We start from the raw sequence: 69864 nt of genomic DNA on the forward strand, positions 1-69864 counted from the left end.
AATATATGATGATCGTTGGCGACCGGTCCGGACCGATTCCCACCCCTAGACTCACCTGATCCAAGTACCCAACCACTTCTGCCAATCCGATAGATAAAACCGTCGTGATCAAGCTTTGGTGGTGAACTCACACACAATAAATTAAACATGGACCACAGCTTTTGTGGAGTTTGTTTTGTAATTTTAACAAGGTTTGAACTTTTTCCGGCAATTAATTTATGAATTTGAGTATCATCCAATTCTTAACTGCCATGAACTGGTTTATGGATTATATTCTTTTAACATTAGCAAGTCAGCATTAACCCTAAGTTACGATGCATGGTTTCGTCTTCAGCCTAAGAGAACACGCATGGAGCCGCACAATAAAATTTACTCCATAGTATTGTTTTTTAAGAATGTTGATCTCCATAAAAAAAAAATCAATTTGTTTTGCACATTCAAAGTTTTCAACTAACCACGACTTGCATGCGCATAGGAATCAACCAACGGTCAAGCAATCCCCCACAAACCCTGCATTATATAGAACATAATAAAGGAGAACAAGAGAAGGATGTTCGTAAGTCATCTTCGCCTCTGCCGCGAAAACCCTGGAGATCCAACAGGTTGGGTTACTGCTGCTTTGTAGCTTCTGCTTGGAGAATCCATGGATCCTCTAAAGGAGGAGTAAGCAGACTTTACTTGTTCTGGAACTGAATCTAACGGAATTGACTCCACGAAGCATGCTGTGTTTATCCTAGTTCTTTCAAGCTCCGATTGAAGCAGCTCAGAGCTATACTGCTGTGCCAGTGCCTGCAAAAAAATACATTTAAACTTCATAGAGGGCCACTTTTGGGTCTCTAAGAGAAATATCCTTGCTTTACCAATAACCAAGTTCCCGAATACCATTCTTCTATATGTGGCCTACTTTTAGGGAATCCGAAATTAGAAAAGACGAGCAGCTCCATACGAAGGAACTAAATTTCGAAACTTTTTGGCCGCAATATTTAGATTTCTATGCCTACCAGAATTTAATTCCTTGACTGTATCATTAGCTGTTTCAATCATCGAGTACATATTGGGTGCAATGATAGAATAAAAAAGAATATGGTACTCATTTTGGTAAACAACAAGAGAATAATACTAAAGTATTAGAAAAAGAAAAAACAAAAAATTGATTGACACGAGGGCTGCTTACCAGTAGGTCATCAGGTGACACAGTCATCCCTTGTCTGTCATCTGCAAGTGCCTCCTCGCTTCCGCGAGTTGACCGACGATTATGACCTGGCTCAGATGACTCGCTCACACTCTCAGAGGCCTTCTCCAATAATACCCCTTGCAATGATTTCAGAGACTCACTAGCTTCTGATGTAAAATATGGATTCAATATAGTCTCGAAATACTCGAGCTGCAAAATAGGCATTACAATGTTAATTACATATATTGGATTGCATCTAGGCAACTTTTATATGTACTATATATTCTAGCGGAGACTGAAGATGATACAACATCTCTTTAGTCCATGTGCATGTATACTTCAAAATTCAAATAATGTTATACGGCTTATCGCGGCGTGTGAACTTCACTGTTTATGCTTTTCATATACAACAGAAGATTTTGATTACCACGAAAGCACTTAGGCGTTGCTAACTATCAATCTATTACTGATGAATTAATGACCATGAAGTCTTGATCTTTGGTGATTGAGCATATTATAGTTCCCCTATGTTCTACCTAGTCAAGAGTCAAGACTTTGCAAATAGGAAAATAATCAAATTTCAGATGGTTTTGTAGAACCTCCATAATTTACAAAATTACCAGTTACTGCACTGAAAGATTTAAAGCAATGAAAAGCGAATGACAGCATGATGTATTAGTAGAGATTACTCACCTCAAGCATGAGCTGACAGAATCCATTTGCATCCAATGACTTCAGCTCTTTTGCTTTGTTCTCATGGAAAATACTAAGAAAAGTATCAATCAAGCCTTCCACAAGAACACCTAATGTCTTGTCGAGTAGGGGCTTAGCACCAGCGAACACCTGAAATGGTGAAATTTTATCTAATTGAAGTCAAAATATAATATGCGATCTAACTATTTAAGCAAATCTATAAACCAACAAGAAATTCTTCGACATATGAAACGGATACAAGTAAGTTTAACAAAGACTCGTGTGTAATTGAAAAAGGGAGATCTCGTAAGCAGTATAGAAATAGTCTGCTAGTACTTCAGAAGCATTAAAAGTGTAGGCTCTAAGACAGAGACTGCTAATACATTCATCGGGAACCTTAAAATTTAAGGTTACCAGATTCGCGGTACGCTCCGGTACGAAAACGGGTACGCGGTATGCCTATTAGAGTGTATCCGGTACGTGGGGGGGGTATACCTATTCGGTACATAATTCGATTAATATAAATCTTCTCCCAAAAGTCTTCACTAAAAATTGTATTTGTAACTAATTCTCCCATTTTTCGATTGTGTTCATCCCAAAAAAATTCGATTGCGTTCCTACCATTCTTCATGAGAATCTGTTCGCTAGATCGGGGGATCTGGTTCGCGAACGTACCCTAAAAGGGTACGCGCGAACCAGATCGCGGTTCGCAGGGGGTTCCAGCGAATCTGGTAACCTTGCCTTAAATACATAAATTAGACATTCTTCAGTACTTATCTGCTACTCAAAGTCTCAAACATCACATACGAACAAAATAGGTAACTAGTGATGGTTTTGGAACAAAAGAGTACCTCTGCATGCACAGCAACAAGAGCATGCAGCAACTCCACAGCTGCATCTCGCACGCCCTGTCAGCAATATGAGATTGTATGAAATTTCTTAGAGAGATAGGATTTGTATGGCCTAGGTTACTGATATAGAAAAAGAGGAAACCCAAACAACTTTAGTAATTCCAGTTTGCTCACTTTGACAGCAGGGGCAGATCCCCATTGAATTCCAGCATCCAGCAGATAGTTTATAGCAGCCGTCCTTATCAAGTTTGCCTGACAAAAAGGACAATGGAGCAGTCAAGCCAAAATGGAGATGTGACTGCAGATTTCCATTATATACTCGTGTTTTGAAGTAAGCAACATATGCTTTACAAGCCTTCTGCGCACTACCTTGCCCTTTTTTCATTAGATTCGCCTATCAAGTATCAACCTACATTGCTTGAAACATCTGGGCTTTGAATATAAGGTATCTAGTTTTTCTACTTCACTTGTGATTTCTTACTCAACATGAGGGTTAGCTCTTACATTCTATAAGCAAATTTTTCTTCTTAGTGTCGATGAATGCTGATAATTTCTTTTTGATACACATAGGTCCCGTCCCGTGTCCATGATTTAGAATCTCCTTACAACCATATGAACAAATACAGACCCGGAAAAGATGCACAAATATGCATTCGAAGAATTAAAACTTTTAATTCTCTCTGTGATGCTAGGGCCCAGTTTGTTACTAACTTTGAAAAGATATTATTTATTGTTTTTGTCCATTATCTAAAGCCAAATTCTGGCCTCAAAAATACAATATTTGAGCAGAATCTGTAATAGTCCCACATTGCTCACAAGAGTGTCCAGAGACTGGGCTATATGTGTAAGCTCAAGCTTAGTAAGTACCGAGGCCTTTTGGGTAGGCTTGTGGTGCCTTCGCCAAGGACAAAACCCCGTACCTGTGTGAGGTGGTTAAGGCGGGGACAATATCGGTAACTGCTAAGGCTTGGGGCGTTACAAAGTGGTATCAGAGCCGAGGACGGCTCTTCGCTGAGGGTGGGGGATTGTAATAGTCCCACATTGCTCACAAGAGTGTCCAGAGACTGGGCTATATGTGTAAGTTCAAGCTTAGTAGGTACCGAGGCCTTTTGGGTAGGCTTGTGGTGCCTTCGCCAAGGACAAAACCCCGTACCTGTGTGAGGTGGTTAAGGCGGGGACAATATCGGTAACTGCTAAGGCTTGGGGCGTTACAGAATCCCAAACCTAAATTTTGTATTTTTGCCATTCAGACTGCTGTCAACGGTCTCTTGTTAGGAATGCAGAACTATTGCCTTCACTTCTATACTACAGTTGTTTTCTACTATAGCTTTTACTAAGCGAAAAAAAAAAACAATGAGAGCGAAAAGAACATAGCAAATAAATACATGAGGTATTAACAATAATTTTTAAATACCTTTGCAAAAGTATATTGCCCAAGGACTTTTTCTTCAATTGCCAGGAAAGACGTACTTAAATCTTGTACATCACTATCCCCCTCATCTTTTTCACTGCAATATTGGATAACAAATAAATGCATCTGGGAGATTAGGAGTTAATACACAAGAGATATTCTTAACTTCATCATATCTTTTCTACCAGCAATTTTAAACCTTAACAAAATTCTTTCTAGTTGGGAAAGGTTTGTCTTGTTACAACTCCTGTATAGTAGTAAATGTCTCACTTTTTGTAAAGCTCCTTCATTAAATCTAGATAGTACACAATATTGCATATTTGAACCAAGCAATATAAGCAAATTGGAAGTCATTAAGAAAGTAATAATTTAAGATACATATGTGGTCAATTTAAAACACAACGATATCAAACAAGTGGATGTCCTTATAACCGGAGTAAGTAGATAAGCACGGATTTTATACCTAGACTGTAGCCAGATATATTTGTACTTGTTGTACAACTCAGAACAAAGTTCGTCTTTGCAGTACCCAATATTACTGAGAACTATCAACAGCTTTTGATGAGGATCACTGACAGTGCAGCCAGGGGGAAGACCACAGGTTTTCTGTTCAGGCTCCTCTACAGATCCACTTCCTAATGGGTCCATATTTAATTTATTGTGTGTGAGTTCACTACCAATTCTCTCCAAATGACCTGATCAATGTGCATAAAAAATCCATAAGTTAGTGTATAAACCACATTTTCTAGGTCCAGATCCAGTGCTCATAATAATAAAGGTATTTGATTCCTCTTATACCAGCAAAATCCAGGAAACAATTCAAAAATGAAATCCTAACAGATTCCTGGATTTCTTGAAGTTGCCCAAACATATCATTTGACTTTGTAGCCTCACTCCTTAGACTCTGAATCATCCTGAACAAAAGAAACCCACCAGTTCAAATAAATAACTATCATAATAAACATATCACAAGAGGGCAGAGAGAATTAGACAGTTTTAAAAGAACAAGGATGCAATGAAATAGAAAGCCTAAATAATGTTTTTAATAGTAGCTAGCTAGTAAAAGGATGGATTATGTGGAGATACGACGACACTAAACAATAACCACTTACAGGTTGATCTGATCCATCGCTGAGACCATCATAGTGCGAAATGCTAGAGGCAAGAAGGATATCGTGTATGGTGATTTATTTCTCTCAAGAATAGATACTGGGAGCCAGGATTCGTCTTGCGATATTTCCTCTGTTATTATTCTCATCCATGAGCAAAGTCTGAATATGTAGATCTTTGTGATTTCCGAATAAAGTGAGCGCAAAGTCATGACTGGAATATTCAACAGAACTCTGGATTAAGTGAGTGTAGAAGGAAAAAAAAACATATGCAACAGAACAAAACTGGGAAGTACCAGCATTAGGCGGAGCTGACTCTTTCCCTTCAATAGCTTGACATGCTCTAGCTATATCCTTTATAGCATCACTCATAAATGGACACAAAATATTTGATTCCTCAAGGTCCCGAAATGTGTTATGAACCTAAATCAGGATCAGTTGCATCAATTTAACTTCATGACAGCGAGATAACATGAGGAACTATGCTTCTATAAATAGATGCAACAATATATTAGAATACAACAATTTCACAATACAAAAAGAAGAAACAAGCTCAAGGAAGTGATTAAAATTTAAAAAGGTGATAAGTCCACTGACAAGCTATGCGAAATAGACACTATTATGAGTATTAATATTCAACACTTGTATGAAGTTTTAGATTCGTGAGCGGCAGACTAAAATGGTATACGCTCATGCGTATGTTTCTGGTCTCCGGTATTAGGTCATTTACTTGTAGTTGCAACTTGCAACCTTTTACTCTTGGATAAAAGATGTCAATCTATAATAGTATCTTATGGTTCTAACAGGATGGTGCAACTATATACCATGTAAAGCAAAATCTTGCGTTATACACACTAAAGTGACTGTGAGTATCCAAAGTGAGCATTCTAAGCAGCACAACTCGGCCGAGTCAGCCGAATGACTCGGGACTCGGCTCGGACTCGGACATACACCGAGCCGAGTCTCACCGAGTTCCTGAGTCTAGGGTTAGCCCGAGTGACTCGGGCATGACTCGGGTCTGACTCGGTTATGATTGTTTTTCCCTTTATTTGTCAAATATGTAAGTTGGCATTTAACAAAACGTAATATATGTGAATGATGTACACAACAATGGTATATGCACCAAAACAAGGTTCCATTTCATCCCCAACATCTATTAGGAGATTCCAATTATTTTAGCTCTCCACCTTTTTCTCTTGCACAAAAACGACCCTCCAAGTTCAACTTTTTATCAAACAACCAACCATTTTGGCGTGAAACCCTAGAAAACCATGATGACTTTATTCCTTGGCCTAAGAGAAAACGGTAGTCTCATTTCTCTACAGCTATAGGGGTCACTGGAATACCCTAGGAGGGCCTGCTTCATGGTCTTCACATTCTTTATCCACGTCCTGCTTTCTTCGTTGGACGACAATAGGCTATCCTGTGGATTTTCTTCTCTTTCTTATCGTCGCAAAGAAAGTTGCCCAACTTGGCCTCAATAGGTTTTACTAATAGGAAACAGTGTCAAACAAAAATAGCCAAGACGCATCCGGTCTCCCTGATAGGAGTCAGTCAGAGGTAGTAGGTACATAATGTAGCCAGGGTTGCCTTTATTAAGATCAGTTTCCGCCTTCTTGATAGAGTTCTGGCATTGCATGCTGACAACTTCTTGTTGACCTTGATAACGAATCCCAAATAGCCTTTGGTCTCTACTTTTATCCCAGCAGTAAACCAAGATATTTTCTCAGCTATATATATATACTTGATAACTCTATTTCTTGCTTTAGAAATAGATTTTCTTTTTAAAGAAAATTCCGATAGCGATAAAAACAAATTGAAAGATTTCGTTGAAATTGTTCGTTTGGAAATTTGCAGGAAAGCTAATCATAGGTTCTTTTCTCCACCGGGACAATAGGGTTGTTATGCTCATTAATGAACTTGTAGATGAGATGAAATATAACTATGGTATATCTTTTTGATCATAGGATGCCTCTTGCACATCTGGAGGTATCCACATAAATACTATATTTACACTTCAACTGGCACATAGTGTTGTCTAACCCATTTGTATAACAAAATTAATCAAAAGATATTATTACAACTACGACAATACGTACAGGTACAACCGTGTCGGCATTTTGGATTTCTTTTTCTTAACCTTACCGAACACATGTAACATGTCAATGCCACATAGCTAAATAAGGGTGGCGATTATAGTATCATTGCCATGTCAATCTTATTCAACTGGGTCAGCTAAACTAAAATACAAAGTCCCTCTTGCAAATGTGTTGAGTATTGAAAAACCCACAACATGAGAGTTGTTTTCAGGGTAACAATATCTAGAAACAAAGATTAAATTGGAATATAAATTTTACATCCTAAATTAGTAATTTAGGTGAGAAAATTTACCTTAACCTCATATGCAGATATCGTGTTTCGTATCATTCCAGCAACTTCATCAAGAGAATGACTGGAATACTTCACATCACCGGCTTTATCTTCAGTCTTACCCATAGATGATTTAATGTTAGTATCACCAGCAACCTGGGAGGACTGTCATACAAAGATAATAAAGAGTTCATACTGGTGTTCAAAAAACATCCTACATAAATTAAATAATGAACTCCTACTTTGGAGACAAGTTATATTTTATATGTAACTTGGCATGCAGCTCTGGTATTACTAGAATGAGATGTACTGCAGATTGTAGTCAATCAGTACAGATGACCACTGACACATCACATAACTGCCAGATTGTTATTCACTAACACCTACTTAAAGCACTAGTTCTCTACTTCTAATTAGCGCCACGAGTAATGGCACGCCTAAGCATTAATTTGCGGGTTCAGCGTTTAAACAAAACATGTGCCAAATCAACGTGAAACAATGGCATATTCATGTGACTTCTTAATATCATTTGATTCATTAAAGTTGGGAACCGGAGAAATAAGCAGGCAAAGGCAAATGACATTTTGCCAACTAGTATACCTTATGATTTATGACATTGCTGAGAAAACATAGGTGGAATTTCTTCACCTATCATGTAACTACAGTTCAATATGAAGTGACTCCAAACTTCCACTAAACCACAGACAGTCTGAAAAGGCTCAAATACACCTATGCAGATATATTTTTAGGCAACTCTGACATCAAATTACTATGATACATTTCAGCAAAACAATTCAAGATGAGCCAAAGTATACCTTGGCGAATTTCCCACTGAACACCGAGAGTGCCACCTTCCAGAAAGCTGGAATATGATGGATAAGTACAGATGTTAACCTACGAATATACCTTCCCCTAAGAGCATCCACTTCTTTACCAGGTAAATCTATTGTCTGTGAATCCACTGGCAAATGATTGTCTCCAAGGGTATCGCCGACATCTGACTGAGTAGGATGGAACAAGTACTATGTGCAGTTTAGATACAACAATCTGGCAATCATAACTATAAACTTTTCTGCAACATAATATAATAAATGTTGATGGCTGCACATACAGAGTTGTTTGAAACTTGTTGAATTTGTCTCCACCTAGCATCAGACAGGGCTTTCTCATGAATCTTGTTGCGCAAAGCTTCCACCCTTGCTTCATGATTTAACGTGCATCCTTCCAGCAAACCGCGTATCCGGTTGTTCTGCCCAAAGATAATAAATTTAACCAAATCGTGCATAGTTTCAACAAGAGCAGCATTACACTAGCTCAAAAACATAAGAACATCGCTAACCTGTATATTGAGATAATGCCACACAGGATCGGACTCAGGTTCCAGCTCCAACAAAAGCCTCACAATGTTTTCAAGCTATACATAGGACATGACGTGATTTAATAACAAAATAATCACCGCAAACAATCCAATTCAATGAGAAAGAAACCCTAAAAAAGAAAAGCAAAACTCACAATTACCAAAACAAAATGAAGGAACTTGAGGAGATCATAACATTCGATTTTGTGAAAAAACTAACTAGAGAATTCTTTTTAACATCAATAAAGGTTAGTCTTAGAAACTTCAGCCTGAACCAATCAACCAAGTAACTGCTCTTTCTTGGTGGTGCTTTTGTTGGTCTTCATTGTGAATATGCAACAATTCTCAATTGATTACTTCTAGTTCATTTTCTATAGACTAACCTTCGTGAGATCCCATAAGTGAACTCATTACTTTATTTTTGGGTTTCTTGCCTTGCCACTATCAGTCTTAATATCCCCATTTTCTCCTTCTTTTTCTTCAAGTGCTATTCTCTTTTCTGGAGATTCCTATGTGGCAATATAGGCTCCAAAATTACTTCTCTGTGCCTTACTTTGTTTTGTCATACATCCCGTGCTCATTGTGTGCCCAACACATCTCTAAAGCTATGTAACATTACAGACAGCACAACACTGTGGGTATCAGTCCCCCGCACCTAGTGGCTAGTACTAGGTGCCTGATACAATGAGTTGAAAAGACCAGTGATCGGAAGATACAGCTGTGAAACATAAAATATCTTGTCTTGGTTATTGGAAACTTTATTTTGTAGTAACGATTATTTACTTATATGATATCTCAACCACTTGTTACATTATAAACCAAAGATAATGAGTGGTATTTTACGAATCCTAAGTCCTAATACAATTATTGTGCAAGTGCACAGAATGTGTACAAAAAAACTCACTATAGTACAATGTACTTTACCAACTGAAGTGATTGGTGTATCCTATGGGAGTATACGAGTGCCTGACACAAGTATCACTCACGTCTCACAGAGAAAAAAAAAACTAAAGAAGTTATACATGTTGGCCTTAGGTCAAGATCAACTTCGCCACACAACACTAGTTCGTTGGTGATGGTTGTACCATCCATGCTCATAAGTGCAACAACAGTGGTTGAGGTGGTGGAAGTAAGTTGAAAAGGGCAAGTGCCTGACAGTTCATTACTATTCTCCAACTTGGATAAGCTACAAAACTTAAAATTTTTTTTTTTTTGAAACTAAAAAACTTAAAATTTTCATTGTTCAAATCATATGTAGTTCTGCCAAACAATTCTTAGTTGTTTCCTACATAAAAGTTTAACTTGCATAGGAGCTTTTAAGAGGAAACTGGGATAAACTACACGAGTAAGATAAAATATGGAAACAAAAGGTAAATTCCTAAATGGCCCCCATAATGTGACCAACTCCCCACTTGGCCCTCAACATTGTGTAGTTTTCCCACTTGGTCCACTTCTTTCCGTAACATCTGATTAAGATTTAGTGATGGCTAGATCTATTTAGCTCATTTCTCGCGTGGTAGTTTTTGGATTTTGAGTGGTACATCAGAAATGGCTTAGTTTCCCTGTTAAGCATTTCAAGATATCGTTTCAAGTGAAACGATGAAAGAGAGCGAGAGATTGTAAATTCCAAAAAATGTGTCAACTCATGGAAAGATAAACTAAGAAAACTAAAGATCAATCTAAGTGTAGAACTGACACTAACGAAAAAGGGGGACAAGTGGGAACGGTAGACAATATTGGGGGCCAACTACGCAAGGTGGTCCCACAATGCGGGCCAATGTTTGAAAAAACGGGTGAGGCGTACGCCTCGAGTGCACCTTTGAGGCGTACGTATTTTGGGCCATGAAAAAATCGGGCGTATTTTACGCTAAGGGGAATTGTTATGCTATGGTAGTAAACTTTTCACTGTAATTTTTGAGTTGTTTGACAACACTTCAGACTTTATACTATGGTAGTAAAGTAGAAAACCTTCTTATGCTATGTTTTTACATAATAGGTGTCATTGTCTTTAGCAAAATTTTTTCATATTTTACGCATCGAGGCGCCTCGAGGCACCACCTTGCCTTGTGAGAGCAAACCGCCTTGAGGCGTAAAAACGAATTTTAAAACGTTGATGCGGGCCATTTGGGAACTAACCAAAATAAACTGTTGAAAAGTAGATATGCAAGAATAAACGTATGAAATGAATTAATCAACACCAAAAAATTACCCAGTTTAAATAAACTGAACCCTTTGAGTTCTGAAAAGAATATAAACTATTAGATTACGCCAACATACCTCTGTTAAGTCTATTTCTGGATCTTCCATGGACTTATAAAGCATGCCTTTAAACCCTTGAATCACTTTTTCCACTTCTTCAAGCACGCGTTTTAGTATTCCAACCTGAAAACAAAAAATATACCATACCAAAGTTCACCTGATAAAGTTAAAAAGGTAATCAAATGAGACATTTTCACAGATAACAGCTTGAATTTAAATAGGGGTCCGCCACAAAAGATGCAAAACAATCCTGAAAACAGAGAGTTCAGTTACTCCGGCAGATATTAAGAACAGAATTTTCGGTGCCAAGTCAATCTAGCGCCAAATGGTTTGGTGATATCCTGAACTTCTATAGTATAAAATTGCACAAAACACGTAGTTCGTCAAAAAACATAGCAAAATTGATCAATGAGAGAAACGATTCACATTTTTAGCAATAGAGGCCTCCTTTATGGAAATTGGTAAACTTAAATGGGAAAAATATAAGTTGGGTAACATTGTGGGGTCTGATGTTATCAAGTGGCATTGCTCCTTAAAGAGAAGACCAGCTTACATGAGAAGGCAGAACAATTGACTTGGCTTTCATGTATTCCCTGACTGCCAAGTCATATTCACCCTTACTGATACTCCCACGAATCGAACTTGGCAAGTTGAATAGTGTTCTGAACCTCTGGAGCATTCCTTGAACAGACCTGATCTTCTCAGCTTGAACCTGCACCATTTAAGCAAAAGCAATCAAGCATGGGCAGCTTAATACAGAGGAATTCATGCGTAGTAAATTTGCCTCACCTGCCTCTCAAATAGAGGTTCGAAAGCACGATTTGCCAATGAACTAACACCTTGTATACTTTTAAATAAGTGAGCTGTTCCCGCACCTTCTGGATCTTCTTCTATTCGCTTCAACTTCGACTCAATATCTGTTTAGCAAAAGAAATCTCAAAATGAAAACAACCAAACGAGAAAAAACAAGCCAAAGTTGACAATGCAATTTATGAAAAACTGGATGGAGCTTAAAATATTTCTCCACTTTTCGGCTTGATATCTTGGAATTATTAAGAACAAGATTTGCAGTTTTTTCTGTTGCTTTAGCCTTTGGAGGTTTCTTTCTGTAGTCTCTTGTTAGTAAGCTCAACTTAAGCGGCGGTCTCATTTCCCTTTTACATACATTGTGGTTTGATTAACATATTTATGCACTAGATCAGCAACAGGCATAAAGTCAATGCATTATATATCCTTGAGAAATGACAACAGCACATACATTAGCGATTCAATGTATCTTAACGTCTTGTCTATAATGGTAACAGTGATTGATAAAAAATCAACACAATAAATTATGTGAACTAAATAACCTAATAACAAAGACATATACGTATATTTATATACATATGTGTGTATGTGTGCGTGTGCGTGTCTGCGTGTGCATGTCTGTGTGTGCGTGTATGCGTATTTTATTCTTGCCTCCCAGTTTTGCCCTTTAGCCTCTCAGATTGTCTATTACCTAATTATGGTATGATGCTATCCATGTTGAGCAGGTTTTTTTGATCCTTGTGCTAATTTCAAAAACAGAAAGAAAATTGACATACAATCTTAGTGTTGGAAGTCATTCCAAATGCTTTAATTAGGATCATAGTGTTTTTATTACTCTCTAATATATCGAAAGACTCGGTGGATCACTAGGTCTTGCTTAATTTGGGCTCGGGTTATCCCTGAGGTGCGGGTACCTTATATCTTTAAAGTGATCCTAAGTTTCAAATCTTAGGGCAGTAAATTCAGCTTACTGCCTTCATTTTAACAACTAACAAGCATTACATAAAGAAAAGTAAACAAAAGAAAGTTAAATGACAAGTAATAAACTTCAGTCTAGGAAAACAGTGTAGCATACCATCAATTGTGGTTTTGCAAGAAACAAAACAGTCAAAGTTTTCTTTAACTAGTTGCTTCTTCTGTTGAGTCCTTCCTTTGAGGTCTGTCTTTAGAGCAAGCGCACCAGCCTCCAAATCTGCCGCACTTGTATTTTGGTGTATACGTGATAGAAATAGCTTTGCGTCAAATTTTTCGGATACATACATTAACTTCTCTGCGAACAAACAATTTCAAACTGATGTTATAGCCTCAAACAGTGAAAATGGACGGATATAATGTGCTACTACATTAAATATATACAGCATCACAGTCTGCGTGAATAAGCTAACTACTAACCATATTACTAGGAACCAACTTTTAGTAAACAATAAGACAGTGGCTTAGAGGTTCATGGGCATTATTGCTTTAATAAAAAAAATGTCGGCTATTGTTTTCATCAAAATAGACATTATCAGAGAACGGTTATAACAATCAAACTAGAAAAACAGTTATTATGATTGTTACTCTTTAGAGGAAAACGGTTATTGCTGATCTGAATATGGTTGTAACGGGAAAAGAAGGTCTTTGCAATGATTGGTGGCAATGTGGCGAAAAAGGTTGTGATTACAGTTTTGACTTTACAAACGTTCTCTTTGAAACTTTGAATCAATATATTGAAAAAGCGTTGTAAGTTACAAAGGAAGGAAATAAATTAGGAGGCCAGGTTACATGTTACGACATCCAACCCTCCCAATTATAGACAAAATCGTTGAACGATCATTTAGCAATTGATAAGTTTCTGTGATGAAAGCTCCAGTATGAATTACATAAAATCCTGTAAAGCACCAAAACTGAAATCCAAATTCTCATGGTGAAGGATATCAAGTAAGACAAGCTGCAATACCACGTAGATCGTTATCTTTGTCAAGCTTGGATGGAGAGCTTTCCGAATTTTCCGTGATCAACCTTAAGGATTTATTGTCTATAATCCTATTAGCAAAAAAAGAAATAGTTAGAGAGTAAGATGGATGAGAGGAAAAATATCTAGAAAATAATTTTTACAGAATAAATTTAGTAAAGTATGCATCTCGATTAATAAAGTATAAAACTTAATAATTGCAACACAGATTCAACAAGGAGCCGGCACTTGCATTAGGTCATGAATAAAGCTTAAGGCCATGTTTGATGCATGGGAAATGAATGAGACTGACAGGAACAGAAATCCCGTAATGTCATTCGTAGTAATCGCAATACGCTACTTCATTGTAAGGATTCTTTAGGAATGTGATTGATGGATATTAATTTTGTCTGTGGATTATTAGATTAATAAATTCAGCAAAGAGAACCGCAAACCCATCTACCCCCCTGGGTTTGGGATTCCTCTCTTGAGACCTTTGTTCCACTGGGAATGCAATTCCTAATACATTCCCACATGCCAGACACCATTTCGGTGTGTGATTCTTGGTAACAGCATTACATTCCCGTGCGTCGAACATGACCTTGATTTATCATATCATAGTTTATCCTACAATTTTATTTCGCTTCCATAGTTTTAATTCTTATTAGTTTTTCGATATTTTCTCAAAATCGATTACTCCTTTCCCTAGTTTAATGGTTTGTTTCAGATTCAGATTTAATTCTGACCAAATCCTCGTGGGATCGACCTTGTAGTACCTAGTACGAGTCATATTCACATATAGTTTGTGCACTTGCAAGTTTTAATTTGATCAGTTTTATTTAGGTTGACAAGATTTCACATCATTCAAAGCCAGCAAACTTTTGCAAATGCAAGTTTTTTTATTGAGGCAAATGTAAGTTTCAAATTAAATATTTTTAACCGGAGAAGAGAAAATCTTACCCGAGGCCAAGTGGATCTACACACTCCATTCCACGAGGAAAGGACTGCAAATTGGCGAACCCCATTCGTACAACTGGAGCTTTTGGTTCCACATGAGCAACTGGAACTGCTCTTGTCTCACGCATTTCACGAACTCTGCGTGCTAGCTGACATGGAAAGCATGTGAAAGTTATTCGAAATAGGTATATCTATCTTATACCCAATAAAAGTTGAGCAATGTTCAAATAAAATGAGACAAAAATAAGGTTAGTATTCAGCAATAAGTACTTCAACACAATGCTGGGCTTGTGGAGGCTTCGCAAAAAACGAAACCTTTTGTTCCCTAGGTTTAGGCCTGGACAACAAAAGCAGATCGAGTACTCAAACATATAACATAGGGAAGAAAATGGCAGAATCAATTCCATCAGGAGGAAGCCGGGTATCTTTTCCATGAGGAAATGGTGGATTAAATATTTTTTTTGCTTTCTCATTTTTTCTATAGGTTATGTAGTCAGTTCTCTTCTTGTAAACCACTTTTTATCATAATAAAAGCCTAATAACGTTCACATACAATTCGACAAGCAAGAACTACCAATAGTAGACTACTACAATAAAAAAAAAAAACGTTAAAAATGTACCTCAGCCTCATCAACTCGCTTCCAACAATTAGCCTCTTGTCCATCCCAATTACGTTCAGTAACATCATCTCTACCTCCTCTTGCACGATTTTTAGAAACAACACCAGGATCTTTAGAAGAATCCTCGTCGCCGGAAGAGATACTGAGTAATTCAACCTCAGAATCATCATCATCAACATCCATACTTTGACGAGAAGTTTGCGATTGATGATGAGAAGGATTATTGATATTCTTACGAGCTTGGGATGGTTTCTGGACAAGGTTTACAACTGGTTTTGAAGAAGACTTAGAAGAAGAACGAGGCTTCTGATAATTAAGATCTCTTTGAGATTGTTCTTTCAAAGCCATTTGTAAGAGCTCATCTTCGTCTAGGTCTTCACTGTCGCTTGACATTTTTCCAACTATTGAACCTAAAGTTGGATCACAACATAAATCAATTCAGAAAACTGAATTTTAAATTGCATTTTACACTAGATGGATCAAATTGAATTATCCATAAGAAACAAACCGTTTCAATAAGAAAGATAAGAGAAACAACTAACCTAACCGTTTGGTTGATGCAATTTCGAACCAGAAAAGAGAGTAAAGAAGATCAAAACAAAAGTGAAGGAGAGAAGAGGGGATTAGAAATTGGGGGAATGAAAGAAGGAAATGGGGTCAAATGAGGATTCTTGTTGTTATTCCGTTTTGGCCCCAATTTGTTACCAACTTGTTATTTTGGCCCCCAATTGCATCCGACAGTTTGTCTTACGTCCATAAATGTGCAGCAGTTCGTTGGCTCCCAAGACTATTTCTAGAAAAAGTTCAAACCTTTTTGGCTCCCGGGAGCCAAAACAGATTGCCATACACTTATGGTTAATTCTAATATTGCCTCGTTTGTGATCGAAAGAAGAAGTTGGCTCTTATATTCCTCCAACATTTTAATTTGACTCCCACTACCATATTTTCGTCAGTCAAATTATTTTTTAAAATTTTAACTATTTATCTTTGAAATTCCCGTCAGACAAACTTAACAACCAACTTTTATTTTTCTTTTTTCCCTTTCAAGCACTACCCTCTTCTTGTTCTTTATTTTTTCTAGAGTCGAAAATCTTCTTCTTCTATTTTCTCGTTTTGCTAACACCACCACCACCAGCCGACCACCACAACTTATCTTTTTACTCTGCTGTTTTCTTTTGTCTATCTTTCACTCCGTCTCTTCTCTATCTTTTTTCTTTCTAATTAAACTAGTTTCCATCGCTTGATTGTAATTTTATTTTTTAAAGTTTCGGTTTGAACTTGGAGTGTTAATGTGTCCTTGTTTTCATAAAAAAAACGGTTAGTCATAATTTAGCCCCGATCTTTTTACCTTTTGTATCGAAAGTAGTACCTTCGTGTCATATCACTAGATGGGGTTTCTCTAAATTCAGAAACTTCGATGGAGTTTTAGGTTTCAACAAAGAATGTCAATTTCGGTTTCATAGATAAAGAGAGAGGACACAAGGACATTACTTTAGAATATGAAAGGTAGAGAGAAGAAATTAACAAGGGTTCAAGTTGATTAATAGAAATATGGTCCTGCGAGCCAATTGGATTGCTCGACAAATACATCACAAAGTGAAGGCTAAATTTAAATTAACTCTAAAAACAGATAAGAGTGACTCATACATTTGGCTGATCATAAAGAAGAGTGAATATTCATAGCCAAAGAGAAAACCCTAAAAATCTCATGGAAGTATATGTGAATGTGAATATCCATTTCTACGTGTAAACATAAATATTGCTTGGAGGTAATGAATGAAAGAATGTTAAAACAAATGTTATAAAATAGTATACCTCTTTATAAGTTATCACCAAATCCATGGTCTGAGAAGACTAGAAATGGTGATAGTCTATAAATTTCTCAAATTTTAGTATTATAAAAGTCAGTAAACCTGCATACAGTTCATAGAGAGATCTGATCTAGACTATATCTGTTTCTTATTCCTACTACGACTCTGGTAGTTTTCGAAACATGAGGTTCAAATGATCAACCATTAGAACGAAAACCTAATGACATAAAAAAAATCATGCAGCAGAAATGGGTTCAGACTCTGCAGCTAACTTCTTATCAACTGCACCGTCTTCTACGCCAGCAGCAGCCGGTGCTCCATCCTTCTTATTCTCGGCAGACACGGGTGGTGATAGTATCAAGTGAGATGGAGTTTCATGCTTCAGCTTCAAGAGTAGTTGCCTCATTCTAGAAAGATCAGTGGGTTTCCCAGGTTTCGGGCCTTGAACGACCACAACCGTTGGGTTCTTCTTCTCAGACGCTTTCTTTCCTCTCTTCTCTATACTTGGGACTTCATGTGGAATGAGCTCCGATATTGATTTCCAGTACTGTTTGTCCGCGTTTTTGTAAAAATTCTCTTGATCAACCAAGTATAGCTGCCATATACAAAGCCACAGTGTAAAATTTGTTAGGGTTAACGGAAAGCCAATGAGTACTATGGAAAGAAATTGTTTGTGGATTCAAGATTTACCTTCTCTCTTTCTTTGTTGGTGACTTTGTTAGTTTGACAATTAAGCTCCCTTTTCTCATTAAAAGCTCTTTTATATTCTTCAGCTTCATTGAGAATCTGAGCCACCATTTCCTTCTCTCTTTTCTCCTTCTCTTCAAGCTGAATTGCGTTTTGTCTGAAAACCCAACAGATAACTAAGTTACTCTATCATCATTTAGTTGTGAAGGTGTATCAGTTTCAACTATTTCATAAATAAATGAATTAAGTAACCCATTGTCGACAGAACTTCATTTCACTTCAGAAGCACGATTCCTATTCAGTGAAAAACATTGTCGATAGAACTTAATTTCACAATTCATATCGACTCCTATTTGATCCTCAGTATATATGAAGCATCACAATTGGACATATAAAAGTAGAGGCACTGAAGCATGATGAAACCAAAAACCAGCATAAAGGGATAAATAGACAAATGAACCTAATGGCCAGAATCCAAATAAGACCAGAATTGCAAAACAAAAAAAAGATACTCGAGTACAATGACAAGATTCATATCAGCTTGTAACACTTTTTCGCTATGGAAAAACCGAGACCATCTCTCTTTACTTCCTACACAAGGGTAACCGAGTAAGTGACTCGCCAACCTAACAAAATTTAACCATATAAAAAAGTGTATGAATTTATGATGAACTGTAGAGACATTTGTTCAAGGGAAATAATGGAGTACGCATAATTAATGTGATATCTGTGAAACTCCAATGGAGTAGGATATGTCGAGAACCACACACACCTGAACAAAGATAACAACACCGAACTAGGACAACCATCCACTATCTCTTTTTGACGGACCACATGAAGTTTCAAAAATATTATATGAAACTAAAAACAAACCATGTGAACTAATCAAAACATAATTTGAGTATCGGACACGCTGAATCTAAACATAACCTGTCCCAAAAAATTCATATTTGTATACTTTAAAGAAACCAAAAGTCACTGCAACATGAAACACGTAACAATCAAGTAGGTCAACTCAACTACATTTTGCCTTAAATTCTTATGACTTGATACATACCTAACTGCATAACCTACTCGTAAAATAATGTTTACATTTTTCTAAAATTTTGAGTTAGACCCATTTTTTGGACTTAGAATATCAATTATATCTTCCTTATTTGATGAAGTAAAGAGATGTGCCAACATTTTTTTGCGGTCGAATACTACACCTATTTAAGAAGCTATAAAGACACGAGTCATTATTCACAAACTATTGATCTCAATTGGGTCAAAATTGAACTGGGAAGTCCTAATTTTGGCATTGTCCCAATCGAACGTGGTGGAGAGTTGACGCGGCTCTAATGTTGACCTTACTATAATCCACAAACCTACAACTCTTGAATAAATATTTGCAGCGTGCCAATCCCCACTCTCCCAAGGACACAGACGGGTCGTGCTCTATGGGCGATGCCATGGGGACGAAAGTCATCTTAAACACTTGGTAGGTGACTTTCAAAATGTTTCCCCTTCTCCTTAAAATTTTACCTTTTTCAAATTTATTTCGATAGACACTCGTTAGGGATGAAAGTTTGAAACATTTGTAGAGTTGATCTTAGATATCTCTTCAAAAAGAATAGTGGTTAAGCATTTTATTAGATAAATGATTACTATGTCTTCAAATTGTAAGGGACTTTTACAATTTGGAATATTGGAACAGTAGTAAACTAACTTAAATTACCTTTCACTATTTTCAGTTTCTGTTTCTTCATTTTCAACTAAACCCTAAATCATAATAAGAACTCAAAATAAAACCTAGAAATTCATTTCAGAATCCAACTAAAAGCTATAACTCAAAAAACAAACAATTCAACCCTAATTTCGCCAAAAGAAACTCAATCCAACAATAAGAAACACAACCACAAAAAAACCCTAAAAACTAAAGGCACATTTGAGTTCTCGATAAAAGAAAAACCAAGAAGTCAGAAAACTCACCTACGCCATTCACGAAGAACAATTCCTTCCTCAGCTTCCATTTCAGTCGGAGGAGGAAGAACAGGTCCATCATCAGCAGCAAAAACACCATCAACGTCACCACCATCACCGTACACCTTCTTCTCGTGACCGTTCGATTCCGATATCGGCGTGAACAGAGTCGAATCATCATCAACAACAACAGATGAACCAACAACGCCAAAGAGTTGTTCAGTTAGAGGAAAACCATCTACGTCGTGATCAAAATGATCGACGGAAACATCTTCATCTGTTGGAAAACCATCACGATTCTTGGATTCATCATCGATTGTGTGATTTTCTTCTTCTTCTTCTACTTTGGTTTCTTCATCAGCGTCGAAATTTGAGTAACCTACGTAACTGTTGTTATCTTCTCCGTCGTGACTAAACTCATCAAAAGACGCCATTAATTCTTCTCCTTCTTCTTCTTCTTCTCTCTCTATAAAACTCTTGTTGTTGCTTTTGTGGAGGAAGAAGAGAGAGAAAGCCACGGGAAACGTGTATAGTGATTAAAGTGCAAAAAGAAGCTATTCAATCTATGGTGGGGGATTTACTTGGCTCCTCTAGATTTGAAATTTGAAATTCATACCGTCCGTTAGATTTGAGTATAAATGAGTAGGGTGTGGATAAAGAGTTGACTAAAAAATTGAAATGAAATTTGGTCTATTATTTATTTATTTTTATTATATTTTTAGTCCAAATATTTTAGATGTACAAATGATCACGCCCAAAGCTCTTATTGATGGTAGTCTAGATTGTAGTTTTGGTATGGTTGAGTGTGATGGAAGTGATGGGTGGGATTTGAACGCGCGGGGCAATGGGAGATTAAGTTAGTGAGAGGTCAATACAAATGAAATTTGGAGTGAAGTTCTTTTTTTCTTTTTTGAGAAGATCTACGATAGTCGTTACAAAACATTGATACATCATGAAGATGTGATGAGCACGTTAACCGTCTAACTTAGTTGATATTTCCACATTGTTATAATATTTTTCCTTATAATGGGAGAGAATGAAAGCCCTAAACAAAACATGGAAACACACAAGATGGAGAAAAAAAAATAATCAAAGGAGAAGAAGAAGAAAGTGTTGATTTAAATACGATGATCAGAGAAGAAGTTCTTATTTTGTCGATAAAATTTTTGATTTTGAGGACCTCGTCTAATAGAGGCTCTCAATAGAAGAGAGATGAAGAGACATAAAAAAGTTATAGAAATAATCAAATAAGAAGAATTGAAATAGAGAGAGAGGCCAGAAAGAAAAATATAAAAAAAAAAAGAAAAAGTTGGAAAATGATATGTATGAAACTTTTAGTTAGTTCTTAAGCTTGTTGTCATCGGACTTAAAACCAATTCCATAGATCACCAGAGAACCTAGATGTAGCATTCTTAGTTATACTAACTAAAGTACAAATTTTCCACATGCATGTAGAACTTTTCTGAAGGGATCTAGAGGGACTTATTGGACACTCAGAGGGACTAAAATGGTGAATTAGTCAGCATCATGGAGGCTAACAAGAATTAACCCTTAGAGGAAGGAATCTTTCAGAGCTTATTACCCCAAGATTCAATGTGTAAATTGTACTTTTTTTTTTTTGTTGAACTATGTAAATTATACTTGTATGCTTAAAAAAAAACTGTACTCGTATTGATGAACAAAAATGCAAGACAAAAATGCTATTTGGCCCAAATTTTGTAGCCGACTATAGGCTCAAAGGTGACATGGCCGGCTCCAATTAGTCAACCTATGTGAAAAAAAAATAGGCTGACTAATTGAAAACGGTCATATCACGGTTCGGTCTGTGGTTGGCTCCAAAATTCGAACCAAATAGCATTTCTCATTTCAAGAATATTCTTTCAAACTAGTACCCCACTTGCATGCACAGGGACCACACCCTGGTTTTCTCTAGATACTCATTCTCTCATACTAGTTCATAAGTTTGCATCCTCCTTTTGATATTGTAATTACTTTCATTTCTGTTTTTCTGCTCTCAAAACTAGTAATAGCAAAGAAGTTTAGCTTTTCCTGAGAGATGGGTATTCAAGAAAATGGGAATGAAGATAATGAAGGCTCACTCCGAAGCCACCCAAATACTAAGAGATATGTATTTGCTTGTGCTGTCTTTGCTTCATTTAACTCTGTTCTTCTTGGTTATGGTACTCTCTCCCTCACTCTGTTTTTAGTTTTTCTTTATAAGCAATCGAAAAACGTTTAACTATAATATGGTCTTGTGATTTGTTTTTCTTTCCCATTTGCAGCTGTTGGAGTTATGAGTGGTGCAATTATATTCATTCAAGAAGATCTAAAGCTAACCGATATACAACAAGAAATTCTTATCGGACTTTTAAGTATCGTCTCGCTCCTTGGTAGTTTAGGTGGTGGAAAAACCTCGGATGCTATCGGTAGAAAATGGACTATGGGTTTAGCTGCAGTTGTCTTTCAAACGGGTGTTTTAGTAATGACCTTCTCTCCTTCATTCGAAGTTTTAATCATTGGAAGAATTCTAGTTGGAGTTGGGTTCGGATTTGGAGTACTTATCATTCCTGTTTATATTGCCGAGATATCTCCTACAAGCCTTAGAGGTTCTCTTACATCCTTCCCTGAAATCTTCATAAACATAGGGATCCTTCTTGGGTATATCTCAAACTATGCCTTTTCGGGTTTTTCTTTACATAAAGGCTGGAGAATAATGCTTGGTGTGGGAATTCCACCTTCATTTCTTGTTGGGTTAGCTTTGATTTTCATCCCAGAGTCTCCTAGGTGGTTGGTGCTTCAAAACCGAGTCGACGAAGCTAGATTAGTACTCTTGAAAACAAATGAGAAGGAATCAGAAGCGGAAGAGAGACTAACTGAAATTCTTGAAGCAGCTGGTAAGACCAACCCGAGATCTCGAGTTTGGCGTGAACTCTTGAGACCTTCTCCTTCGCTTCGAAGAATGCTGGTAACTGGAATCGGAATCCAGTGTTTCCAACAAATTACAGGTCTTGATGCAATATTATATTACAGTCCAACAATCTTCCAAGATGCTGGACTCAAGGATAAAACCAAGCTTCTCGCTGCAACTGTTTCTGTCGGATTTACTAGGACTATTTTCGTCTTGGTATCAATTATTCTTATTGATAGAGTTGGGAGGAAGCCGTTGCTATATGCGAGCACAATCGGAACTGTAAGAGGCGGTTTAGCTTGTGGCGGTTTGAGAAAGATGGCAATTGGCAGTTTCATGGAATTGTGAAAGAGGCGGTTTTGAATGCTAGGCGGTTCCAATTTGGGTTTCCAAATTGGATGGTTTCTAAATTTTGGTTTCCAAAAATTTAGAACCCCACCGGCTTATATAATATATAAATAGGGGGTTGAGTATCATCAAACAACACCAACACAAGCAACAACAACTCTTCTTTAGAGAGAGCTAAAGAGAGAGAGCAAGAGTGAGAGAAATTTTTCATAGTTTTTGAGCGGTGTTAAATTTCTCGGTCGTCGAAGATTTAGTATAGAAGGTTATTACTATACGGTACCATCTTGGGACGAACTTGCGGGTTGTGTTAGTCGTCTTCATCTATCCTTCAATAAAGATTTCTTGTTCGCCCGAGGACGTAGGCTTTAAAGCCGAACCTCGTTAAATTCTGTTCGCATATTTGATTTTGACTTAGCTTTTCGATTAATCTTCATAATCGGATCAATTTCTAGGATAGGTTCGATAGCTTCCGCGACTTTCAGTTATAACAATTGGTACCAGAGCCTTGTTGAGATTGAACGAAGAGAAGATGGGATCGAGAAGTGGTACGGTCAAATCAGGGAAATATGAGATAGAGAAGTTCAATGGGAAAAACGATTTTTCTTATTGGCGGATGCAGATGAAGAATCTGTTAATCTCGCAGAAATTACACAAGACGTTGACGGGAAAGAAACCAGGAGATATGTCAGATGAGGATTGGGAGGAGTTAGATCTCGAAGCACGGGCTACCATTATGTTGTGTCTTGAGAGGGACGTGGCGTTCCTAGTAGACGGAGAAACAACGGCGGCGGGTGTGTGGTTAAAACTAGAAAGCAGTTTCATGACGAAAACTTTAACGAATCGGGTCTACTTAAAATCCAAATTATTCACATGTAGAATGGAAGAGGGTTCTTCTATTCAGGAATATGTGAATAGGTTTGACAGGATTATCTCAGATTTGAAGGATATTGATGTTAAGGTTGAGGATGAGGACCAAGCCCTCATATTGTTACTTTCATTGCCTATATCCTATGAGAACCTTGTTCAAACTTTGATGCTTGTTGGTGATAGTCTAACCATGGAAGAGACGAGAAATTCGCTATTAGCGGATGACCTTCGTAAGGTTGCTACTAGCAGTATGGCGTCGGGTGGAGTAGACAAAGAACAAGCACAAGGGTTGTTTGTAACGAGGGGGAGGAGTAATGAAAGGGGAAAGGGAAAGGGCGGGAAATCTAGATCCAAATCTAGAGGCTCTTTCAAGAAAACGTGCTTTAGTTGTGGTGAGCTTGGCCACTTTAAAGCGGCTTGTCCAAAGAGAAAGTTGAAGCAAAAGAACGAAGGCTACAAGGAGAAACAAGAGATGCAAGAGGCGGGATATGTGTCAGAAGAGGCGGACGAATGTTTCTCGGTGACGGAGGTGTCTGAGAAGATCTACGATAAGTGGATGCTTGATTCAGGGGCGTCACACCATATGTGCCCAAATAGGGAGATGTTTACTACCTATAGGAGTATAGATGGTGGTACAGTTATACTGGGTGATGATAGTATATGTAAAACTGTGGGACTCGGAACAATACGGATCAAGATGCACGATGGAGTGGTGAGAACATTGACGGACGTAAGACACATACCCGATTTGCGGAAAAATCTAATTTCCCTTGGTGTGTTGGAGCGGAACGGCTGTAAGATAATTATAGAGAACGGCTCCATAAGAGTCGTTAAGGGTTCTTTGGTGGTAATGAGAGGTACTCGTTACGGTAATTTATACAAACTTTTGGGGACAACAATTACGGGAGATGTAGCAGTAGGAATCAGTGGAAGGGATCCAACGGCTAGTACGAGGCTTTGGCATATGCGCCTTGGGCATATGTCAGAAAAGGGTCTATCTTTGATGTGCGGGAAAGGCTTGTTGAAGGACATGAAGAAGCCTTGCATGGAGTTTTGTGAGCATTGTGTGTTCGGGAAGGCACACAGGGTGACGTTCTCTACAAGCAAGCACAGGAGCAAAGAGGTGTTAGACTACGTACACACCGATGTCTGGGGACCGGCAAAGTTACCTTCCAAGGGTGGTTCCAGGTATTTTGTTACATTCGTTGATGATCATTCGAGATTTGTCTGGCTTTATTTTCTGAAGCATAAGAGTGAGGTATTCAACACATTCCTGGTGTGGAAAGCAATGGTTGAGAACAAAACTGGTCGAAAGCTGAAGACGTTAAGGTCGGATAATGGGACCGAGTACACGGATGGGGCATTCAAGGAGTTTTGTAATCAGGAAGGCATTGTGAGGCACTGGACAGTAGTAAACACACCTCAACAGAATGGAGTCGCAGAGAGATTGAACCGTACACTACTTGAGAAGGCTAGATGTATGCGCTCCAATTCGGGATTAGGCGTAGAATGGTGGGCGGAATCTGTTGCTACAGCTTGTTATATTGTGAACAGGTCTCCACATTCTTCTTTAGATGGCGGCATACCTTACGAGGTGTGGTCAGGTGAACATGCAGATTACGGGAGACTTAAGGTTTTCGGTTGTACGGCCTATTACCATGTTAAAGGTAACAAACTTGATAATAGAGCAAAGAAGGCAATTTTCTCAAGATATGCTACAGGAGTCAAGGGTTATCGGTTATGGTGTACGGAAGACAAGAAGTTTGTAATCAGTAGAGATGTGGTGTTTGATGAGTCATCTATTGTAGCTATGGCGAAAGCTACGGTGCCTAGTTGTGGTGATGTTGGGTCTACTAAAGCTCAAGTAGTGGAAGTAGAAGCCGAAGACCAACGGGTTTCTAGGAATCATAATCAGGTGGAGCATCAGGATAATACTCAGGATGAGAAAATTGATGAACCCGATCATGAGGAGGTTCAAGGGGAAGGTACACAAGTTTTACAACAACAACAGCAGGATGTTTCGGTACACACTAGGCCGAAGCGGTTATATAAGCCGGTACAGAGGTTAGGGTCAGACAAACCTCTTAGGCATTATGGGCAGGCAAATCTTGTTGAATATGCACTCTCGGTGGAAGACGACGAGCCGGTCACCTTCAAACAAGCTATTACCGCGGAGGATAGAGAGAGTTGGTTGGTTGCTATGCAAGAAGAGATGGAGTCTCTTCACAAGAACAAGACATGGGAGGTTGTCCCATTGCCCGAAGGTAAGTCTGTTATTGGTTGTAAATGGGTGTACAAGAAGAAAGAGGATTCTTCCGAGATCAAAGGTACAAGGTATAAGGCAAGACTAGTGGCCAAGGGTTATGCACAGAAAGAAGGGGTCGACTACAATGAGATTTTCTCACCGGTCGTGAAACATACTTCTATTCGGGTGCTATTGAGTATTGTTGCTCACAGTGATCTTGAGCTGGAACAACTCGATGTTAAAACCGCCTTCTTGCACGGAGATTTGGAAGAAGAAATTTATATGGCTCAACCAGAGGGATACAAGGTTGAGGGCAAAGAAAATCAAGTATGTCGTTTGAGGAAATCTCTTTACGGATTGAAACAATCCCCTCGCCAATGGTACAAACGATTTGATTTTTTCATGCTAAAGCATGGTTTTCGCAGAAGTGACTATGATTGTTGTGTATACATCAAGAAACTTCGCGAAGGTGACTTTATTTATCTCCTTTTGTATGTGGATGACATGCTTATTGCTTCTCGAAGCATGGTGGAGATAGATAAGTTGAAATCTCAACTCAGTCAAGAGTTTGAGATGAAAGACATGGGCGCTGCAAAGAAGATACTGGGAATGGAGATTAAGAGAGAGCGGTCAAGTAAGAAACTGTACTTGAATCAGAAAGGTTACATCGAACGAGTAGTTTCTCGGTTCGGGATGCAGAATGCGAAGGCGGTGTCAACACCTTTGGCACCACACTTCAGGCTCTCGGGAAAACAATCTCCCACTACTACGGTGGAGAAGGATCATATGGATCGTGTACCGTATGCTAGTGCAGTTGGCAGTTTGATGTACGCTATGGTGTGTACTCGTCCAGATATTTCACAGGCGGTCAGTGTGGTTAGCAGGTTTATGGCAAATCCGGGGAAGACACATTGGGAAGCTGTGAAGTGGGTCTTGAGGTACTTGAAGGGTACTGTTGATACGGGTTTGTGCTTTGGTGGAGACACATGTCAGGTAAGCGGTTATGTTGACTCGGATTATGCTGGCGATCTAGATAGAAGACGATCTACTACTGGTTATGTATTTAAGGTACATGGTGCTCCAGTTAGTTGGCGATCGATGTTACAATCTACAGTTGCGTTATCTACTACGGAGGCCGAGTATATGGCTATGGCCGAGGGTGTGAAGGAAGCATTGTGGTTGTGGGGTCTTCTGGATGATCTAGGGATTAAGCAGGAGTGCGTGGATGTATGGTGTGATAGTCAAAGTGCGATCCACTTGGCGAAGAATCAGGTCCATCATGCTCGTACTAAGCATATCGATGTCAGGTATCACTTTGTACGAGATGTCGTAGAGAAAGGTGATGTTTCTCTCATGAAGGTACACACGGATGAGAATCCCGCGGACATGTTGACTAAAGTGGTGACATGTAGCAAGTTTCAGCATTGTCTGGAATTGCTACAAATCGGCTCGTGTTAAGTTGCCCGAAAGGGCGAAATGGCGACAAGGTTTTCTTTATGTGAAGGGTTGGTAGAACTACGGTAGGCTTGATCCTGTAAAAGGGTACGTAGGCAACCATGGTCATATGGTGCAGTCGGATGAAGTTACAAGAAACAGATGTATCTTACAAGGAGTATCCTGGTGTTCGTCCAAAATTTGAAGTATATCAAATTGTGTACGAGGTGGAGAATTGTAAGAGGCGGTTTAGCTTGTGGCGGTTTGAGAAAGATGGCAATTGGCAGTTTCATGGAATTGTGAAAGAGGCGGTTTTGAATGCTAGGCGGTTCCAATTTGGGTTTCCAAATTGGATGGTTTCTAAATTTTGGTTTCCAAAAATTTAGAACCCCACCGGCTTATATAATATATAAATAGGGGGTTGAGTATCATCAAACAACACCAACACAAGCAACAACAACTCTTCTTTAGAGAGAGCTAAAGAGAGAGAGCAAGAGTGAGAGAAATTTTCATAGTTTTTGAGCGGTGTTAAATTTCTCGGTCGTCGAAGATTTAGTATAGAAGGTTATTACTATACGGTACCATCTTGGGACGAACTTGCGGGTTGTGTTAGTCGTCTTCATCTATCCTTCAATAAAGATTTCTTGTTCGCCCGAGGACGTAGGCTTTAAAGCCGAACCTCGTTAAATTCTGTTCGCATATTTGATTTTGACTTAGCTTTTCGATTAATCTTCATAATCGGATCAATTTCTAGGATAGGTTCGATAGCTTCCGCGACTTTCAGTTATAACAGGAACAACTATCTGTTTATTCGGATTAGCACTTTCTCTTTACGTATTAGGAAATGGAGAAGTTGGAATTGTACTCGCGATTTTGTTTGTTTGTGGATATGGAGTTTTTTTCTCAGTAGGAATAGGTCCAATTTGTTGGGTCTTGACCTCTGAAATATTTCCTCTTCATTTTCGTGCTCAAGCATCTGCACTTGGTGCCGTGGCGAATCGCCTTTCTGGTACCCTTGTTTCCATGTCTTTTCTTTCTGTTTCCCATGCCATTACAGTTTCGGGAATTTTCTTCACTTTCTCTGTGATTTCGGTTTTTTCGGTTGCTTTTGTTTATAAGTTTGTTCCTGAAACAAAAGGGAAGTCTCTTGAGCAAATTGAAAAGTTGTTTGAGAAGGGAATTGAAGCATCACAAAGAAGTGAAGTTGAGTTTGGGGATTTGGAAAAGAGAAAAGGGTATGTGGGATCAGAGACAATTTTCGGATTGGATCTAGGAGTTAGCGATGAACGAGCAAGAAGTCCCGCTGCAAAAGGAAGTAAAGTATAATCCGAACCTGCTTGACAGAAAAAATATTACAACCATTGAGATTGATCGATATTTTTGCTATTTGCTTGTCCACATTTTATGCATTCGTAGGACATCGGTTTAATAAAATTGAGAATAAGAGAAGCTACTTTAAATACAAATAATTCGCATTTGCGTTCCATGTTTGCAAATTCTCAAACACTTGCTCAATTTAGGAGCAAGTTGGTTTAGAGACTATCATTTTTCATTCAAACCCATCAAGAGCATTGAGCTCTTTTTCTTGCATTTGCCGAAAAGTGGCAAACCCTAGCACTTGGTCTTAATCTGACCTGCCCACTGGTATGACGACACGAAGAAAAAAAGTACAGAGAAATATCCTAAAAAATTATGCATTAAAACGATGTTCCTTTTTCTTTTCATTTTCGATCTAATTCATCTGATTTTGAATTGTTTAACTCAAACCGACCCAAAAACAGCCATTCAAATGAGTCAGACAAAATAGACATTCTGATATATCAGTCGGAGTCAATTAAGACTACAAGCCAGATTTTAGATCTGACTTAGGGAAAAAACAAAACTCATGACTACTTTCAGTTGAGTGTAACGTTATAGTCTAAAGTGTGATTCATAATATAAACATATATAATATGATTCAATCGGTAATGTAAATTAATCACTCGATTTGGGTTTCCATAGACAAAAGATTTGTTGATCTCGATCTGACTCTTTCGCTCATCACGCTTAGATTTTTGAATCTTCCATGACTATGTGACAGCAATTTGGTGTGGGTATATATGCTAACTTGTTTTCTTGCTGTTGTTTTAGAGTTCTTGATGGAAGAATTTGTCGACAAAAAAAATGTAAAAACCATCTTTTTCTTTTCTTAATTTTACGTTACTGCTTTCATTCGTCATGGTTACACTCTGTTTACAACTAAATTCAACCTCCAGAATATTTCCCGTAGAAATCTTTCATTCCTTGTGAACCAGATGCTCTACATCTCCAAGCTCAACTTCACTTCTTCGTCGTTCTCCATTTTCATTCTCAAACAACAATTCGATTTGCTCCAATGACTTCCCTTTTGTTTCAGGAACACATTTATAAACAAAAGCAACGGAAAGAGCGGAGATGAAAGAGAAGATGAAAAAGGTTCCACCAACTGTAATGGCACCAGACACCGAAAGAAAAGACATGGCAATAAGGCCACTACAAACACGATTCCCCACGGCACCAAGTGCTGTTGCTTGAGCACGAAAACGAAGAGGAAAAATCTCCGATATCAAGACCCAACAAACTGGACCCATTCCTACTGAAAAAGAAGCTACATTTCCACAAACGAAGAAAATCGCTAGACCAATTCCGGGTTGTCCATGTCCTAGAACAGAAAGAGAAAATGCTAATCCAAATAAAGAGATAGTCATTCCAATCGTGCTCACATATAACAATGGTTTCCTCCCAACTCTGTCGATAAGAATAGTTGCTACCAAGATGAAAATAGTTTTGGTAAATCCGACAGAAACGGTTGCTGCAAGAAGCTCAGTTTTATCCTTGATTCCTGCGTCTCTGAAGATCGTAGGACTGTAATAAACAGCTGCATCAATACCTGTAATCTGTTGGAAACATTGAATTCCAAATCCAGTAATCAGCATTCTTCGAAGCGAAGGAGAAGGGCTCAAAAGTTCACGCCAAACTGCTTTCTTCTCAGGTTTTTCTGACACCGAGTTTGTGATTCCAGCTGCTTCAAGAATCTCGGCCAGTCTTTCTTCTACTTCTGATGCATTTTCATTTGTTTTCAAGAGTACTGATCTAGCTTCTTCGACTCGGTTTTGAAGCACCAACCATCTAGGAGACTCTGGTATGAAAAACAAACCCAACAAGAACTGAAGGTAGAATTCCCACACCAAGCATAATTCTCCAGCTGGTATGTATAGAAAACCCCGAAAAAACATAGTTCGAGATGTACCCAAGAAGGATCCCTATGTTTATGAATATTTCAGGGAAAGAAGTAAGAGTTCCTCTAGCCACTGTGGGTGAAATCTCGGCGATATAAACTGGTGTAATCATAATTCCGAAACCAATTCCTACTCCGGTTAAGAGTCTGCCGATAATTAGAACTTCGAAAGAAGGAGCTAATGTCATTACTAAAGCACCAGTTTGAAATATCACTGCAGCTAAAGCCATTGTCCATTTTCTACCGATGGCGTCTGAGGTTCTTCCACCACATAAACTACCAAGAAGCGAGATTATGCTTAGAATCCCAATCAAAACTTCTTGTTCTACTTCTGTTATTTTCAGATCTTCTTGAATGAATATAATTGCACCACTCATAACTCCAATATCTAAAAATTGGGAAAAAAAAAACATATTGTTGTATGTTATGGTGAAGAACAAGAAACCAGAAAAGCAATAACAGAAGTAAACAATCACACTAACACGAGATTTACGTGGTTCAATGGGTGAGCCCTACTCCACGGCAATTTCTTAAGGGTTTTAGTATTGTAACTTACTAAAACCCTCGCACTCAACCGTCTCTTAAACCCTCTCCCCAAAACCGACTTCAACATTGATATCAACCCCTTAGATTGGGTCGCCGGGGGCGATTATTGGGTCGCGAACCGGGTTAGACATCAACCCATATTCAAGGCACTTTGAACATTATAGTTTATATTCTTGCATTGTTATGTAATCCTAACTAACATTTTGATCTAAAGAGAAAGAAAGAGAGAGTACCATAGCCAAGAAGGACAGAGTTAAGAGAAGCAAATACAGCACATGCAAATACATATTTCTTAGTATTTCGGCTTCGAATATGCTGAGAAAGATGAAGTGAGGGTTCATGATCATCTTGTATTAGCTCTGTAAGAGGCAGTTTCTAAAAATTGAAGAGGAGGTTTAAGAGGCAGCAACAGGCAGTTTCCAAAAATTGGGATGGTTTCCAATTTTTTGGCTCAATAGGCAGTTTCCAATTTTTTGGCTTATAATATATATAAATAAGGGTTGAGTGCTTTGTAATCAACACATCAACACAAGCAACAACAACTCTTCTTTAGAGAGCTAGAGAGAGAGCAAGAGTGAGAGAAATTTTTCATAGTTTTTGAGCGGTGTTAAATTTCTCGGTCGTCGAAGATTTAGTATAGAAGGTTAATTCTATACGGTACCATCTTGGGACGAACTTGCGGGTTGTGTTAGTCGTCTTCATCTATCCTTCAATAAAGATTTCTTGTTCGCCCGAGGACGTAGGCTTTAAAGCCGAACCTCGTTAAATTCTGTTCGCATATTTGATTTTGACTTAGCTTTTCGATTAATCTTCATAATCGGATCAATTTCTAGAATAGGTTCGATAGCTTCCGCGACTTTCAGTTATAACAATTGGTACCAGAGCCTTGTTGAGATTGAACGAAGAGAAGATGGGATCGAGAAGTGGTACGGTCAAAGCAGGGAAATATGAGATAGAGAAGTTCAATGGGAAAAACGATTTTTCTTATTGGCGGATGCAGATGAAGAATCTGTTAATCTCGCAGAAATTACACAAGACGTTGACGGGAAAGAAACCAGGAGATATGTCAGATGAGGATTGGGAAGAGTTAGATCTCGAAGCACGGGCTACCATTATGTTGTGTCTTGAGAGGGACGTGGCGTTCCTAGTAGACGAAGAAACAACGGCGGCGGGTGTGTGGTTAAAGCTAGAAAGCAGTTTCATGACGAAAACTTTAACGAATCGGGTCTACTTAAAATCGAAATTATTCACATGTAGAATGGAAGAGGGTTCTTCTATTCAGGAATATGTGAATAGGTTTGACAGGATTATCTCAGATTTGAAGGATATTGATGTTAAGGTTGAGGATGAGGACCAAGCCCTCATATTGTTACTTTCATTGCCTAAATCCTATGAGAACCTTGTTCAAACTTTGATGCTTGTTGGTGATAGTCTAAGCATGGAAGAGACGAGAAATTCGCTATTAGCGGATGACCTTCGTAAGGTTGCTACTAGCAGTATGGCGTCGGGTGGAGTAGACAAAGAACAAGCACAAGGGTTGTTTGTAACGAGGGGGAGGAGTAATGAAAGGGGAAAGGGAAAGGGCGGGAAATCTAGATCCAAATCTAGAGGCTCTTTCAAGAAAACGTGCTTTAGTTGTGGTGAGCTTGGCCACTTTAAAGCGGCTTGTCCAAAGAGAAAGTTGAAGCAAAAGAACGAAGGCTACAAGGAGAAACAAGAGATGCAAGAGGCGGGATATGTGTCAGAAGAGGCGGATGAATGTTTCTCGGTGACAGAGGTGTCTGAGAAAATCTCCGATAAGTGGATGCTTGATTCAGGGGCGTCACACCATATGTGTCCAAATAGGGAGTTGTTTACTACCTATAGGAGTATAGATGGTGGTACAGTTATACTGGGTGATGATAGTATATGTAAAACTGTGGGACTCGGAACAATACGTATCAAGATGCACGATGGAGTGGTGAGAACATTGACGGACGTAAGACACATACCCGATTTGCGGAAAAATCTAATTTCCCTTGGTGTGTTGGAGCGGAACGGCTGTAAGATAATTATAGAGAATGGCTCCATAAAAGTCGTTAAGGGTTCTTTGGTGGTAATGAGAGGTACTCGTTACGGTAATTTATACAAACTTTTGGGGATAACAATTACGGGAGATGTAGCAGTAGGAATCAGTGGAAGGGATCCAACGGCTAGTACGAGGCTTTGGCATATGCGCCTTGGGCATATGTCGGAAAAGGGTCTATCTTTGATGTGCGGGAAAGGCTTGTTGAAGGACATGAAGAAGCCTTGCATGGAGTTTTGTGAGCATTGTGTGTTCGGGAAGGCACACAGGGTGACGTTCTCTACAAGCAAGCACAGGAGCAAAGATGTATTAGACTACGTACATACCGATGTCTGGGGACCGGCAAAGTTACCTTCCAAGGGTGGTTCCAGGTATTTTGTTACGTTCGTTGATGATCATTCGAGATTTGTCTGGCTTTATTTTCTGAAGCATAACAATGAGGTATTCAACACATTCCTGGTGTGGAAAGCAATGGTTGAGAACAAAACTGGTCGAAAGCTGAAGACGTTAAGGTCGGATAATGGGACCGAGTACACGGATGGGGCATTCAAGGAGTTTTGTAATCAGGAAGGCATTGTGAGGCACTGGACAGTAGTAAACACACCTCAGCAGAATGGAGTCGCAGAGAGATTGAACCGTACACTACTTGAGAAGGCTAGATGTATGCGCTCCAATTCGGGACTAGGCGTAGAATGGTGGGCAGAATCTGTTGCTACAGCTTGTTATATTGTGAACAGGTCTCCACATTCTTCTTTAGATGGCGGCATACCTTACGAGGTGTGGTCAGGTGAACATGCAGATTACGGGAGACTTAAGGTTTTCGGTTGTACGGCCTATTACCATGTTAAAGGTAACAAACTTGATAATAGAGCAAAGAAGGCAATTTTCTTAGGATATGCTACAGGAGTCAAGGGTTATCGGCTATGGTGTACGGAAGACAAGAAGTTTGTAATCAGCAGAGATGTGGTGTTTGATGAGTCATCTATTGTAGCTATGGCGAAAGCTACGGTGCCTAGTTGTGGTGATGTTGGGTCTACTAAAGCTCAAGTAGTGGAAGTAGAAATCGAAGACCAACGGATTTCTAGGAATCATGATCAGGTGGAGCATCAGGATAATACTCAGGATGAGGAAATTGATGAACCCGATCATGAGGAGGTTCAAGGGGAAGGTACACAAGTTTTACAACAACAACAGCAGGATGTTTCGGTACACACTAGGCCGAAACGGTTATATAAGCCGGTACAGAGGTTAGGGTCAGACAAACCTCTTAGGCATTATGGGCAGGCAAATCTTGTTGAATATGCACTCTCGGTGGAAGACGACGAGCCGGTCACCTTCAAACAAGCTATTACCGCGGAGGAGAGAGAGAGTTGGTTGGTTGCTATGCAAGAAGAGATGGAGTCTCTTCACAAGAACAAGACATGGGAGGTTGTCCCATTGCCCGAAGGTAAGTCTGTTATTGGTTGTAAATGGGTGTACAAGAAGAAAGAGGATTCTTCCGAAATCAAGGGTACAAGGTATAAGGCAAGACTAGTGGCCAAGGGTTATGCACAGAAAGAAGGGGTCGACTACAATGAGATTTTCTCACCGGTCGTGAAACATACTTCTATTCGGGTGCTATTGAGTATTGTTGCTCACAGTGATCTTGAGCTGGAACAACTCGATGTTAAAACCGCCTTCTTGCACGGTGATTTGGAAGAAGAAATTTATATGGCTCAACCTGAGGGATACAAGGTTGAGGGCAAAGAAAATCAAGTATGTCGTTTGAGGAAATCTCTTTACGGATTAAAACAATCCCCTCGCCAATGGTACAAACGATTTGATTTTTTCATGCTAAAGCATGGTTTTCGCAGAAGTGACTATGATTGTTGTGTATACATCAAGAAGCTTCGCGAAGGTGACTTTATTTATCTCCTTTTGTATGTGGATGACATGCTTATTGCTTCTCGAAGCATGGTGGAGATAGATAAGTTAAAATCTCAACTCAGTCAAGAGTTTGAGATGAAAGACATGGGCGCTGCAAAGAAGATACTGGGAATGGAGATTAAGAGAGAGCGGTCAAGTAAGAAACTGTACTTGAATCAGAAAGGTTACATCGAACGAGTAGTTTCTCGATTCGGGATGCAGAATGCGAAGGCGGTGTCAACACCTTTGGCACCACACTTCAGGCTCTCGGGAAAACAATCTCCCACTACTACGGTGGAGAAGGATCATATGGATCGTGTACCGTATGCTAGTGCAGTTGGCAGTTTGATGTACGCTATGGTGTGTACTCGTCCGGATATTTCACAGGCGGTCAGTGTGGTTAGTAGGTTTATGGCAAACCCGAGGAAGACACATTGGGAAGCTGTGAAGTGGGTCTTGAGGTACTTGAAGGGTACTGTTGATACGGGTTTGTGCTTTGGTGGAGACACATGTCAGGTAAGCGGTTATGTTGACTCGGATTATGCTGGCGATCTAGATAGAAGACGATCCACTACTGGTTATGTGTTTAAGGTACATGGTGCTCCAGTTAGTTGGCGATCGATGTTACAATCTACAGTTGCGTTATCTACTACGGAGGCCGAGTATATGGCTATGGCCGAGGGTGTGAAGGAAGCATTGTGGTTGTGGGGTCTTCTGGATGATCTAGGGATTAAGCAGGAGTGCGTAGATGTATGGTGTGATAGTCAAAGTGCAATCCATTTGGCGAAGAATCAGGTACATCATGCTCGTACTAAGCATATCGATGTCAGGTATCACTTTGTACGAGATGTCATAGAGGAAGGTGATGTTTCTCTCATGAAGGTACACACGGATGAGAATCCCGCGGACATGTTGACTAAAGTGGTGACATGTAGCAAGTTTCAGCATTGTCTGGAATTGCTACAAATCGGCTCGTGTTAAGTTGTCCGAAAGGGCGTAATGGCGACAAGGTTTTCTTTATGTGAAGGGTTGGTAGAACTACGGTAGGCTTGATCCTGTAAAAGGGTACGTAGGCAGCCATGGTCATATGGCGCAGTCGGATGAAGTTACAAAAAGAAGATATATCTTACAAGGAGTATCCTGGTGTTCGTCCAAAATTTGAAGTATATCAAATTGTGTACGAGGTGGAGAATTGTAAGAGGCAGTTTCTAAAAATTGAAGAGGAGGTTTAAGAGGCAGCAACAGGCAGTTTCCAAAAATTGGGATGGTTTCCAATTTTTTGGCTCAATAGGCAGTTTCCAATTTTTTGGCTTATAATATATATAAATAAGGGTTGAGTGCTTTGTAATCAACACATCAACACAAGCAACAACAACTCTTCTTTAGAGAGCTAGAGAGAGAGCAAGAGTGAGAGAAATTTTTCATAGTTTTTGAGCGGTGTTAAATTTCTCGGTCGTCGAAGATTTAGTATAGAAGGTTAATTCTATACGGTACCATCTTGGGACGAACTTGCGGGTTGTGTTAGTCGTCTTCATCTATCCTTCAATAAAGATTTCTTGTTCGCCCGAGGACGTAGGCTTTAAAGCCGAACCTCGTTAAATTCTGTTCGCATATTTGATTTTGACTTAGCTTTTCGATTAATCTTCATAATCGGATCAATTTCTAGAATAGGTTCGATAGCTTCCGCGACTTTCAGTTATAACAAGCTCCATATCCATCCTCTGGTACTTGTTACTGTTCTTATCCAGTTTCTCTCCATTCCCATTTCCTTGGATACCCACCAATCCCATTTTTCAGCAAACAACTAGTTCTCACAGCAGATAAACACAATCAAAATACTCAAGATCTGAAAGAGGATCCAAACTTCTAATCTGATCTTAGAGAAGATTATCTAGCTAGATGAAGTCCCATTATGGGTTCCTCTGATAGTCAAGTTGAGTCTCTCTTCTTCCTCTTTCCCACCCTAGGAATCTCCAAACTAATAGATCTGAAAGTTCATGCTAATTGCCATTTATTAATGGTGAAAATACAGTTTCCATGTTCCCATATGCAACTTGTAGTATTATATACCAGTACCTTAAAAAGAAGAAAGTTAATCCAAAGAATTTTAATTAAGAAGAATAGCTTTCAACAAAATGTGATTTCCAAAAAGTTCCTGAAATTGTAATGGTATGGGAAACAAGGCTACTAGAAAGGCGATTCGCCACTGCACTAAGTGCTCTCGCTTCAGCACGAAACTGAAGAGGGGAAATTTCAGAATTGAAGACAGAACAAATGGGACTTAGTTCGACAGAGAAAAAGCTCCATATATCCACAAACAAATAAAATCGTGAGTATGGGTACAACTTCTCATGTCCAATTACATAAAGTGAAAGTGCTAATCCGAATCAACAAATAGTTGTACCAGTTGCACTAGCATCAACAATATTTGTTATTGTTTGATTACTGATATATAATTCGTCTGGACAGCTAATTCAAGTTGATTTTGGGTGGATTTGAGTCAAAAATCGTGTTTAGACAAATCAAATTCATACAATGAGAAAAACAATCTGTATGTACAGACGGGTAGCCACTCACATGAACGAGCTGACCTCAGGTTGAGTCAGGCCAATAGGCCACAATCCATGACTAACCTGCCTACAGTCCCTGATGAGGATTTACACTAGCAGTTGTTTGAGTTTCAATTTTCTTATCATTAAAATTTTATATTGACGTCTAACAACGGTGATTAACGATAATACAAATATCTCCATCCATCTCACTAGTTATATTACTTTTCGTGTCAAGTAAGTTCTAACTCTAAGTTACTTTCGTTTGAAGGACTTCTCTCAATCCAGTCACTCGAACTTTTTCTGCTTCGAAGAAAAGATTCATTCTTTGTGCACAAGATGCTCCAAATCTCCAAGCTCAACTTCACTTCTTTGCCATTCTCCATTTCCCTTCTCAAACAACAATTCCATTTCCTCAAGAGACTTCCCTTTTGTTTCAGGTACACATTTATAAACAAAAGCAACTGAAAGAGCCGAAATCACAGAGAAAGTGAAGAAAGTTCCTGAAACTGTAATGGCATTGGAAACAGAAAGGAAGGACATAGAAATAAGTCCACTACAAAGGCGATTACCCACTGCTCCAAGTGATGATGCTTGAGCACGAAACTGAAGAGGAAATATTTCCGATGCCAAGACCCAACAAATTGGACCTATTCCTACTGAGAAAAAAGCTCCATATCCACAAACAAACAAAATCGCAAGCCCGATTCCAGCTTGTCCATGTCCTATTACAGAAAGGGTAAACGCCAATCCGAATAAACAGATAGTCATCCCGACTGTGCTCACATACAGCAATGGCTTCCTCCCGACTTTATCAATAAGAACGATCGATACAAAGACGAAAACAGTTCTAGTAAATCCGACAGAAACAGTTGTAGCTAGTAGCTTACTTTTATCCTTAATTCCAGCATCCCGGAAGATTGTTGGACTGTAATAAACCATTGCATCAATACCTGTAATCTGTTGAAAACATTGGATTCCAATTCCGGTTATTAGCATTCTTCTAAGTGAAGGAGAAGGTCTCAAGATTTCACGCCACACAGATTTTGGGTTGGTCTTGCCGACAGCTTCAAGAATCTCAGTAAGTCTCTCTTCTACTTCTGATTCATTTTCGTTTGTTTTCAAGAGTACTGCTCTAGCTTCGTCGACTCGGTTTTGTAGAACCAACCACCTAGGAGATTCGGGGATGATAAATAAAGCAAACCCAACAAGGATTGAAGGTAGAACTCCTATACCAAGCATTACTCTCCAGCTTGTATGTACAGGCAACCCCGAAAAAGCATAATTCGAGATATACCCAAGAAGGATCCCTATATTTACGAAAATTTCCGGAAAGGAAGTAAGAGAACCTCTAGAGGCTGTGGGAGAAATCTCGGCAATATAAACAGGAACCACTACTCCAAATCCGATTCCTAGTCCTGCTAGAAGTCTACCAATCATTAAAACATCGAAAGAAGGAGCGAATGTCATTACTAACACACCAGTTTGAAAGACAATCGCCGCTAAACCCATAGTCCATTTTCTTCCAATAGCATCCGAGGTTTTTCCACCACCCAAACAACCAAGAAGCGAGACGACGCTTAGAATTCCAACAAGAATTTCTTGTTGTACATCTGATATCTTCAGATCTTCTTGGATGAATATAATTGCACCACTCATAACTCCAACATCTACAGATTGAGAAAAACTAATGTTATTACAGGATTTGCCACAAATTACAACCATAACAAGTTACCTCAAAGATTAGGTCAAATTAGGAGTGGGTCAAATGAGGTTTGACTAGTATTAAGATTAAAACACAAATGGATCTCAGAGAGAGAGAGAGAGAGAGAGAGAGAGAGTACCATAACCAAGAAGAAGAGTGTTGAAAGAAGCAAAGACAGCACAAGCAAATACATATCTCTTGGTATTTAGACTTCGAAGTTGTTGATGAAGATGAAGTGGGGCTTCATGATCATCTTCTATCAACTCCATATCCATCCTCTGGTACTTGTTAGAGTTGTTATCCAATTTCTCTCCATTCTCATTTTCTTGGATACCCACCAATCCCATTTCTCAGGAAAAGCTAACTCTTTTCTGAGATTCCTCTGTTTTTACTAGTTTTCAGAGGAGAAAAACAGAAACAAACATAACCCAAAGATGGGAATTCAAATTTATGAGGAACTAGTATTAGAGAAGACCATTCAGAGGATGTGCAATTTCAGATCCCTCTACAAGTTGAAGTTAATTAGGGTTATTCTTTTCTTCTTCTTTTCACCCTAGGAATCTCCAAACCAAGAGGAAATTTAAAATTCATCTTGACAGCTATAGCTTGACTTGACATGGAAATACTTGCCATTTTTAATAATAAAAAGTACACAGTTCCCATGTTTACTAGATTCCAGGAGGCAACACTGAAGAGAAACTAGGTTAAAAAAGGAAATTTAAAACGGAGCTTCAAACCCTAGGCAACATCAAGAACATGTTACAGTAGGAGCCGAGACAACTCTCTCTAAGGCAAAATAGTCCCATAACTTTGGGAGAATGGGGTTTTCCTCATGATTAGTATAGAGCTATTAGAATATCTAGGTAGATTTGGGAGGGAATCTCGAATCAACGGCTAGGATTTTCTCGTGATCAAAAACATTACAGGACGTTGACAAATCAATCCTAGCCGTGGATCATTATTGTTTCCTCGCGAAGGGGTTCTCAGTGACTAAGTCTGTTACTCTGTTACAGTATTTGATCCACATTGCTTGATCCACGAGGCCTTTTATACAGGCTCTTGGTGTGTGTGTTTACGATAAAAAGACCATGTACTCTTTGTGTTTGGGCCCGGGTGGAAAAGCCGGGGACAATCTTAGTAAGTACGGGGAATTGGTTACCCATGTATGGGTGACTATTTACCAAAATAAAGGTCACTCCGAAGTCGTAAAGCTTGGGCTTTACAAGTGTCCACGGCTAGAAGGTCAAGGAAGTTGCTGACATGATGATGAGAGGGTCGGCAACTGAAGGGCTAGTGAACAACGGGCATAAGCATAACGGTCGTCAGATAGCAACTTTTCTGTGTCAGGTAAGTTTCGACCATCCAAAAGAAGCCATATTGAAAGAATAGATAATGGCTAAGGGACGTGATAAAGAAAGATACGAGTGCAATTTCTACTTGAAAGTTGAAACTACAAAGATAATTAGTAAAAGAGAGGATGAGTTGTTTTATTCCTTGAACTCAAATTTTACAGATCTTAGATAGCTAAAACACATTATACACTACTACTCAACAACTTTCATAGTTAATGTACAAACTCATCAATGCCTTAGCTAGATTGCAACAAGATATACCCCATCTTAAGTTCCTAGCTCCTTAAGCCAAGCCAACTAGCTTCTCACTGACTTCCCATACTTTTCGTGCCTTGTCAACATCACTAGCTTCTTTCGAGAGCTGATTCTCGAATGAAGCTGAATCTTTGTTCCAGCTCCAGTAAACACCTGACTTGGTTAAGCTTGGGTCGCTCACAACCTGAACCAAATAGAAAGAGTTAACCTCTTAAATATATCGATTGTATTGGTATTACTAGTCGATCATTCGTTATGCTCCTTTTATGGTAATTTTCTTACCTGTGCTAGTCTTTTTCCAGATTCATCTTCTGAGACAAATCCCTTGGTAATGTACTTTTGGAATGCAGGAAAGAGGAGTCTGAATAAGGGGATGTGCTCTCGGAACAAGCCTGTGGTAGCGATACAACCCGGGTAAAGAGAAGCGAATGTGATTCCAGTTTCTTCATGGTATCGCCTGTGGAATTCTTGCATGGTTAGCATATTGCAGACTTTGCTATCCTTGTATGCCTTGGCACCGTCGAAGTTTCCTCCGTCAATCATGGGTGAACTATTCAACCCATTCAGTCCTCCTCCTAGTCCACGAAGATCCCCAAGGTTTGCCTTTGGAGGTACATTTCCAGCCAAGGTGTTTGTGTTACCTGAAAACCACCAAGTCATGTTAATTCTTCGATCCTCTTATTGACTAGTGTTTTTTTTGTCGTTTGATAGCTCACTTACTCGTGTCTGACTTGTATAAATTTGAGTCGTCTAAGACTACCTTGTTTAGTAAGAGATACAATAGTCATTTCAAGTTAGTTCGGATAATGGACTCCTAATTTGGACTAATTATATAGTCTAGCTCAAATGGATCCAAAATCAGTCAGGCTTAACTATACTCAGAAGAGTCAGACGCAAAACTTTGATAAAAAAAAATACAATATGAATTATGACTCGAGTCAAATCACATTTCAGATGTGATAAAAAGCAGAACTGATAATGAGATGTAGAAGGGAAATACCGGTTATGGAGCCGACAATGATAAGACGTTTGGATGGGTAGTCAGATTTGTTGAGATCGTCGAGTAGCAACCGAGATAATAGGAAATGCCCGAGATGGTTAGTTCCAACACTCAATTCGAAACCTTCAGCCGTGAAAGATGGAGACCTAGCAGTGGGCTGGTAGACAGCAGCATTACAAACTAACGCATCTAATGGCCTACCGGACTGTCTGAAGTTGTCCACAAATTGCCGGACACTATCAAGGGAAGATAGGTCAAGGTGCATAATGGTGTAATTCTCCTTGGGCATTCCAGCTGATTTAGCTGCTCTTTCAGCCTTGAGGAAATCCCTACATGCCATTATTACGTGCCATTTTCCCGTCTCGGCTAGCGCCTTTGCCGTGGCTAGACCAAGGCCCGACGAAGCTCCAGTTATCACCACACTGCCCTTTCTCAGGGTTTTCTTCCTTTCTGCTGTCGCCCGGTTAATTGATGGAGTTACTGTTGCTGTCGTTTGGGCTCTGATACCTCCAAATCTTTGGTTAAATTCTCTCTGCAAGTACATTTCAGTTTGTATTTCAATGTTCTGTTTTGGGTTAAATAGATTTGTGTTTCCATTTCAAAAGTAAAAATAATTGTGTACCTTGTTCCTTAGAGTGGTAGGATTCAAGTCAGACTTTTGATGCTCAGAAAGAGAAGTACCCAAGAAACTTGTTTCCTTTAGTGACACAATTGACTTGCCCTATCAACAAAAACGAACAAACAAGCGAAAAAACATGCATCACCAATCAGTCATTTAGTACTCAAATTGGGAAATTGACTATTTAATCGGTGAAGAATTTGAATTTCAAAATAGGCTAATAACCACTGATTAATCTTCACTTTTTTTAGTTTGAGAAATGCTAGTTCACCGACCAGTTAGACAAGTGGTGTCATGGAAAGGAAGTTTTCACAATTGATCGATCTGACTAGTTTACGCGAACGTGTCAGTCTAGTTTGAAATTTTGACTTGTTTTCCATGTCACTACTTGTCAACATTTTTGTCACCTAAGTGAGAAAATAGAATTTTCGTGTTAGTTTACGTCGGAGTAGTGATAGTACAGGAGACTGACCTCTTTGTGGATGGAGAGTGCTGATGAAAGGAGAGAAGATGCAGCCATGAGTGAGACTTGTAAGATAGTTTTGGTATGATTTGAATGTGAAGAAGGTGGTAATTGAGACTTCTTACAAGATTGTGAAGAAAAAACTTAAGTGAGATAAGAGTTGAAGGAGAAGTGGATGATCCATTTATAGTATGGGTAGGTTCAAGGTTTCCTTATTATTTGGATATGAGGGACCCAAGAGAGAAGATATAAATCTGTCATATCATCCATCTATCAACCAATAGGGTTTCTTGTTTTGGATTTCTTCTGACATTTTAGACAAGTTATTAATAATTAATTATATATACCTCAAAGATTTACCTAGTCCCAATTCCCAAGAGTTATGGATGTCCTGTATTAATGTTATCTTGTCAGTCCATGTCATCATATCTAAATCAATTGATGATGTGTCACCTTAAGATTGGTTGACTAGATATTTTCATGGAGGTCCCATAGCTTGTTTGGTGTAGTTGTGGGATGTAGTCATATGATCATATTGTTCTTGCCAATGTTTTTATGCATCTTCATTCATGAAGGTTCATATATAGTTGGTTCTTTATGGGCATGGGGACCCTTCTTGATAAGGTAAGATGTTCTTAGTAATGGGCTTTTGTTTATTTGAGTGTGTTCTTGGGAAATTTGATTTTGAATGTGGTATTTTGGATCCAACATTTTCATTGAGAATTCAAGAGTCTAATGCCACATTATAATTGTATGTTTTCGAACTATAAAGGTTAGGTGTAGTATGAATCGTGTAGATTCACGAATGTTATAACAATCTCGTTTATAAATGGGTGGGCAAAGTATGTTCAAAATTATGTACGTTTACAGGAATTCCCATTCCAAAAGAAAAGGTAGAAAACGAAGGAAGTGGCTAGAATGACGAAATATTAGTTCCAAACGAAAGGGGTGAAAAGTAAAGCAAATGAGGTTTTGGTAGAGTGATTCAGATTTAGTAGATTCAGATTTAGTAGATTCTTCTTCGCTAAGAAATCTAGTGTAAAGGCAAGATGAAGTAAGCCCCCGATAAAATTTCTATGTGTATTACATTTTAAGAAGTACTTGGACTTGTAAAAAATGTTAAAGGTCAATCACTCTTTCATCCTAATGGAGGTTGTATAAACATATGAACGACTAAATTTAAGAGGAATGGTGTTTTTGAGGTTTATGATGCTCTGACTTCTCACCGATCCTTTTTCAGCTCAGATATGTAAAAATGTGTATCTAAAACTCAACAACAAGGGTGATTTTTACGTGTTTAACTTTCTCTTTTAAATGCTTAGAACTCGAAAGAATCATGTATATTCCAAGAGAGAAAAATGAATGCCTACTTTTGTCATGAGTTCTTTTCCCATAGACTTTCAATTTTCCTATCAAGCAACATGAAGTCTTCTTAACAGGAAATTACAAAGGGAAAATATAACATTTCCTTTCAAATCATTGCATCACTTTTTTAAAAGCAAAATATACTTCACAAGGAAGTCTTCTTCCTCGGCTAACGAAAAAAGTATACTACTGATAGTAACTTCAGTTTCTATGTATGTTAATACGTTATGAGGTTGCACAATTAGAGAAAGTGAGACTGGATGGGTAGGGCGGCAGAACTATTTGTTATTTGTTCGAAAAAGGTCTAAATTTTGTTATCAAACTTCACTCTTCTAAGAAATTATTCTTTTCTAAATCCATTCAGAATTTTTACGACCAATTTCAACTTTCAAACTATTAAGATCCAATAAGACGGAAAATGTAGCACAACTCATGGCAAATATTTCCCCTCGTTTTTTTAGTTAGTTATTTTGAGTCAAATGTGATGATCAAAAGAAAATAGAATGATCCAATCAGAGCAAAAAATGAGACTATTATTTGTTAATGTAATAGAATTACATGGATCATTCATTTTTTTAATATTGCCTTAGGCGCACGCCGCCCCTCACAAAAGAATTGAGAAGTATAGAAAAATATTAATTAATCTTTTCTGAAACTCGAAGTGTACGTATGTATAAACAATTTGAATCACCTAACCATTATTCCATCAAATTCTTTATCCTCTTGGAGGCTGGAGCCACCAATGAGTCCATCAAGTTGACTCACGTGGTTAATTTGATTAACTTCAATAATTATACATTGAGATAATCTAATAGTCGTACAAAATATATAAAAGATCATAAGAATTGAATGAGAATTGAACCTCTTATATATTTTGACAATTTATAAGAAATTCACCTATCTCCCAGTCGTGTTTATCCTAACTTTTTCTCTTTTTTTTTGAGAAAGAAGATTTACTTCATAACAAGTCTTACTAAGAAGACATGCTATTGCAAACACGAATTTGTTAACATAAGAAAATAAAAAGCTATCATGATCTGAATTTCTTCAGAAAGAAGGTAACCATGTGATTGGTGGATGTTTCTACCTTAAACATAGAAAAATTAGTCACTAATTGTCATTTACCTAATTAATTAAAGTAATTCCAGATGGTTACTGATTGTAATTGGTAGTGACCAAAATAAATAATGATTTGGCTCAATTATATCAATTAGAGTTAATTCCTATATGACCCCCTACTTTGTGACCAGCTTCCTTTATGGCCCCATTTTTTTTCGTAAATTCAAATATGGCCCCCTATTTTCAAGTAAATGTCATTACTACCCTTCTTAATTCTAAATTTAAAACATTTAAAAAAAGTTATTTCCACCTCACCCCTCTCTCTCTCTCTCTCCACCTCATCTCTCTCTACAACTCACCCCTCTCTCTCTTTCCAACTCACCTCTCTCTCTCTCTCTCTAACTCACCCCTCTGTCTCTCTCCAACTCACCTTCATCTTCTCCGATTGAAGTCGCATCTGGTCTGTTCACGACTCCGGCGAAGGGAAACCCCCTTCGCCGGATTTTTAGAGAGAGAGATGAGAGAAAAAATTTTATGTTACAAAATGACTATCTTACAAAATGACTTCATATTTTAGTTTTTTAGTCAACTTTAACAGGTAATAGTTTCTTTTTACTGTCATTGCAAATTAATTCTCCCACGTCTTTTTTCATTTTTGTGGGCAAAGAAGTGCCAAAAACTGACGGCTGACTGATCACCTGCTTGCGGCCCTTTATCAAGGAAAAAAGGTTTCTTCTTCGACCACCACCATCATCTTCTTTTCTCTCTATTTTTATCCTTTTGTCTTCTTCTTCAAAAGTTTTTGAAGACCCACAAGGGATTTCTCTCTCACTTCGCCATCATTGTCGAAGAGAAAATAGAAAAAGCCCTAGTTTTCTCTCTTCATCTTAATCGTGGGGACGAAGAAAAAGGAACTACGATATTCTACATCCCCTCTCGTTTAGTGTGAAGACAGAGAGAGAAAATACCCTTCTCTCTCTTCGACTTCAACACCTAAGCACCCGTAGGACAATAGTCAATTGTGCTATAAACATTACAACACAAAAGTCCATGCAATTGTCCTAAAGATGATCAAGAATTAAGGGGAGCTCCTTACTAACCCAATCTCAAATGTAGCAGCAATGTATTACGAAATAAAACAAAGTCAAAATACATCGAACAAATCCAAACAATATATACTTCACAAGGAACTGTAATATAGAATAAATTTAATGTTGTCTTGCTTTCGAACTACTGAATCCACCCCAAAATCGAACTTGTTGAAGAGTTTTGTCAAAATTTTAAGAACCAATCTGGTATTTTCTCTTCAGTTTCAAAGTCAATGTGGTGGTGGCATGGAGGTGGAAGGGGGAGAAAAATTTATTTATTTTTTCCTTAGTGAAGGGTCGCAAACAAGTGATCGGTGAACCGTCTGTCAACGATCTTTTCTCCTACGCGAAAACAGAAAGTTAAGACAACAGACAGTTTGGTAGCGAGACATCTTTGGGGGTTCATTTTGCAGAATTGGTCATATTTTGAGGATTAAAATAGAATTAAGGAATATATATCACGTGATAACAACTGTCAACTGCCACTATCCGTTGGTCCCCAGTATCCCACTAACTCCCCACCGACCTCTCTTTAGAAAGGTGGTGGCATTTTTTGTCGTGTTGTAAAACATTTGTGACGTAGTCTCGCCCATTGTGTATGACACCAAAATACATTTTTAAGGGAAATATTAGATGTAACAAGATCTTGATTGTCCACCACCTTTTGCGGCTGTGGTTCGACATTACTCTTATGTCCATGAGGTGTTAAGATGGAATAGCGGAGGAACCAGTTTGAATCAAGATTTATCCCGTGTAATTTAGGCAATATATAAGTAAAAAGTATAATAAATTTGTCGGGTTTTAGGCCTCTTCATTATGGCACACGCTTAACAATTCAAAAAAAAACGACTAACGTAGATCGCAGTCGATTTCTCAAAAAAAAAAAACACAAGATCTTGATTTAATTTGTAACATATTACCTCATCCAGATAGAAAAACGTCCCAGAATCCTAATCGATTTTTTAAAAAACTTGTCTTCCAGTAAAAAAAAAAAATGAATCAGCATGTCACAAATTAAATCAAGATTCTTTATGCATATAACACTCCCCATTTTTTATTGTTACTCTAACAACTTAAACTCAAACCAATTACAGCGGCCGATTTAGACCCCGACATAACGAACAACCAATATTTTAGATTTTGTAATTTCTAAAGAATAATTAGTATATTGTGAACAGGTTATAATATGATTTGAGTTGTAGCTTATTGCTTAAGAGTTCAAATCATGCTCAATGCATTATGCATAAGAAGTTAAAGATTCAAATCTTCTTATAATTCATAAATATAGTTAGGAATTATATTTATTTTTTCTAACATGCATTAAATTGGACGGCAATTTTTTACACTACTCGGGGTCTTCCAAGTATTTAGGCGGATCGAGTCTCTGAAGTCCTAGCTTCGAGTTTGTATAAATTTCAGATACATTATGAATGGTTATTTGCTGGCTAACACCACTTCATTGTATTGCAAGAAAATAATCCTCAAGCAATTGGACCACTTTTCCTGTAAAAATAATGTGATATTCATCATGATAGCAAGATCTTGAAGAGTGGTGGTAATCCAAGCTAGGTTGTGGATCATCTCATGGTGTTTAATAGTGAAAGACATAATTGAACCTAAGAAAGCTGTTTTAACATATTGTTGGTTTTCAAATGGTTAAATTGATTTCCGAGAGATGATTATCTTTGTTTTTTAGGAAATAGTATATAACAAAAATTATTTTTTTCAACTCCAAAAACAATAGTAAAATCCGTTAGTGTAATCAAAACCTCGATACTAAAACAATTGAAAATCGTAGTGATTTACGTGAACTACTACATGATTATTGGGTTTTTTTAGTAACTGAAAGAACATATAACTTTCAAAATAGTAAAAAAAATATTTTGTTATAAAGCTAATGATAAATTAGAGAAGATAGTCGCATATTAGCGAAGATAAGGAGTAAGTTATAGATAATTCTCTTTTAGTTGGACATCTACAAACTTAACAGAAACTATGCGGGGTTGCAAGTATCCACGTCTCACCTTCCCTTTTACTATTCACCCACTTTCGACTTAAGGCTTAAGTAAACTTTTCGGCTCTTGGGTAGTCCTCTCTCTCTATATATATATTTATATGTGTGTGTTTTACATAAACACATATTATATGTCACACCCACACACACTATAAGGCACTTTACAGAGAGGAGAAGTTATCAAATATAAGATATGCTCAATTATCATCAAGTTCACATCTCTTTTATTGCATCTAGTTCTGTTTTTATATCTTCTTCAATTTCAGTTTTGCTTATGAGAAAGAAGATCATCAATAATCTCATCTTGCTTCACTCTTAAACTTCACATTTAATTTCTCTTAGACCTTAATTCTATCAATTCATTCAATTTCCACACTTGGGTAGGTTCAATATTCCTTTTTTATCTCCTCTAAGAAACATGGGTTTGAGTTCAAAACAAGTTTCAGGAGATGGTTTTGATTGGACTCGGTGTTTGCTGCAATCTGGAGCAGGAGGTATAGAGTTTTCAAACAATCCTCCATTAATGAAGCAGCAGGAACAACAACAACAACAACAACAACAACAACAAGAACAACAGCAATTGACACCATTAAACTGTCCAAGATGTGATTCTACTAATACTAAATTTTGCTACTACAACAATTATAATCGGTCTCAGCCTCGCCATTTTTGTAGATCATGTAAAAGACATTGGACTAAAGGTGGTACGCTTAGAAACGTTCCGATCGGTGGTGGTAGGAAAAACAAGCATCTCAAAACCACCACCAACACTTCCATCACCAAGACTGGTAAGAAAATATCAAAGTTCCTGAACCAGTCATTGATTAGTCCCACATTGTCTACACATTTGGGTTCTTCTCAGTTTACAAGTTTGAACAATTTTGGTAACTATCCATCTTCTGGTCTGTCATTTTCTCTCACTGGAAGACCTCAATCAACTAATGGTTTTGATGATTCTGATCAAATTAGGGAAAATCTTAGTTACAGTAGTTATGGTAATCCCACAACTATGTTCATGGCAAAGGAATGGCAAGTACAAAGTACAAATGATTTCATGAATTCATCTATCAATTGGAGTTGGGAGGATATGAGCACATTCATCACTACTGATTTAATGCATCCATTGGAAGTTGATCAAATCAAGCAATAGTCATCCTTCTTTTCTAATATGGGTTTTATGTGTTTGGGGTTTGCATGATCTCATCTTTAACATGCTAGGGTTTTTGTGTTGAAATTGACATGGTAGATTAGTAGTAGAAGGATTTGTAGAAGAGTGAATTAGATTGTTATGGGTGTTTTTGTTATGTGATTTGACTCAACATTTTAGAGATGTCATCTTCATGTATTTGGTTTGAAGTAAATAATAGATTTGTTTGCTAAGTTGTTAGTACTACTTATTATTGTATTTACCACTTAATGCAAACCTGATTCAAGAACAACCAACCAGTTTTGATTTGATATTTATTCATCTGATTATCAGGATATATAAATAGTTGAAAAGTACATTTTCGAACTTGAATGAGGAAGTTCTTCTATAATTACAAGTAAAATAATTGATATGAATTTAGAAGAAGAAACAATCTGCACCTGTATACAGGATTCACCTTCATCTTCGACAAGCATTTAATTCGATAAATCCTGCATTCAGACACAAAACCAAGACAGTCATCGATCAAGTCGAGCCACCTTAATCTCTCTACATCTCAGAACGTAGTATCCAACAAGCACAGGCAATACGGCGAAAATGGGGAGAACTCTGAAATATAATAAGCACCGGATTGCAGATGATTCTCTATACTCAAATTGCCATTTTGCCGACTTCGGGAATGGCGTCGAACATAAGGAGATAACCATTTATCTCTCTTGCATTTCCTGCAATGATTCTCATATTCGAACAGGCAATCCAAAATTTTGGAAAATTCTGATCTCACCTCTTAAGCCAGCAGTCAAAATTACCATTCCCCAAGCAGATCGATCTTGCTGCTTTATCCCGTTTGAGAAGTCTACATTGAGGTTACAACTTTGGGTTGATGGTTGATGCAACTTTTCCTCTGGCCATGTAAATGAGAATCTATCGAAGAAATAACTGTTGTATGAACTAGAAAGGGGTCCATAAAGTGCGCTATTTGAGAACCCGTTTATAGACTCTGATGATTCTCGCCTGTTAGTCCCAAGTGCTCGCAAAGCTGAAGGATGATTAAGTTCATTGAGTTCTTCCCCACTGCTAGTTTCATGGCTTCCCTTAGTTGTAGTAAAGCCAGGCCAAGGAACGGCAACGGATACATCTTGACTGTGGAAATATTCATAAGAGTGAGTTATAGCAATGCTTTTAGTTCTGTTTGCCCGTGAAGCAGATTTGTGCTTCCATATGTATACACTTGAGTCACCACTGGCAGATACCACGTATTTCCCGTTCGAAGTAAAAGAAGCCGAGATTTGACTACTCGTGTTGCGAAAACCTGCCATGGAAGTAGATAAATAAGATATTTTAACTTTTTCTTCTGTTTATGTTTTGGTGAAGTAAGAAATGTTGACAACTACTCCTACCTTTGAACTTGTGAACCAGATCAACACCATCAATGACCCGGATTCTCGAATCTGCAGATGTTATAATCACTTCTGAGGAGCTACCTGGGGTAAACTGTTCACGACGAAGTTAATTAACCAGTTAAATGTGGAACTCAAATTTATGAACACAGCAGTGTTTCAGTGAAGACATAGCTACTTCTATAAGTTTATTACCTGAAAACCTGTGATTTTCTTCAGGTGTGATTTCTTCTTCTTATTTTGCAGATTGATTCGACTTTTGCGCTGAAGCTTATTTTCTGAAAGACGAGAAAGGACACGAAACAATGAGTTCTAGACAAAGAGGACTAGTGAAACAAACGAAATACCGCAATTATGTGGTAGAGCGACAACCTAAAGTATCTATTCACGCATAAAAATATAATCTCATACTAATTGATTCAAGTGATTCAGAAACCCTAATTTATTTGATAAACTAATAGATAGTGATAGTTTAGTATTAACAGAGAAATTGAGTTTAAGGCATACCCGATGTATTGTACAGATAGCAACTCCCCTTGTATGAACCAACTAATGCACCCTTGAATAGTAAAATATACAAATTCAATCATGAAACACAAATAACAATAATTTTTTTATTATCATGAATAGATAAAAAGTAGTTAAAAGATCACCCTACCTGGCCATCAGGTGTATAGCAAGCAGCAGTGACCATCTCATGTAGATCATTCCAATCAACAACTTGACGATCGGGAATACTCCAGATTCGAACCTTAGCATCTAAGGATCCACTAATGAAATATCTGTCATCGACAGGATTGAACTGGATACAAGTTACTGAGTCAAGGTAAATGAATTGCAAACCATTAGTTTAATAAGACGAGCAAACATAGTGCAATAAGAAGAGCAAACATGCTACAATGAAGTAGGAGTTTAGAGATTACTTGGTTCGCACTATACTCACCATAATCGCTGTGTGTAAATATTTTCAAGCAAGATTCGGTATCCATATGCCACAGTCGAACTGTTTTGTCCATGGACGAAGAAAGAAGATACTGAGGAAGAAAAGTAGTATAGTTTAACTAAATAACTAGTCCATATATCAGCTAGACTTCAGCAGAAGCTAAAAATGTAATTTTTTTCAGACATCCAATTTACAAGAACTTTGAAAGAACAACAGATCTACTGTGATATGCTCATTAGTAACATAAGAATAGTAATGAAGGGAACAAATTTTATAAAGTACAAATGAGCATATGGAGAAATGAAGTTGATTTCTGACCACTTAAAGACAAACGAAGCATAGGCAAGATGAAGAATCTTCAGAATGGGCTGCTTTTACTCATAAAAGCATGAATAGTATTATTAGTTCTTGAAGACAAAACCGGGTTGGTTTTGGGTCTTTAACATTATCTAGAAGGGATTAGGAGTTTGAGCATTTGATTACATGAAGGGCTCTCTAAATCATCAAATTAAATGATTTTGAGCTTTGTTCACAACGGATATGAAGTAGAGAACTGTCTCATAGTTAATTATCAAATTCGTATGAAGCAGTGATGGTGACTATTGTTAGAGCAGTAATGTACGGAAAGGCAAAAAGAAATATAGTAAAGCAACATAGAAAACTAGTAACCTGCGATTTGGACCAGGATAGGTCAAGAACGTCAGCAAGATGGCCTTCGAATGAGCAGACAGGCATTTCTGAAAGCGCAAACACATTTTCTGGCACCTTAATATGGTCCAAACTGATAGATTTCCTGCTAAAAGATGGCCTTCCTCTACTCTTCTTCTCCGAATGGTTCTCCACATTGGAAGACACCAATGTTAATTCAGTTGACTGACTGAGGGAAAAATAAAAATGTGAATTCCCATCTTCTGATTTCTCCATTAACAAGTCACCCTTTCTTTCAGATTCCAAAACCTGCCAAACATGAATAATGCAGTCCTCACCTGCGCTTGCAAGATATCGACCGTCCAAGCTGAATTTTGTGGTCCAGATGGATCCCCTATGCGCATGTATTTCCTGACTCTTATAAAGTGCCGAGAGCTCTTTATAGGACTTCCCGCATTGCCGAACTCTAGCCCTCTCAGGACCGTGAAAACCAACATCTTGACTGTCATCTGTTGCAGAGCTTGACCTCCGCCCACACTTCTCCGACGTGGTATCTCTCTCATCACGGATCCTTCTCTCTCTATGATTAGCTACACTGCTGGCAATGCTCCTTAAGTTTTTAAACCAACTTCCTTTCTTCTTAGATTTCATTCCTCCATCTTTATTTCCATTACCGTTACAGTCTGACAAATCTTTCCTATCATTAAAATTTTCGACGTTTTGCCTCCGCATCAATTCCTGAACTAAAGGTGAATGCCCAACAGACATTTGGAATTCTTCCATGGTGAGTTGCCTACCCGTCTCAACATCCCTAAGTTTATTCCACATACCATCCTCTCTAAACTCATTAACCACAAACTCCTTACCGTTATCCAGATTCTTGATTGTGCAGACTGGGTCCGGGCCATTGTCCTTAGCAACTCCAATGCAACAGGAAACTTCACCGGTTTCCCGGTAAGTTGGATTCATTTCATTGGAAGAAGAATTCAAACTAGGGTTACGATTTAAGTTTGTCGATTCAATTCCAATCTCTTCTACTGCGTAAGATGGGTTCTTAGGTAAAGACTTAGCAGGATGAGCAAAACTAACATTATTAGCAGAAAGAGATCTACCACATTGGTCGAAACGCGATTTGGGGAGAACATTTTGATGATTATTTACAGGTATAGAATCAATTGAATGGATTGAAAGAGAAGATTTAGATATATTATTACCCTGCTCACAAGTTGAAGAACTACCTTGAGCTCTGTCTTCGAATTTGGATCGATTGACAAAAGAATCTGAATTTGAACTCACATTGGATTCAGCTAATTTCTCTGGTTTATGGGTAATTGAATAATTAGAACGAAGACCCATTTGAGAAAGAAGTCTCTTTCGACGTTCTTCAACAGGGGAAGGGTCAGAAATCCAAATGTCATAGTTAGTGATTGACATTGGAAATTTAGGTTTTGGGGACTGACTAGACGCATAATTAGGGTAATTAAATCTGTTACCATAATCTTCTTCAGCTGAAGAAGAACAAGGTGATGATGATGATGAAGATGAAGAAAGTATTCGATCTAGTGATTCAAAGAAGTACTCCTCTTCTTCTTCCTCCTCCCTCGGTTTGCTCATCTTTCATCCACTCCCATTCTCTCCCCTCTCTCTCTCTCTCTCACTAAACTAACTCACTCACATCGAGTAAAAATCATCACTTTAGAGAGAGAAAGTAAGATAGATCCGTAATCCGATTAATCGAGATTGAAGAAAAACTTAAACTTGAAGTAAAATGTTGGTTATGGAAGTCACTTATAGATCTGAGGAAACAATGATTTTAATAAAAAGGGTATCGAAGAGAGAGATAGAGAGAAAGAGTTCTATTCTATTTTTACAAACCCCCAAACCAAACCAAAAGAGAAGAAGGGGAACAAACAAAACCCTAATTTCTTCCAATTGGTAGCGCTCCTCTTGTGTTTTGCTATGATCACAAAACACTCTCTTTCTCTCTCTAGTTTCTCTCTCTACTGTTATTTTCTCTCTCTACTGTTATTTTCTCTCTCTTCTTTAATCTCTTTCCGTTCAGAGTTCTGAACAGCTACGCGGTTAAAAGCGAGATAAAGATTTCGAAAACCCGCCATTTTTTTAGCTTTCTGAGAAAAAAAAAAAAAAAGAAAAGATCAATAGTAATTGAACGTGACTAAACTAATTTTTTAATATTTATTTATATCCTTTATTTATTGGCTATTTTATTTACTAAACTCCTTATTCTATTCAATTTTTTAATTTAAGTCCCTATATTTTCTGCAAGTCCTTCAAGAGTTAAGACAGCTAGTAGCTAGCTAGAGCTAGAGCCTAGATTTGCCTCTTGATGATTTCTTTTTATGTTTAGACCTTGAAAGGTCAAACCAGAGTCACCATTACTAGTAGTCTAGTACTATAAGATTCAAATGAAATATATTGACAAAACAAAATTACAAATAATTTGTTTTTATAAGATTAGAATATGTTGCATATAAGGAGAACCATTGAAGGTCAGACTCATTGTCGTTAATTTATCATGATAGTAGGATCTACCACAATCGAAGCTTGAATGTCATCAAGTTGATATTGTCCTTGATTTAACGAATGATGAGAGTAACTCCATTGAAGTCTTTCAAGATTTAGATTGAATTTTGACATTTACTGAGTGTCGCAAGTCTTTTTTTGTTCCAGAAAGGGGAAGTTATCTTCTTATTTCTTGATAACTCAACACCTTTTGGTTGCATAGTTCTTTCGTAAACGAATTAATTGAATGATATTCTAACACGAAAATCGTAAATCAATAATGGAATAGTTGCGTTCACGCATTTTACATATGAGTATAAATTATATGAACGTTTCTTATCACAACATCATTCACGTCCTCTAAGAGTGAGTGTGACCATATTTCATTAATCTCAAATTGTTTTCTAAACAAAGGTTTTCTACATTTTGTTTAGCAACTATAGTATTGGATAGTTCAACAAACAAAAAACTATAGTATTGGAATTTCTTAAATGAAACTTATAAAGACAAACTAGAATTTATAGGTCGCGGCTTTGGAGAATAGAGAAAAATATCCGGACATAAACACTTGGTCAATAAACATTGACTTAAGGAACACATTTATGTTTTAGCCCAATAACTTACTATGTTGTATTTTGCTCCCTAGTGTTCATCTTCATTCAACCCCACACCACAAACTTCCGCTACCGTCACCATCATCATTTTCATCTTCGTTTTTCTCCTCTCTTTTCTTTCATCTTCTTCTCTCTTCATCTCTTTCTCTTTTTTCCCTCTTTTTTTCTCACTAAAAATCTTCTTCAAGAGTCGAAGAAGGCGAAAGAGCTCCTACTGATTAAACCCTTTTCAAGATAATTGATTGAGAAAAAACAATTTTGATGAACAATTTTTTTATTAAATCCTTCATCCACCCGAATTTGGTTGTCTTCCTTCTTGGATGAATGCAGCACGAGCTGACATTAATCCATTAGGAAACAGAGATGAGTCAAAAGCTGAACAATCAATCCAATCTTTAGAAGTTCTTCATGTCCCCATGAATCTGGTACTTATACTTGTCTGCTACTTCAGTTCTCGGTCTCTTTAGTTTTTCACGCCCAGAAATATCCAATTGACAGTGTATTCTGCTTTTAAATTGGTCTTTTTGTTTGATTCCACTGAGAACATGAATAAAGGGTTGCATTGATTCTTATAGTTCTTGTTTAACTTTAGGGTCAGAATTACCAGGATAATGAATTTGACTACTTCTGAGTTATGGGGATTTAATAGATTCTAATGGCGATGAAATTTTAGGAATTTTCTGGAATTCATTTTCATCTTTGCTAGTAGAACTGCTTTTGTGTTCTTTGTGAAACATTTTGCTCTTTCATTCTGATTCTTCTTCTTTATTGAACAAGAAAGAGGTATTTCCTCTCAAACTGAGGACGATCAGTTTTTAGAGAGAGAAAGAGAGGAAAAATAAGAGAAGGAGAGGAAGAGGAAGAAAAAGAAGGGAGAGAGAGAGAGAGTGGAGGAGAAAGATTGAAGATGAACATGGTGGTGGTGCGGTGGCTTGAAGGTGTAGCCGTGTAGGGTTGAGAAGAGGTGAAGATGAAGATTAGAGAGCAAGATACAACATAGTAAATTATTGGGCTAAAACATAAATATGTCACTTAAGTCAATGTTTATTGACTAAATCTTTATACCCCGGAGATTTTTGTTTATTCTCCAGCCAATTTATAACCTCAAAAAAAAAACTAGAATTTATAAGCTAAAGCGATGCTTAAAAATCAAATAGCACCCTTGAGGCCTCAACTCAATGCAAGAGCATTGAATGAGAAGTTGGTTTTTTGGAAAACTTTGAAACAATAATTTCTCAATCGCACCAAAGAATTCTAAACATATTGAATTATTGGTCAAATTCACTTTCAAACCAAACTTTCCAAGTAAATATTTATGACAATTCAATTTTGTTCACTTCTATATATTGAGTCCTTAATAGACTCAGTTCTACCCAATTACGCAATCCACTTAAATGTTGCACCTAAATACGTTAGGTAAAATGGCAACCTCAGTATAACATGATTAACATCTCTATTACTTGTTAACTCGAGCACAGTGCTTTCATTAAAAAAAAACTCGAGCATAGTGAATATTTTCAACTCATGCACGATAAACTTGTCCTTGGTAACACTAACTTAGTTAAATGTATGCACCCACATCGTGTTCGTGTTATTTCATGAGCATGTTCTTAGACTCTTAGTAGTTAGGGTTTTTAATACCAAACACAAGTATTGTTATTATCGTAATGAATTTCATGCATGAATGAGGTCCAAACCAAGATATATTTCTAATTAAAATTTTATTTTGAAACTTGGGTTCATATGAAAATGCACGGGGAACTCCAAATTAAAAAAAAAAACTGGTTGCCCCTTGTATATAGACTCATAATCTCACATGTCCCTTTAGAGAGTAACATGGGGGTTCCATTTTTAAATGACAAAACATCTATAAGGGCACCTTCCTTTTCTACTATTCACAGGCTGCTAAAAATAGATAATTTGTGGAAAAAATTTATGTACATTTACCATATTTTACTTGTCACATCTGGTTGGACTTGGTGAATTTACTTTTTTTTTTTTTTGTTAAGGAGACTTGGTGAATTTACTTGGCACGAGAATAAAACTTAGGTTTAATGGTAAGTGCATATAACTCTGAGTATGGCTGGTAGAAACTGTAAGTGGGGTGATTTAGCCATTTGGGATTTTTTAGAGCAATTAAGCTAGCATACATGGAGCCAATCCGGAAGTTTTAAAGGCGTCTTCTGTGAGTGTACTAGCCCATGCACCTTATTCTGACTTGGTGAATCTTGTTTGACTGTATTTAGTTATAGGCCATCTTAAATGGATGGTCTCAGGCCGATTTTACAACAAATTCTACTAAAGGTCCGTCAAATTCAATTCCGACGTTTTGAGTTGAAATCGGTGTATCTGGACTGAAGAATCAAAGTCTACCGAATTCAACACCAATGTTCTAGTATTAAAATTGAGTTGAATTCAGTGAACCTGAATCGAAATTTGTCACAGAATTCAGCTCGAAACCGTTGATTAGAATTGTATTCAATAGCTTTCAGTCCCTTTAAAATTGATGGACTTGAGTCGATTGTGTAATCAAATCTGTTTGATCCCAACTATTTAATTTGGAAAGGAATGTCTGTTTTGAGAGGAGGCATTTTAAACCGTTTTTTTTTATATAAGGGGCGACAATAATTGCGCCCACTCACTAACAATTGGGAGGTGCATTCAAAATTGGGAAGTTCTAAAAGTGCCTCTAACAGGGTTTAAAGGCCCTTATTTTGCTCCCAAATTCCCCCTAAAATCTGCATTGGGAGCGAGTTTTAACACTTTTATGGGGCGTCCACCATCCTTTGGTGCAGCGGTCGGATACCCCTCTTAAACCCATTAGGTCGTGGGATCGAGTCTCGGAGAAAGCGGTTTGCCATCAAGATTTATTCAATGTAATTTAGGTAATATATATAGTGCGATAGGCCTCTTTCATGTTGTCAGGCCTAAAGCCTCTTTATTATGGTTTAAGTTAGGTGGTTATTGTGCTCATCACATCTTCATGATGTATCAATGCCTTGTAACGACTACCATAGACCGTAGCCGATTTCTCAGAAAAAAAAAAAAAACACTTATGGGCCATTTTAACAGTCCCCTTAGGAGGTTGGTGCCTATAACAAAGGGAAGGACCCCAATAGATTTTTTTACTCAATCTATTGATGAGAAAAAGAATATACCAAGGCACAGACATCACATCATTAGCAAGTTAATTAATTACAAGATTAAGAATAATCAAATAGTGATTAGCTATTATGGCCGCCTTCACCACCAATTCGTCACCAAACTTCAAATTTATGATTGATAAATATATCCTGTTTCAACCATCATTATTATCTTTTGTCATCATCATTATCATCTTCGTTTGTCATCTCTACAGGGCGGTCGAGCCGTCCAATGTCTTAGTCTTCCATATAATGCTAATTAATTTTATATTTTATTGTGTTTGAATTGCATTTCTCACAATTTCATATTGAGAAATTCTGTTTAGGCTTTTATCTTAATTTTAAAAGAAATCATGGTGTACTAAAATCATTTGTTTAGTAATATGGGTGTTTGCTATTTTAGCGTATCAAATACTTTTCAAAACTACTTGATTAAACAGCAAAATGGAGCAATATCATGTACATGTGTAATTATACAAAAATTCTTGCGTAACAACGTAACTATATTAAAATATAGTTGATAGCCCAATTATACATGACAATTGCCGCACAAAAAAAAATTCTGATTTTTCGAACAATGAAAACAACAATAATGATAGGAAATTAACGAAAGACTAAGAAAAATGATAGGAAACAAGAAAAACAAGACAAATTCGGGACAAAAATTTTATGTGGCTTGTCGTAACTTATGTTTTTGATGATTCTAATTCATTGAACCGCAAATGATCACAAGATTCACAACCACATAAGATTTTTCTACCAAGAACCAACATAGTTTTTCTTGTTCTCTAACATTAGTTTTTCTTGTTCTCTAACATTATCTTTTGTTTGAAGGTCGCCGGCCAGAAATTTGGCCGGCCGGCGACCCTGCCGGTGAAGACGATGATGTGGCTGGTTTAACGAGGTGGCAGAGAGAGAAAACATGCTGGAGGAGAGAGAAAAGAAATGGAAGAGAGAGAGTAACGGTGTTATAACGGAAGGGGGCCATATGGGTATTTCTTGTAAAGTAGGGGGCCAGGCAGGAAGCTGGTCACAAAGTAGGGGGCCATTAGGAAAATAACCCTTTAAAAAATATGCATGAGAGCTATGTAATTTTCTCTTTGATGTTACTTCCACACACAAGACAATAGAGAAGTTTGGTTCATGTAACATTCAAGTAAATAAAAAGTTGTGTATGATCTCATGGGATGTCTTTGCCCTAGCTAACTTGCCTTTCCAATTTTTCCTCAATGTTTATAATATAAATCAGACCATGTTCTTAGCCAGTCAAATAAACAAATATATATTTGTGCCCACATGCTAATATCGCTATCTATGTTTAGGTTTGCAGTCACGATCAATATATTGTCATGTACTAGTAATTAGAAATTCTTGAAGTAAGTCTTTTAGGTAGACTTGAGTAAAAAAAAAAAGGTCTTTTAGGTAGACTCTCTAGTACTAATGCCAAATTTAATTCAATCCATACTTTCATAGCAGCCTCATAAGCACACTGGTATTTACAGAGTTGTTAAGACCTATTTATAGAGCTAGTTATTCAGAGATCTACATTTTTGATATTTACAGAGATTATTCAAATCATTAGTTATTTGTAGACAAGGGTTTTTATGAATAGAAAATATAGCCCTTCTAAAAATTAAACCATAATTCAAATTCAACCATCCACCTTCGCCTGCCATTATTCACCATTTTCGGTGAAGAGGGTTCCCCTTCGTCTGGTTAAGAACAGGGGGAGAGAGACAAAGAGAGGGAGAAGAAGAGAGGAGAAATGGATGAGACTTACCGGTCATCTTCTCCCGTTAGTCATTTTTGCGGCCAAGAAAGACATTAGGGCCTGACTTTCTAATTTTGTTTTTAATTCGTACAAAAGTTTGTTAGATCCCTAAATTATCTCCAAATATGAAATTGCTATTTAGAGAGAAAAGTTAAAAAGTAACTTAATTATTGGAGCTATGCAAAGAGCTAGCTTAGCTACTTAAGTACCAGCGACCTTGATTTTATGAGAGACATATGAAAGCTTCTTAACATGCAAAACTTGGTCCTAGTATATCTAACGGTCCTTATATAACCGATGATAACATCCACTGACATCTTCCTACAAGTTTAAGTTCATATTTAGGTTGAGCTCATAGAATCACGACTCTTCTCTTAACGCCTCTGACGATAATTTCATAAGATTTTTAAGGAAGATGAAACATTAGATAATAGAATTACATTTTTCAATTTCTTTTCATGGTGGTGGAAATTTTTGTAGTCCTTTTGATTTAAGGATGAACCTTCAACTGGTCTTTGTAATTGGCATCAACTTCATGTTAACCTTGACAACTAATTCAATGGTTGATTCTGTATTGTCTCCGTAATCAATTTCAATTTTCAAAAGGTGATTAGTTTAATTTTTCAACTTTTCTGTTGCACGTGTCGAAGTCGGCAGACAATACTGAATAATTACGTAACTCACGTTAGTTCAGGTTTAATGCTCAACTCAGTATCATTTTCATGCCCGATGAATAGAGTTGTTATAGAACAATAATAAAGTAAAATTACATATATGTATATAAGGTTACATAAAGTTCTACAAACATAATGTATTGTAGGCTCCTAAAAAAGAAAACAAAACATCTTTTTTTTTTTTAAGGAGAGGAGATCACAAAACTGTCTCCTACTTCCTTTTGGCCCACACTCCTTAAATTATACAACATACCAAACTTTTTTTTTTTTGATGAGAACAACATACCAAACTTGCTATGAAAAAAAAAACACTCAAATGAAACATCAATCCCCTCTATCACCTAACAAAAATCTAACCCAAACAAACAAAGGAAATGATATACCTAATTTAGATGTAGAAAGATTTTTGGACTGAGCTTAAAAGGATTGGATTGGTTTGGACTAGATTCTTCTTAGAAAAAGTAACTCCCAAAAAAGGCCTTAAAAAATAGTTGAGCCTTTTTTAAGCAATGTCAAAATCTAAAAAGCATGTGAGATTTTTAACAAGGAGATTAAAAAACTAGTGAAAGATAAACTAGGGTTTCTACATCACTGGCTGTCATTTAAAAATTCTGCAGCCAATGTGATTTAAACTAACTAGATAGTAGAGAGAGAGAGAGAGAGAGAGAGAGAGAGAGAGAGAGGGAGAGAGGGAGAGAGAGAGAGAGAGGGAGAGAGAGAGAGAGAGAGAGAGAGAGAGAGAGAGAGAGAGAGAGAGAGAGAGAGGGAGAGAGAGACTTTGTTCATCCCCACCAATTATTTGGCAAAGTAAATGCCAAAATGAATTAAAGTGGGGCTTGAAGATATTTAATCTCAATCATTCCAGAAGAAAGTTTGCATGGGATAAGAAGATGAAGAAGAAGAAGAAACAGAGGCTTCACCAGAATTTTCTTGATTAGAATGATGAAAATCAGAATTATAAAAATGAGAATTATGAAATTGAGAATTTTCTTGATCAGATTGAAAAGGATGAGGAATAGTAAGAATATCATCCCAAACAGGACTAGTTGGACCCCAACCAGCTTGAATTGAATTAAACAAAGCTTCTTCCATATCACCCCAAACAAATTCAGAACTTTCTGTAAATCCTTCTTCACAAGAAGGTACATACCCAGTATTCATTTCCTGGTTTTCATGGCTACCCATTACTTCAATTTGCCCAAATCCTGAATTAAAACTTTCTTCCTCTAAATTGGGTGGTTTACCACTTTCTTCAAGTATGGGACTAATTTCTGAAACTTGGGTAGGCAAATTCATACTGATTTGAGAATCATCATTGTTATTATTTTGTGAAGAAGATGATGAACTTGGAGGATCATTAATGGTGATCTTTTCTTTATTACTTTTACCAAGAAAAAGATGAGGAAAATTCAACCTAGCATTTTCGCCTCGTAATTTGAAAGCTTCTCGATCGTAAGCTAAAGCTGCGTCTTCGGCTGTATCGAATGTACCGAGCCAGAGACGAGTTCTATTACGAGGAAGACGAATTTCAGCTACCCATTTTCCCCAATGGCGTTGTCTAACTCCTCTATAAAGTTTTGTTGGAGTTGTGTTAATTGGTGCAGGAGACCTGAAAGATCAAATCAAACTTTTTAATCCTCAAATTGAATTAAAAAAAAAAAGACCCAAACTTTATTGATTTAACAGGATTAATAAAGTTCAAATCTTTAATCATTTTCATTAAAAAATGTAACTTGAAAAATCAGTTTTTGCTAAAAATAGAAAGAGAGAGAGAGGAGAGAGATGAAAACCTGAAAAGATTTCTTGAATTTTGATCTAATCGATTCATCATAAGCATTTTACCACGAGGACTTAAATTAAGAGTATCACTCCAATATTGAAGAAGTTGTTGTTTTTGTTGGTGTAAAGATTGGTCATTCCCTGTGAAAAATGGAGGGAAACCCATCTGAGAAGGTGAAGCAAATGAGATCATCTGTTGATTTTGTTGTTGTGTTAATGGTTGAGGAGTTTGATGATGATGATGATAAAAGGGATGAATTGGTTGAGATCCATCATAAGAAAAAGGAAAAGGAATTCGTGAAGAAGAAGGAAATGGAATTTGAGAATCAGAATTTTGTTGATTTCTTTCAGGGCTTCTTACTTTCTTGAGAGGTCTTGGCGAAATTGATGCCTCTTCAAAAACAGGCTTCATTTGATTCCTATCAAAACAATTAATATTCTGATTTTTACCCTTTTTTTCCATGTTCATGAATTTGAAAATGAAATTCAAAAAAGTTCAAATGATTCAAAAAAAAAAATGAAATTGATTTTCTTGGGTGGGTAAAACAGAGTTTTAATTAATGGCTAACCACTACTTTCTCTCTCTCTAACTAGAAATGAAAAATCCAAAAAGACCCAATCTGTAATCAAAATCAACAAATTAGAGCCCGATTAGATTAAAATGGAATCGGATAAACATGTTTTTGAAGCAACCCATTACTCACAAACAGATGAATGAATGACAGAGAAAAACAGGGGAGAGAAAAATAGAGAGAGCAGTTGTAGAGAGAGAAAATCTGAAAGAACCCAGAACAAAAGATTGAAGTTGATGAGTAATTGTGAATCTGGAATCGAATTAAGAGTTTTGATTTGAAGATGGGTAGAGATAGTTTTTGGGGAAGTTTAGGGGGGGTGCTGCTATTTATGTGGTTTAGAGAGAGAGAGCACTTGATTCAAAGCAAAGAGGAAAGAGGGACCCACACGGTTAATTTTTTGATATTTTTGCTTGAGACAGAATGACGTGTTTCATTTCGTTACTTATACTCCAATCTCCCTTGTTTGTTTAATCATATGGTCCGTTTGGTAAGGATAAAATCACATTTTATTTTTGAGTAATGCAAAAATAGCTCAAAAATTGGGCTGACTACAGATCTGATTTGGAATGTTTTAACTAGTCATTGTTAATTTTCATTCTCTACGACATGACCAATTGGATCTGACCACATTAATGTTGGACTTGTGGTCGACTCCAATTTTTCAGACTATTTTCACATCTCATTTGATTTGAAGAAAAATTCATATAAAACGAATAATTATACATTTTTATTATACTAATAAATATTTAAGTTAAAACAAGTTTAAGAGACTTTGAACACCAGTTAAGGCTTGCGTAGACCATCCAAGTGTCCAAACGCAAAGAAGTTAAAGTGCCTATGTTTTTCTTAAAAAAAACGAATTGTAATTTTGCTCTCGACATTAGAAGGACTTGTTATCTAGAAACTGAGTCTAGAAGAAATTAACCAAGACGGTCAAACTGTCGAGACTTAAAGCACCTAAAATAATCTTTTGTGTTTGGGAAAAACAGAAACAAGGAATTTTGTATCAATGGTTGTTAGGAATTTAGTGCTTGCCATGTGAGTTTAGAGGTTATATTGAAAAGTTTGAAATTTTGAATATAAGTAAGACGGTGGAAAATAAAATTTTCAAGGAAGACGGTGGAAAATAAAAAAAGCTCGAACCAAACGCACCTCATAAGTCGCCGGCTGGATGTTGCCGGCGACGGCCGACGACTTCATCATCTTCTATCTCTTTCTTCTCTCTCTCTCTCTCTTCTATTTCTCTTTCTTCTCTTTTTCTCTCTTTCTTCTCTCTGTCTCCGGCAAAGAGGAAGAGCCCCTTCGTCTGGAAATCAGAGCTCCGACGAAGGGGTTCTTCCCCTTCACCAGATATGGAGAGGAGGAGAAAAAAAAAATGTCGTCGGAAATGGTGGAAGTCGCCGGAGATGGTGGTGGTAGATGAAAGGGAGAAGAAGCTGAAAAGTATAAAGATTTGGTTGTTCGAAGGAAACAAAATTTTTTTTTGTTTCCTCCTAAAACTTCATACTCCTGAAAGTTTCTTTATTTCTCCGTAACATCAACCTATAAGTAGAATTCAAGTTAAAAGGGTGGCTTTTATGTAAATAGTCACATGTTCAAATGTGATTGACATAGACTACAAAGAGATTAAGTTATAAAGAGCCAATAAATGTCACCCCAAGTCTAATCTACTTCTTAATTCAGACCAACAGCAAACAGACCTTAAGCCTCCTTTCACCAGAGAGCAGAATTAGATATTACACGTGTCACCTATATGAAGATTGTAGGACTTTTGAAGATCTATTGCTGAGATGCCACATGGGAACCAAATCTCGATCAAAATTTTGACTTATACGGATTTTTTTGCCATCCCTAGATAAACCACCATTTTTTCTCATTCCACATTTTACTCTTAACGCCTTTTGTTTTTGGAAGAGTTACTTCAATAGGGCCAAAAGGCAAATATAAAGTTACAACGAAGTAAACAGAAAAAGCAACGCCTGACATAACCAGAGCGCTAAACGTAATTACGTTTGGTGGGGAGCTAATACAGATTTGGCCTAAGTTATGTGCTAAATTGTTCTCATAAGGTGGCACACATTGGACAACAAAAGAATGACATAGAGACAGCTGTTGTGGGATGAAGACGACCGTTGATCTAATCCTCCATGAGACTTCATCTTCACCGTCCGTTGATCTAATGCACCACCAAATGAGCTATCAGTCGTGGATGCCTCAATTCGCTATTAAAGTGGTTTGGTTAAGGGTCTACGGGTTTTAGGTCGAAAATAAAATTAAAAAAGGGATTAAAGTCCAATCTTTCTAGAAAATAGGATTTTTAGTCATTTTTCTTTTCGAAGAAACATTTTTGATACACAATGTGTTATGTATGACACATAAAAAAAATGAAATAAAGTATGAAACTTTAACAATAAATAACACGTTATTTAAAAAACACAACAAGAATCAATAAACAGAAAAACAATGTAACTTTGACATCTAGACATACTTTAACTATACTAAATGTGTTTTGTTGTAGAAATATACGTAATTGATACTAAATAACGTGTATATTGCGAAACAAATAGTAAGTTTGAAATCAATCGAAAAAATCTGAGAAAAAAAAAGAAAGAGAATTTTGGAGATTGATTTTCAAAAGTGAGTTTTTTCTTATAATGGGTATTACGATTAAACAGAAATGACAGAGATGGGTCAATTTGGACTAATATCCATTATAATTATTATTTAATATTAGGATAGACTAAATGTGTGTTTAGGTGTAAACTTTTAGACTGAGAATCTAAAAATTAATTGGTTAATCCATTCAACCTATTTCAAAATATTACTTTTGTTAAAACATTAATTTTATTTGAATTTCATGTGAAGTCTATATGAAGATGCTCATTCTATTTTTTTTTTAATCATTCACAATGGATAAAAAATCACAAAATAGTATTAGGTGTGAGTGAGTCCTGAAAGTCGACAAGTAATCTATACTATTGACTCATGATTTATCTAATTTTGTCATAAAAATTGGGTAGGATCCCTTGGTTGAGTTTTCATATACTCAAACAGCCACTGATCAAACCAATATATGTCAATTTAGTTTCATTTGATTTGGTTCGGTTTATTTTTGTCCACTCTAATTTAGGGGTGGGATAAGGACTTAAAAGGATATTTAAGGACAAAATGTCTAGTAGATGTACAGGCCAAAATCTGTCATCAAGAGCACCCCTAAAAATCCACGATTAATAGGCATGCGGGATGACAATTCCCATGAACTACAAGCAAATGGGCCCGACCATCCACCTTCGGGCACCCGAAGCAACAGTAAAATACGCAAGCACTTGACGGAAAATCCAACCCTGGATAAAAGAGGTCAATCCTCACCTCTCGGCAGACCTCCCTCCGTATATCCATTGAGGAGGCATTACCGTCATTCAAGAAGACATTATCTCCAATATATCCGTTAGGGGGTTACAATATTCGTATTTACGGTGACAGCTCCATGGGTTACCACATGAAAGACGACAAGTCACCGCTATGTGACAATCAACCACCAACACTATAAAATGACTGAGAAGAAGATGATACATATCATATGATCATCGGAAGACACATCGAATTTCACCGAATACAACTTACTTTTTGTCTTGTATAGTCTTGCTCTTTCATAGAATTTCGCTCTCTCATACAGTGTCGCTCTCACTCCCTCTCATCCAAGTAGCATGACAGACTTATACCCAGATACATGACCTTATCAAGTATTATCCACAGAGGTACAAAATTTTACCAAGTACAAGATCTTATAGAGCACAAGACCTTATTGATGATGCATAAAATGTCTAGACGTTGACTAACATCCGAAGAGTCAATATCAGACCTGAAGTCTATCGGGTCAACCCGACTTAAGGTAACTGGTCAGCTGAATCTTTGACGACCCATCACGTAGTCCCCTAACTGAGAGGTCGGCTAGAGGAAACCAACCCTGTAACGCTCTTGGCATGAACGGATCAGCCCTGGGTTTCTAAAAGCATGAGGGGGGGTCCACATAGGTTCGGTGGATGCCTTACGCCCAGAATTGGAAAGGCAAAGCGCACCAGCAATCTTCCGACTTAATCCCAGAATTTCCACATAGATCTTAGTCGGCTACAAATCTCTAAGTGTTTAAGCAATATTGGACTTCACGCGTCAAAGGGAGGAAACTTCTCCCCAAAGATCTATCACATTGGCAGGATATCTACGAAAGATCCTTGAACTTAAGAACTTACATCTATCCTGAATCCGAGATAAACACAAAAGGAAAACTTCCCTCGACGACAATCATCGTCGCCTCTTAAGCCTATAAAAGACCCCTAAATTGTCCTTCAAAGGACACGATCTCTAAACCCTAGAAGATCATAAGAAACTCTGAGTTCACACAACTCGTCCCCCAAAAGGATCAATCAATATTCATTCTTTTACTGCAAAGAACAGCCTGACTCTCTTGAGCGTCGGAGCGGTTTTCGAACCCTTTGCAGGTTTTCCTCCCTTTGGGAACAGACGAACATGAGCAGTAAGCAGGAGCAAGGAGCGGGAACAAGGAGTAAGGAGCAGGAACAAGGAGCTAGGAACAGGAACAAGGAGCAAGGAGCTAGGAACGGGAACAAGGAGCAAGGAGCAGGAGCAAAGAAACAGAGGACTAGAACTGGAGGCAGAAACAACCGATAGAATCTAACCTGACTTAACAGAACATTCAACTTAACGGAGGCTGTCATGCATCAACTCCCTGTTTCATGCTGATATAACGGAAAGCTATTTTTTGATATCAACACTTATCAAGTACATGACCTTACTATAGGAAGCAATCATTTATTTTCTCTCTCTTGACAGCCACTTTATCAAGGGTTCGCCTACTTTATCAATGTTTTGCTTATTTTATCTCTCCTTCAGAGAGGTAAGACATTTTCTACGTCACCCACGTTATTATCTACAGGGATACAAGGTCGGACCCCTAAAGCTTTCTACTTTATTTTCGTTACATACCCCAAACGAGGCAAACCTCTCCAGGACTGTCTCACTGAGCGACACATCTCATAAGTTGTCTCTCATATTCTCTCTCCAAGCAAGTCAGTCTAATCCATAGAGACCAAGTTCTAGACAATCTACGAGTCGTGTTATATTCCGACCATCCCCCTCGTCGATAACATTCTAGAGATAACATTCACGTTCTTATAATATTTCTGATAAGCTTACTGACTTGACCGTCGGGGTCTCTTTGGCACACCATCCCGATGTCCCCCAAAGATCTTATGGCCACTTGTGTTTCGTTTCTTCTCACAGGTTAAACCTAAAGACGTCGTCGGTGCTCATAAAAATATTAATAGGTGAATGTCTGACTTCCGGTCAACGATCCGCAACCGCTGACTTCTTGACCCGCGTTTTCAGTTCCGCACAATAGACATTTTAAGATATTTCATTACAGTTCAAGACATTTCAGGATATTATCCGTAGACAAAATGTCTTTATAGACATTTCAAGACATTGAGTTTGTAGACAAACTTGTAGATATTTGAAAACATTTGTGTATGGACAAAATGTCGTAGACATTTCAAGACATTTGATCCATAGCTAAAATGTCGAGT

The 69864-nt window shown here is 37.6% G+C and overlaps 7 protein-coding genes and 2 pseudogenes across 11 annotated transcripts; 2 read left to right on the forward strand and 7 right to left on the reverse strand.

Annotated features, from left to right (window-relative positions):
- Positions 1–352: 352 nt before the first annotated feature.
- On the reverse strand, positions 353–16417 carry LOC147555665 (exocyst complex component SEC5A-like). Of its 5 annotated transcripts, none has more exons than XR_015234946.1 (22): positions 16080–16306; positions 15542–15951; positions 14925–15070; positions 13971–14056; positions 13107–13301; positions 12014–12141; positions 11778–11936; positions 11243–11347; positions 8948–9022; positions 8720–8857; positions 8424–8609; positions 7630–7773; positions 5535–5661; positions 5242–5452; positions 4928–5043; positions 4593–4824; positions 4133–4226; positions 2893–2970; positions 2564–2775; positions 1868–2511; positions 1175–1384; positions 353–789 (listed from the first exon to the last, which is right to left on the reverse strand). XR_015234946.1 is itself a non-coding variant. In XM_086663336.1 (22 exons), exons 2-22 carry the CDS (start codon positions 15932–15934, stop codon positions 562–564), a joined length of 3258 nt encoding a protein of 1085 aa, XP_086519462.1. In that variant the 5' UTR covers positions 15935–15951; positions 16080–16417; the 3' UTR covers positions 353–561. The 5 variants fall into 5 exon arrangements, 4 of the variants coding, with proteins under 4 accessions (XP_086519462.1, XP_086519463.1, XP_086519460.1 ...); XM_086663336.1 differs by having other exon boundaries at positions 1868–2017; positions 2719–2775; positions 16080–16417; XM_086663337.1 differs by having other exon boundaries at positions 1868–2017; positions 2719–2775; positions 15542–15942; positions 16011–16336.
- Positions 16418–17340: 923 nt separating this feature from the next.
- LOC147555666 (clathrin light chain 2-like) lies at positions 17341–20557 on the reverse strand. Its single transcript, XM_086663338.1, has 3 exons — positions 20011–20557; positions 18043–18196; positions 17341–17947 (listed from the first exon to the last, which is right to left on the reverse strand). Exons 1-3 carry the CDS (start codon positions 20433–20435, stop codon positions 17588–17590), a joined length of 939 nt encoding a protein of 312 aa, XP_086519464.1. The 5' UTR covers positions 20436–20557; the 3' UTR covers positions 17341–17587.
- A 1500-nt stretch (positions 20558–22057) lies between these two features.
- Positions 22058–29129, forward strand: LOC147555667 (putative polyol transporter 4 pseudogene; annotated as a pseudogene).
- An 842-nt stretch (positions 29130–29971) lies between these two features.
- LOC147555668 (putative polyol transporter 4 pseudogene) lies at positions 29972–37365 on the reverse strand (annotated as a pseudogene).
- An 882-nt stretch (positions 37366–38247) lies between these two features.
- On the reverse strand, positions 38248–40678 carry LOC147555669 (putative polyol transporter 4). Its single transcript, XM_086663512.1, has 2 exons — positions 39969–40678; positions 38248–39794 (listed from the first exon to the last, which is right to left on the reverse strand). The coding sequence occupies exons 1-2, from the start codon at positions 40174–40176 to the stop codon at positions 38446–38448; spliced, it is 1557 nt and encodes a 518-aa protein (XP_086519638.1). The 5' UTR covers positions 40177–40678; the 3' UTR covers positions 38248–38445.
- A 613-nt stretch (positions 40679–41291) lies between these two features.
- On the reverse strand, positions 41292–43924 carry LOC147555670 (protochlorophyllide reductase, chloroplastic-like). Its single transcript, XM_086663339.1, has 5 exons — positions 43528–43924; positions 43059–43157; positions 42437–42968; positions 41719–42077; positions 41292–41620 (listed from the first exon to the last, which is right to left on the reverse strand). The coding sequence occupies exons 1-5, from the start codon at positions 43573–43575 to the stop codon at positions 41465–41467; spliced, it is 1194 nt and encodes a 397-aa protein (XP_086519465.1). The 5' UTR covers positions 43576–43924; the 3' UTR covers positions 41292–41464.
- A 5538-nt stretch (positions 43925–49462) lies between these two features.
- Positions 49463–50194, forward strand: LOC147555671 (uncharacterized). Its single transcript, XM_086658512.1, has one exon. It carries the CDS (start codon positions 49463–49465, stop codon positions 50192–50194), a length of 732 nt encoding a protein of 243 aa, XP_086514638.1.
- A 278-nt stretch (positions 50195–50472) lies between these two features.
- LOC147555672 (uncharacterized) lies at positions 50473–55363 on the reverse strand. Its single transcript, XM_086663340.1, has 7 exons — positions 53204–55363; positions 52535–52625; positions 52250–52407; positions 52099–52150; positions 51787–51869; positions 51592–51685; positions 50473–51503 (listed from the first exon to the last, which is right to left on the reverse strand). The coding sequence occupies exons 1-7, from the start codon at positions 54794–54796 to the stop codon at positions 50929–50931; spliced, it is 2646 nt and encodes an 881-aa protein (XP_086519466.1). The 5' UTR covers positions 54797–55363; the 3' UTR covers positions 50473–50928.
- Positions 55364–61980: 6617 nt separating this feature from the next.
- Positions 61981–64553, reverse strand: LOC147555673 (ethylene-responsive transcription factor ERF054-like). Its single transcript, XM_086663341.1, has 2 exons — positions 63698–64553; positions 61981–63516 (listed from the first exon to the last, which is right to left on the reverse strand). Exons 1-2 carry the CDS (start codon positions 64153–64155, stop codon positions 62760–62762), a joined length of 1215 nt encoding a protein of 404 aa, XP_086519467.1. The 5' UTR covers positions 64156–64553; the 3' UTR covers positions 61981–62759.
- Between the last annotated feature and the right edge of the window lie 5311 nt (positions 64554–69864).

Source organism: Eschscholzia californica, unplaced genomic scaffold, assembly GCF_041429995.1.
Source record: "Eschscholzia californica isolate CP2 unplaced genomic scaffold, dmEscCali1.0.p SCAF_2, whole genome shotgun sequence".
Taxonomy (NCBI): Eukaryota; Viridiplantae; Streptophyta; class Magnoliopsida; order Ranunculales; family Papaveraceae; genus Eschscholzia; species Eschscholzia californica.

Excerpts from the sequence above, each read along its gene's own strand:
- LOC147555665 (XM_086663334.1), bottom strand. The coding sequence starts at position 15,934 with ATGTCAAGCGACAGTGAAGACCTAGACGAAGATGAGCTCTTACAAATG. Across the intron at positions 8,858-8,947 it reads GGCATTATCTCAATATACAG|AACAACCGGATACGCGGTTT; the intron begins GTTAGCGATGTT and ends ATCTTTGGGCAG. Across the intron at positions 2,971-4,132 it reads GGCAATATACTTTTGCAAAG|GCAAACTTGATAAGGACGGC; the intron begins GTATTTAAAAAT and ends CCTTTTTGTCAG.
- LOC147555666 (XM_086663338.1), bottom strand. The coding sequence starts at position 20,435 with ATGGCGTCTTTTGATGAGTTTAGTCACGACGGAGAAGATAACAACAGT. Across the intron at positions 18,197-20,010 it reads GTTCTTCGTGAATGGCGTAG|ACAAAACGCAATTCAGCTTG; the intron begins GTGAGTTTTCTG and ends TTGGGTTTTCAG. Across the intron at positions 17,948-18,042 it reads CCAACAAAGAAAGAGAGAAG|CTATACTTGGTTGATCAAGA; the intron begins GTAAATCTTGAA and ends TGTATATGGCAG.
- LOC147555669 (XM_086663512.1), bottom strand. The coding sequence starts at position 40,176 with ATGGGATTGGTGGGTATCCAAGAAAATGAGAATGGAGAGAAATTGGAT. Across the intron at positions 39,795-39,968 it reads CACTCTTCTTCTTGGTTATG|ATGTTGGAGTTATGAGTGGT; the intron begins GTACTCTCTCTC and ends CTCAATCTGTAG.
- LOC147555670 (XM_086663339.1), bottom strand. The coding sequence starts at position 43,575 with ATGGCTGCATCTTCTCTCCTTTCATCAGCACTCTCCATCCACAAAGAG. Across the intron at positions 42,078-42,436 it reads CATTGTCGGCTCCATAACCG|GTAACACAAACACCTTGGCT; the intron begins GTATTTCCCTTC and ends GGTGGTTTTCAG. Across the intron at positions 41,621-41,718 it reads CTGGAAAAAGACTAGCACAG|GTTGTGAGCGACCCAAGCTT; the intron begins GTAAGAAAATTA and ends TATTTGGTTCAG.
- LOC147555671 (XM_086658512.1), top strand. The coding sequence starts at position 49,463 with ATGGGTTTGAGTTCAAAACAAGTTTCAGGAGATGGTTTTGATTGGACT.
- LOC147555672 (XM_086663340.1), bottom strand. The coding sequence starts at position 54,796 with ATGAGCAAACCGAGGGAGGAGGAAGAAGAAGAGGAGTACTTCTTTGAA. Across the intron at positions 52,151-52,249 it reads GCTATACACCTGATGGCCAG|GGTGCATTAGTTGGTTCATA; the intron begins GTAGGGTGATCT and ends TTACTATTCAAG. Across the intron at positions 51,504-51,591 it reads TCTGGTTCACAAGTTCAAAG|GTTTTCGCAACACGAGTAGT; the intron begins GTAGGAGTAGTT and ends CTTCCATGGCAG.
- LOC147555673 (XM_086663341.1), bottom strand. The coding sequence starts at position 64,155 with ATGAACATGGAAAAAAAGGGTAAAAATCAGAATATTAATTGTTTTGAT. Across the intron at positions 63,517-63,697 it reads AATTCAAGAAATCTTTTCAG|GTCTCCTGCACCAATTAACA; the intron begins GTTTTCATCTCT and ends TTGATCTTTCAG.